A 69722-nucleotide genomic window follows, 5' to 3' on the forward strand; every position below is an offset into this window, starting at 1 on the left:
TGAGTGCTCACCTGTGTGGGAGAATATGTCTGTGTGTGTGTGAGTGCTCACCTGTGTGGGAGAATATGTCTGTGTGTGTGAGTGCTCACCTGTGTGGGAGAATATGTCTGTGTGTGTGTGAGTGCTCACCTGTGTGGGAGAATATGAAGGGCAGAGGTTTAAGGTAGCTTTTCACGTTATTAAGACAGGGTCCCTCACTGAATCCAGAGTTCCCTGTTTCAGCTAGAACGGCTGGCCAGTGAGGCCCTGGGTGGGATCTGCCCGTCCCCGCCCCCCCGCCCCCCCCCCGCCCCTCCAGCATCTGCAGCTACTGCAGGCCCTTTACCCACTGGGCTGTATCTCCCCATCCACAAGAGCGTACTTTTAAGGCTAGAAGGTAGAAGGAAATGGAAGAGGCAGCTTGTTCAAAGTCTAAGAAGGCTAGTCTCAGCTATACAGTGAGTTCAAGAGCAGCCCGGACTAGACAAGAGCCTATCTTAAAAACAGAACAATGCCCCTCCCCCAACAAAAACCCTACCCAAACAACCCTTGACTCTTCGGACGTTCACAAGACATAAAAATTTAGCATATGGCCGGGCGATGGTGGCGCACGCCTTTAATCCCAGCACTCGGGAGGCAGAGGCAGGCGGATCTCTGTGAGTTCGAGACCAGCCTAGTCTACAGAGCTAGTTCCAGGACAGGCTCCAAAGCCACAGAGAAACCCTGTCTCGAAAAACCAAAAAAAAAAAAAAACCAAAAAAAACCAAAAATTTAGCATATGCCATACCTGAGCTGCTCCAACACCAAGAAAAGGAGGTAAAACAGTCCCACAGTAGAGTCCCTTTCTGATCTCAGCCAAAGCCTGGCTTCATGGAGGATACACACTGGAAAAATCTCGGTATCAGAGAGCAACAACCCCAGTGTTAAAATACATTAGCCCCCTGAATCGGTGGCTCAGGATCAAATCGTGCATTCACAACTTAGTTAAAGGCACCGTGGCATTTAAACACATACTCTGGGAATGTACAGACAAGATTCATTGTAATAATTAACGTGGTTTCAACTAGGAGAATTGACTCTTGACAGACAAGGCACACACCCGGCGATGGGAGCCTGTGTGCTGGTTACTAGGCAGACCACACACCCTTGACTTCAAGAGGCGCCGGACACAAGATCACAAAATATCTCCACTTCCCTCCCGCAGGTCACATCTTTCCAGCCTTCTTGCCCAGCTGAGACGGCACTCGGAGGATGTTGGGCGTCTCCTCCATGACCCTGACCAGCAGGTTGTCGATGTAGTCTTCCAGCTCTCGCACCTGGAACTCCTTCTTGCTGATGGTTTCCTTCTGTTTGAGGACCAACTGGATCAGCTCGTCGTGGGTCAGTTGTGCGTAGGCGAAGGCAGGATCTGACGGCTGGTATTTCTTTGGGGAGGGAAAGAAGAGGGAATCGGTTACAAGCCACAGAGAAACCAGACATCTGAAAGGAATGCGAAGACAATGTCAGCGGCCGTCGGAGTCTCTCAGAAACCCATTTTGTTGTTATTCTTCAGCGCCTCGCTCTGTAGACCAGGCTGGCCACGAACTTGGAGATTGGTCTGGCTCTGCCCTCCCAGGTGTTGAGATTAAAGGCATGGAAATCAACTTCAACACAGGTTGGAACCAGGCAGCTGACTGAGAAAAGGACCATGGCACCACAAACAACACTTAAAAAGCAGAAACCTTCCTTGGCTCATAGCCGTCAGAGCCCTCATCTTGACTCTAGGTACATGTTGTCAGGAAATGTAGTGAGGGGGCTGGAGCCATGGCTCCGTTGTTAAGAGCACTGGCTGCTCTTTCAGAGGATCTGGCTCAATTCCTGGCACCCACACGGTGGCTCACAACCATCTATAACTCCAGTCCCAGAACCCTGCACTCTCTTCTCAGCCTCCTCCAGCACCCCCCCCCGCCCCGCCCACACGGACGCACACGCATGCTCACAGGCAAAACAACCATCTACACTAAAAGGGGCGGTGGGAAGGAACACAATGAGGCCTTGGCGGGAGACGGAGAAAGCAGCGTCAGGTAATCCTAGTGTGCACACCTGAGCCCAGTCACTCGGGAGGCTGAGGTGGATGAACCACTTGATCTCCTTTAAAACTCCTGGAGTCATACAACCAGCTATCGGTACAGAGCTGGGACAAGCAAGCCCCAAGGTAGAGCAGAAAGAAGATGTGGGGGCGCATCCTCCTGCCAACGCTGTTGGGTATTAGCCAGTGACACCAGCCTGCTACCCCTAGGCGCTCTCTGAGACCCTACCAAAACTCACTCCACACTCTCAAAACGTGTATAGCTAAAGCCACGTGCCACCGGGCCATGGACCTCACAGGCCACCTGAGTACACACTCTCTGGGTACGTGGTAGCCTGTCCCAAAGTCTGACTGTTCCTGTTTCTGAGGGGAGCATGTGTCCGGAACAGTCGCTTTTAATGAACATTTATCATCTGGGACAAGGAGACTCTAACTGCAAACCAAAGACTTCTGAGGCAAAGGGAAATCAGAGATAAGGGACTCACTAAGAAGTAACCAGTCACGTCAAGGTCTTCAGAGGGAGTAAGAAGGCGGGCGGGCCTGGCAATCTGCAGCTTAGCAGATTTATAAATCACTCAAGGTGACTTCTGCCCAGAGAATTCCAGGGCAGTAACCGGTTTTTCCCTGAGAGCCTGACACTTTCACCTTCTACCAGGAAGACCAATAAGTCAAGTCAAAAGCCTACCACCTCCAAGCAGAGCCGGGGCAGAGTAATAGTAACAGTAATAGCAACAACAGCACAGAAGCCTCCTCCCGCATCCAGGGAGCAAACTGCCCAAGGAGACCGAATTCAGAGGAATCCTACTCTCCCTGGCTGCTGTTTTCACAGATACAGCAAGCTTGAGTCCAAGTCAGATGGTGCATGAATAATCGAGATGCTGGGCTATTTCTCCCACATTTGCTTCTCCATCCCCCAACCCTTTTCAGCTTGTTGAGGACATCTATTCAGAGGGGGTGACCTTTTCTGGTCACTGTTTTTGTTCTTGTGCTGTTAAGGATTAAATTCCGGGTTTTGTGTGTGACACATCAATGCTCTACCCCTGTAGTCACTATGTGTGTGACTTCCAACACTATATTCAAATCGGGCATGATGGCACACACCTATAATCCCAGTACTCAGAATGAGTGCCTGCATCATGAAGCGAGTTCTAGACCAGCCTTTGCTATAGTGACACAGTATCTCAAAAAAAAAAAAAAAGCTAAAAATCAGTTTCATATCTACAAGTGTTCTGGGTGTTGGACACACACGCGAATGTATTTAACAATACTAAATTATGCTTAAAAAAATGGTATGAGGCTTGAGGCTGGCCGTGGAAGTACACACCTTTAATCCTGCTCTCAGGAGGCAGAGGTAGACAGGTTTGAGGCCAGCCTGGGCTACATCAAGAGTTCCAGGCCAGTCAGGGTTACAGAGTGAGACCCCGTCTCTTCCTGTCAAATGCAGTTTGCCACAGAAAAGGCGCGCACTGCCGGATGGCGGTGGCACACGCCTTTAATCCTAGCACCCGGGAAGAGGCAGGCAGATCTCTGTAATTCGAGGCTACCCTGGTCTACAGAGAGTTCCAGCACACCAGGACTGTAGAAACCTTGTCTAGAAAAACCAAAAAGTGTCCATTGATGTTTCACATCAAGAAACATGCCCTGGAGGTTTGTAGATTACACCTCTCTCTATATAAGGGTTTTATTAAGAAACACTAATTAGTGGTTGAGCATGTAGCTTGGTGACAGAGTGTGTGTTTAGCAAGTGTGGGCCCAGCATTATTAAATCCATAACAACTTGGTTCCTCTCCATCTCTTCTTTCTCTGAGACAGGACCTTGTGCACCCCATACTGGCCTTGAGTTTCTGATCCTCCTGCCTCCACCACTCAATTCTGGAGATTCAAGTGTGTCACCACATCCGGCTTTCTTTTTTCTTTCCTCTTTGCTGTCTCTCTACCGCCTTCTTTCTGAGACAAGCTCTCACTTAGCTCAGGATGGCCTTGAACTGCTGGTCCTGCCTTTCCCCAGTGCTGGGATTATAAGCGTGCTACCACCCGTTCGTGTGTTACTGAGCATCACTGGGAGGACACGGCCTTGCACTCACAAATACACAGAACAGTGGCAGTTTACAGGCAGACGGGACATGCGGTAGGAGAAGCACTAGTTAGGAAGAAAAAGGAGAGCCGCAGAAGTGGGGTGAGCGCGGAGTCCAGGGTGGAGGTGACCATAAATAATCTCAGTACATTGTATAGTCGTGTGAAATTGTCAAACACACAAAACGATTTTTTAATGGAGGCCCTAAAACAACAGCCAAGGGAATAAGCCCAAACAAACAACACTGTTGCAATGACCTCACTAGCTTTTCCTTTACTTTAGCTCTGTGATTTCTCTCCCCAGACTCTCTTATTTTGAAGTTATTTTTACAAACGCTGCTTTATGCCTAGTACAAAGCTGCTCTTCTCTAGAAAGCCAACAGCAGTCTCCCAGGAGCTTTCTGTATTTACCTAGAATATTTACTTGGGAGGGTCCAAGACCAAGAGATTTACGGCAGGCTGAGGGTAGCAGTGAGCCCACACAGGAGGCAGAGTGAGAAAGGCGCCTTTTACTAAGTTATTGTCCCACTCAGTCCCGGGAGATAAACCCTTGATTAAATGAACAGGGAAGAGGGCATAAAATGGGAATCGAGGGTCTTGTTTACTTTCTGAAAAAGAGGCATTTGCTTCTCTCTGGGCTCAATGCCTAGTACATCAGTCAAGTCAAGCAGCCAACCAATCAAAAATAGGCAGGCAGACAGACAGACAGACAGACAGACAAGGGGCTGGAGAGTCGGCTCATCAGTTTAAGAGCACTTGCTGCTCTTGTAGAGGGCTAGGTTTGGTTTCCAACACCCACATGGTGACTCACAACCATCTTTAACTCCAGTTCCAGGGGACCTAGTGCCCTCTACTGGCCTCCTTAGGTACCGGGCCCACACTTAATGTGAATATACACACAGGCAAAACACTCCTGCACATGAAATAAAAATAATTAAAATCAGAGTCGCGAAGCATTCTGCACTATAAGGAAGTGGGAAGGTGAACTGCTAGATGACTGTGGTTTAACTATATCATCTTTATGTTGTCCTCTGGCCCAACTTCCTAGTAAATATCAGGAAAACAAAAAACCTTCCTGGCAGAAAAACAAACAAACAAAAAAGATAATGCAAACTGGGTCAAATGTGAACAACCGGAGAATCCGGATGACAGTCTATAGGAGTTCTTTGTGCTATTGTTGCAACTTTGTAAATGTTGGAAACCATTTTGAAGTACAGTGATAAAATCCAGCACGTCTGTATCAAGAATTTTATATTCTTGCCTAAAGATAAAAAAGAAGCTGGGATGTGGTGGTGCACGCATTTAATTCCAGCATTCAGGGTGCTGGTGGCAGGTGGATCTCTGTGAATTTGATAACAGCCTGGTCTACAGAGTGAGTTTCAGGATAGCTAAGGCTACATGAAAAATCCTGTCTAAAAGAAACAGAAAACAAAAGGAAGGAAGGGAGGGAGGGAAGGAAGGAAAGGGAAAGGAAATCTTTTCTTTAAGGAGAACTGCCAGATGAACATGGTGGGACACCTGTGTAACCCCAGCACTCAGGAGGCTGAGTCATAAGGATTGCCTGGGCCAGTCTGGGCTACAGAGACTTTGTCTTTAAGAAAAACAAAACAAAATAAACAAAAACCACAAACATACAGTGCCAGTGGTAATCATATTGCTTAGAGACAAGAAAGAATGTAGTGAAAAATAAAATTATCCATTCAATGGACAGTCTGGGGGCCCTTAGAGGTTATCACACTCCAGACGCAGAGGTCTGCATAAGTAATTCCCAGAATTGTCCCAAGGTCTATAACTTTTGCTGTTGTTTTTGTTTTGAGACAGCATCTCGCTATGTTGCCCAGGCTGGTCTCCAGACTAAAGGAGCTCAAGTTCTCCTCCCATCAGACCCCTGTGTAGCTGCACAGATGGAGACCAGCTGTAATGGTGACTCTATACATGCAAGCTCTGCCGATGTTAGCAACATGCCAAATTCTCAGAACGCATACCTTTATAATGGCTTCGTTGATCATGTTCTCACTGATGATGGCAGCAGTGCCCAAGCTGGGGTTTGCAATCTTGGTGGCTGTTGTGTTCATCGGCTTCACGGGATGAAGCCTAGAAAAAGACAAGAAAAGGATCCTTAAGCTTTCCATAACCACAAAACTGAGGACTACTCAAAGGTGACTGCCCGCAAGACGAGCAAGGGGGAGGGGAATCATCTCCGGCCCCACATCCAGCTTCTGCCTTAGCTCCTGTGGAATTCAACGTCAAATGGATCAGAGAGTCACACACAACCACCAAAGCTCATCCCCGGCTCGGGGAGTAAGGGTGGGAGTCCCAATAGACACTAAGTCCCTCAGGCTGCTTATTGACACAAGAGCATTAAGACAGTCTCTCAAGCTGGGATGTAGCTCTGTGGTACAGTACTGGCCCAGCATGCACAAGGCCTCTGGTTCCATCCCCAGCGCTGCAAAAAAAAATTATTTTAATTAAAACAAACAAACAAACAAACCAATGTTAACAATACAGAAGAAAGACAGAAAGGAAGTTTCTCATCCTCGCAGGTGTCTACAGTAAGGGAGAGCGCAGATCATGCGAGCTGCTCTTTGAGCGGTCCTCAGAGGATGTCCTCAGCTTTGCTCTGTTCTCCTACTCCACCTCAGCTGCTTCTGAGCCCCTGAAGACACAAGCGCCCCACACTTCCGCAGCTACAGAGCTCCATCACACTGCAGGAGCATTCCTAGGTTATCTTTGAAGACTACCATATCCTTGCTACACGCGTGGCTGGATTCTTGAGTACAAACACAAAGTACATGGCCCTGCAGTGACAAGCCTTGCCGGCGAAACGGGCAAATTCTGACATCAGGACATCCGTTCGTTTTGAAGACATGGTCTCTGCAGGTAAAAGCAAAGAGAGGGCAGCTTTCCCATGCACAGACAATCTCCCCCACCGGCTCTCACCTGTGCTTGGCTGCCCCAGCTCCAGCGCTTGGCTGAGCCGGGACTGGATGTATCTCTGAGGGTGTGACCCAGGCTTGGAGGAGTGGCTTCTTCTTGCCAAAATTTTCAACTTTACCAGCGGAACCTTCTGGGGTTGCTTTTATCTGAGACTCTGCTACACTGGTGTGGTGGTCATTGGAATGTGGAGAGCGAGGCAAAGAGTGTGCAGCAGGAAAGGTCTCAGAGGGTGGGGGGCTGGGCACGGGAGAGCCCTGGGGTGTGCGGAGAGGAGAGCCTGGCCTCCCACTCGGCTCCAGTTCCTCTTTCTCGGCAGTACCAGGGCCTGGTAACTGTTTATTCACACTTGAGCTCTCGCCAAGATGGGGCTCAGCAATTCCTAGTGCTGCTGTCTTCTCGGAAGGAGCCATTCTGGAAGAGTTTGGCCTGAAGTCATGTAGATTCTCCACAAGCACCGACTCATGTGTCCCCCCACTCAGCCCCTCTGCCTTCTCCAGACCGGAAGGTGACGTGTTCAGGGGTGAAACTCCTGCTTGTGGATCAACCAGCTTTTCTGCCTCTCCTCCATCTCCAGCCTCATCTATTCTTTCATCATCTGATGCCACTTCAGGAATGGAAGGAAGAGACAAGCTCAGATCAGAGGCAGATGGGAGGTCACTCAGCGGGTCAGACAGCAGGCCTTCATGATCGCTGGCTTTGCTCTGATACTGAGTCATAAGGCCACCATTCTCCACGACCCTCCAGAGTTGGGTGCCTCTTGCTGGGCTGGCTTCACTTGTGGGATCTTCTGAGAAACTCTCGCTTTCAGAAGGAATGATGGGCTGAGGTGCCGTGGTCACAGGTTCCTCTCCTGCGCCTTCTGTGTGGGGACACTCAGGAGACTCTGCATCAAGCCTGCCTCTAGCCACAGGCCCTTCACGTGTCAGCCGCTGGGGATGGCTTCCGTCCTCCTCCTCAAGCTCAGCGGGTTTTTCTGTTTCTTCTTCCACGAAGAGTTGTTCAGAGAAGGACACACGTTTCTTGACTTTCTTTTCACCTCCACCGGCATTCGAATGTATTTCTTCGTGTTTCCTTGCTATGCTATCAAACAGGGAGGCCGCCTCTTCCTCTTGAGGAGGGGGTGCTGCTTCTTTGCCTGCAGGAGCCATCCCACCATTGTGATCGTTCTCCACAAGAGACCTAGACTGACGCTCAGAGTCTGTCTTTCCCCCTGAGGGGGACTTCTCAGCAGGGTTTGCACTGCTGCCACTCCTGAGTGAAGGCCCAGAGGGTATGTCCGGGATCTCTTCAGGTGAGGGGGCCCAGTGTTGCTCTGGGACAGGAAACTTCACGTGTTCTTCATGCTGCCTCATGGAGCTCTTTCCTGACTCATCACTGCCGGCTTCCTTCCCAGTGCCTGTCTCCCTGGTCTCGCCCCCTGAAGAATCTTCCATCCCTTTCTGCACTGGGATGGTCAGTTGTTTAAAAGCTGGTCCTGAGGCAGAAGAACCAGTGTTCGGAGCTGGCGTTACACTCTCCTTCTGAGAGACAGCCTTGAGGAACAAAGGGGGTTCTTCAGCATCAACCTCCCCCTTGCCTGTGGGGGGCCAGTGTTCAATTGGGGTGGATGTGGAGAGGGGAGCTGCCAGGGGAGATGAGAAAGAGGAGGAGGCAGAAGGACTTTCAGAGGATTGTGTCTCTGAGTCACCTCTCAGGTCAGAAAAGAGAGGGGCCTGAGGAGAGCTGGAAGGAAGGGAAGGAGAGAGAGCAGAGTCAGGGGAAGGAAGCCTGGCTTTGGGTTGGGCCTCTGGAGGTACGTCCAGTCTGCAAAAAGGACAAAATAAAATCTGCAGGTCAGTTGCAGATGCATTTCAAGAAACATAAAAACACTCATTAAAGAGGGACAGGTGTTTTGTTTTTTACATTTGGAGCAGGATCTACAAAGCCAAGGAAACGGCAATTCTTGACATACAAATGGATCGCTTTGTGTTTTTCCAGTGTCGGGGAATCAAAGCCTGGGCCTCATACATGCTAAGCAAATACTCCACAACTGAGACACACTCTCCCCACAGGAAGAGACACTGCTGGTTACCAAACACATCTGTCACACAAGGGAAACATTCAGCTGGAACAACAGGCAGCCTACAGTTCCTTTAGACAAGGCGACAAGTATGGACGTCGAAGAGAAAAGTACACCTGTGTACAATCTCCAAAGAGTTCTGCCCCCCCCCCCATACCAGAGAAATGTCAGCGTGAACGTGACTCAGAAGCTACTCCTTCTTGATGAGTCTGGTGCTTATGATCAGGTACAGAGGAGACAAAGAATGACCACAGCTACACTAAAGAGGACCAAGGGTCTCTCGCACCAGCAAACGGATGCCAAATGCCAGGAGGAAAGGCAGCCATCTCCACTGGGCAGCGTGAGGTGAAACCTTAAACCCAGGTTCTGCCCATGTACCCACTGCAACCAAGAATGCTCAGAATCGGCCACATACTCTCCTTTCACTAGAGTCTGGTTAGCTCAACGAGAAAAACAATCCCCGCCCACATAAGGCCGAGCTGTGGCTTTAGGCTGGGAAACACCTCTGCTCTTTGTGCTGGGCAAGCCAGGCCAGCAGAGGTGACAGGCTCAAATGACTTAAGACTAGCAGACTTCTGCATACACATCCTGAAACTGACCAGGTTTGCTCTAGTGGAGATTGCTAATGTCAGACAGTGGCAGAGAAAGACCCCATGTGTAGAAAACTAATTTACCTAGGCTTCACGGCTTTGGTCTGGGGAGCCCTCGCAGCGGGAACTGGTGGCTTCGGCTCAGACTTAGGCTCCAGGCCGGCTTCTGGGGCTGAGATCTGCACATCTTCAAAGCGGTTCAGGGAGTCGCCCCTCTGCGAGGCGGCAGGTACGACATCTCTCTCAGACCGTCTCCCAGGGTCTTCCTCCCTCAGCTGGGCTTCCGTGCGCGTGCCCTGCCTTTCCTTCTCTTTCTCTGAGACAGTGGGAAGAGGCTCGCCTTCACTGCCTTTAGCCGCATCTTTCTTTCCTGTCACCAGAGAAAGCAGGGAGGACTTCTTGCTCTCCTGCTTCTTGCTCTCTTTCGTTTCTCTCGGAGTCTCCACATTTGCTGGAGACACACTCTCTCTACCATCCTCGCTGGTCAGAGATCGGTAGGATGGCAAAGACATGGACTTCACAGAATCCTTGGTGGAAGCATCGGACAATTGTCTGTCAGAGGTTACTTCCCCTAGTTCCTTAGGAGACCGGGCAGCCAGGTTTTCAGTGGAGGAAAATAAATGCCTCTTCCGGAAGCCCTGTGGGGATGGGGAATTTGAAGGGCTGCTGTCCCTGACCTCACTCTTGGCCTCTGTCTGCTCCATATAAACATGGTTCCCATTGATACAGAGGTTAGATCTTGAGAGGGAGTCGTTCTTAGAGCGGAGGCCACCAAGGAAGGAGAGCCCCTCTTTCTTGGGAAGGCTGAAGTTGGTCTGGTTCGGTTGTGCGTGATCCATGCTGGGTGTTCTCTTGTGGGACATGACTGGGAAGGAAGTAAATCACAGAGGGTTAAGTTCTGGAGTGACAGTTCAGGGAGTGGAGGTATTGACTGCAAAGCCTGGTGACCTGCGTTAAATACCCAGGGCTCCCACGATCAAAAGAGAACTGACCCCCACAAGCTAGCCTCTGACCTACACACACACTAAACAAAGAGATGAAGCTGAGGCTAGAGCTCAGAGGCAAAGCATTTGTCATCAAGCCCAAAGCTCTAGGAACAAAAAGAAGAAAGAAAGAAAGAAAGAAAGAAAGAAAGAAAGAAAGAAAGAAAGAAAGAAAGAAAGAAAGAAACTCCATGAGTGAGTGAAGAAACTCCATGAGTGAGTGATTTGGGGCACAGCTCAGTGATGGGTTCCTGATAAGCCATGTATGATGCCATCAGCATTGCAAAGACAGGAAGAGGGGAGGCGTGGACGTGGGAGTGGTAATAAGTAGCTGCAGCGGGCAGTGGCATCTGTCAATTTATCAGGATTTGCACGCGTCTTCAGTCGTGGTAACCGATAGGAAGGAGCTGGTGCTGCCTACGCATCCCACAAGAATTATCAGCCCAGTCAGTCAGGGATGCTGAAGTGAAGAAATTCTGTGTTAAACCAATGGAAAAGGCAATGTTCTTGATAGAGTAACAGAGTTTGGCGGCTAAAAGGGATTCAGTAATTGAAGCTGGAGTTCAAAATACACAACTTGGGTTAAGGAGACTGGACTATTTAGCTCCCAGCAGGGATGCACCACATGGGAGTTAAGCACACGATAGAGGCTCAGCAGACATCCAAGGAATTAACGAAGTATCAGACATATAACACGGTCCTACTACAATATGGACGGTCCTATAGTTTTATTTTTTCATATACAATAGGTGCTGGGTGTGTGAGTCAGTGTTAGAGCACTTGTCCAGAATACTCAAGACCCTGGATCAGATCCCCAGGACCGTGAGAAGACAAACAGCAGCAAAAAAGCCAAAACCAAAACAAAACAAAAAAAAACCTCAAATGCACTTATTCTGTGAGCTCCAAAGCCCAGGAGAAGACATTCGTATTCTCTTAGGAAAGAAAGCCTTAGTGAACTTCATCACCATCATTGCTGTGGTAACTAAATCCCAAAGACACACCTCTTCCTTCTCAGAGCAAAGTCAGGGAGACTGCGGAAGCGGGAGAGTGAGCAAAGACGAGAACTCACCATCGGAGGTGGAGGAGGACTCATCCTCGTCATCGTCCCACCGGGACTGCAAGTCTCCGGGACGGAGCATCACTTTGTCTGGCTTGGACGTAGGCAGGACAGACATAGACTGGGAGAGCGGCGTCTTCTGCAAATTCGACTTGGAAAACAGAGTCTTGATCTTTGACTTCTTTTTCTTGTCTTTGGAGGAAGACTCCTCATCGCTGTCGACTGAGGGTGTCGTGCTGGGGACGATGGCTGAAGCGGTGTCTGAGGCGCTATCCTTGTTCTTCCCTTTGATCTTGTCCTTCAGTTTTCCAAAGGGATTCCTAGACTTATCCTTCATGGAGAGGTCAAACATGCTGGCAGTCATGTTGTTTCTCATAAACTGGATATCGACCTCGATTTCTCCTCGCTCTTTGTCCTTCTTTCCTGGCTTGGATTTCAAGGTGTACCATCTAGAGGAGGAAAGGACGAGAGGTTACCTTTGGATGGGAGCAGCTCCAACGGGGCCCTGACATCAGTGAATTCTCTCTGCTGCTCCAACCTCTCATACAAATGCTCTACACTGTCTCAGTGAGGAGCAGGAAGTGGGGCATAACACAGAACTGTTTTATTATCCATTCATTTCTGTAGTGCAAGGGGTGGAACAAGGGCCAACGTTGAGCACAGCAGGCAAATGTTCTGCCCAAGCCACATCTTTAGCCCTGTACTTGCATCTTACTAGGGATTGGACCTGGGCTTTGAGCATACCGTACAAGTACTCTACACCATTGAGCTCTATCCTCAACCCTATAATCATCTAGAATAACTATCCAATAATGAGATTTTTCTAAAAATAAACAACTTGGCACAATGATGCAGCCTAGAGTCCCAGATATTGGAGAGGGGGTACATGACTTTGAGGACAGACTAAGACCCCACCTTAGTTGGGTATGGTGGCACACGCCTTTAATCCCAGCACCTGGCAGACAAAAAAAGGCAGATCTCTGTGAGTTTGAGGCTAGCCCTGTCTACATATCCAGTTCCAGGACAGCCAGGAATACAAAATGAGACCCGATCTCAGAAAAACAAAAGGATGGGAACTAACAGAGACCCACAACTGGGCAATATGCAGAGAACGAGACCTTGAAACATTCAGTCTTAAGTGGGGCGTTGCTATCAAATCCCTCTCAGGGGAAAAAAAAATTATAGTGTGCTTGTTTTATTTGCCGGCTTGTTAATGAGAGAAAAAAGGCAGGAGTTAGGTGGGTAAGACGATCTGGGAGAAGCGAATATATTGTATAAAAATTATTTTTAATAAGAAAAAGAGTAACACTCAAATCCCTACCCACAAAATGCAAGACCCCACCTCAAAATAAAGGGAAGAATTCTATCAAATTAGTTCCAATGTCGTATTTTCCTTCAGCAAGTACAGTTAAGTTATTATACAGATTTATACATAAACACCAGATGGCTCAGCAGTTGAGAGCACTGGCTGCTCTTCCAGAAGATCCTGGTTCAACTCCCAGCACCCATATGGTGGCTCATAACCATCTGTAACTCCAGTTCCAGGAGATCCAGCACCCTCTTCTGCCTCCACGGGAGCTGCATGCATATGACACACAAGTATACACTCAGGCAAAACACCAATACACATAACATTTATAAAAAATTAAAGCTTACAGAAAGGAATAAAGCCTGGCAGGAAGAAAGGGAAAATACAAAATACAGCTTCAAAAACAAAAAGAAGATTTTGGATTTAAAAAAAAAATCTACAAATGACAAATATTGTATTATGCTTCCACTTACATGAGGGACCCAGATACCTAGAGCTGTCAAATTCACTGAAATAGAAAGTAGAATGGTGGCTGAGGGGCTTGGGGGATGGGCATAACAGAAATAATGCCTGAAGGGTACGAAACTCTAGTTTAAACTGGAAAAAAATGAAAAGATTCTGGAGACAGAGGGTGGTGCTGGTTACACAATGTGAACGGATACACAACTGCACACTTGGTGGCTACAATGATAAACTTTAGGCTGGGAATGTAGGTCAATGGTGGAACACCTGCCTAGCATTATGACACGCCTAGGGTCCAGTCCCCAGCATCATAAGAAATAAAAAGCTAAATTTTACATCTTGTCACAATTGGAAGTAATGCAAAACTGACCCGAAAGCACTCACGTCAGACTTAGCTATCAGAAAAGAATGTTTCAAACATCGCTCAAGTGTTTTACATGGCCCTTTGCAAGCTACTTAAAGACATGGCAAACGACAGGGCACCAGACCTACTCAGACTGCAAACTTCAGAAAGGGGCATCTCCTTGACATTCATTTTCCGTCGGGAAACCTGATCTCTGGTGAACTGGGAGCCCAGTTCGTTGCAGGTGCAATGTGGGACAACCAACTTCAAATACCAGCCTCCAGAGGAACCAGCCAGCCACAGGCCATCTCACAAATGGAGAAATTTCTGGTTTTTTTTCTTCAGTGACCTACTTAAGAGCCCAGGGCCGAGACTTTAAGGAAATGATGGTTTTGTCCAAATGAGCACAACTTCCTCCCTCACCTCCAACTGCAGCTCAGCAGAGGCCAATCTCCCCTGCTATTTGGCTCACCGGGCACACAGGGAGGTAGAACCCGAGCTGTGAAGCTGCACTTGCAGCGTGCCCTGCAGCGTGTGACTTGAGCTGCACAGGAGGTGAGGGGAAGGAGGCTTAGATATTGCTAGGATCCCAGTGCTGGTGCAGAGTAGCAAGGCTTCTCCATTTTCTGAGCTCCTCTTCCTTCTCCTCTGCCAGGAGGCTTGCTGATTCTCCTGATTCATTTTCAAATCCTTTCTGAGGAGGGTTTAAGATTTTTCCCCCTTTGTGTGTGTGCGCGCACTCGCGCATGCACAGAAGTGACTATGTGTGCAGGGGCTGCTAGGGATGAAATGCAAGGCCTCCTGCGTGATAGGCAAGTACTCTACTGCAGAGCTACAGCCCAGTTCATACTCTTTCAACTTAAATATCCCAAAATAAAAGGAGAGAGGGGACACTCCAACACAGCTTGCCCCCTGCCGTAACCCGTAAGATGACCACTGAAGATGCAACACACACAACTGCCAGGAAGAACTGGAACTGTACCAACAAACGCAGCCAAGACCCAGCAAAGTGAAGTGAGATGCCGGACAGGGCTGGCAACGAAAAGGTGAGGGAGGAAGGACCAGGGGCAGCTGGAGATGTGAGTCTCCTATCTTTCCAGTACTCTGTTCTAGGGCAAGGCCCGGCCTGGAATACTTTGCATATTTGTCAAGAGGTCGAGAGGATTATTTGTGTTTTTCCTTCCCTGATAGTCACGTGGTAAACGCAGTTGCCTTGGTGATGAAAGGTGTCTGGCTTTTGTAATAATACTAGCAGGCACCTGAAAAGGAGAAGTGGCTGAAAGTTGAATGTAAAGCTCACTTGGCAATAGCAGGGGCTGCAGGCTTCAGGGCCACCCAGGGAGAAGGGGCTGCCCCACCGCCACCCCAGACCTTCTCCACTAGGCTTCTGAGGCATGCAAAGGCATTCAAAGCCTTCAGAACATGCCACCTGACAACTACTGGTAGCAGGCTTGCCTTTCTAAAGGTTACCTGGACCTAAGCAAACTTGTACCCAACCCCAGAATGCTCCCCACCAATTACTACCCACCGCCCAAGCACTGGAGTGGGACTGGCTTTGGAAACTTCCAGCAGCACAGGTGAGCAGAAACCTAACCAGCTGTTCTTGCTGCTCATCTTCACAAGCAAACCTGAAGTTAACCAGCCCGTAGCCGAGGAAGCTCCAGGGCTCCCTTTAGGGGCGAGGAAAGCAGAGTTGGAATCATAGGTAGAGAGCAAGCATCCCAACAAACGCCATCAAGAGTGTTCACACTACAGCAAAGAAAAGAATGTTTCGGCCAATACAACCCTCCTGCTAAAAAGCCAGGCCACCAAGAGATGCTTGACATCAGCCTAACCAGAAGCCACAGTGAAATCGCCTGGCAGCCAGCAGACAAGATATTCTGTTTTTCTTGTTTCGTTCTTTTTATTTTTTAAAATTCTTTATATGAATTACATCCTGACCAAGTTTTACCTCCTCTACTCCTTCCAGTGCCCCCCCCCCATCTATTCTCTCTCCCCTAGATCCACTCCTCCATTTCCAGAGGGAGAGTGCAGGTATCCCAGGGATAACAACTGAGCACAGCATAACAAATTATAATAAGCTAGGCACAAACCCTCCTATTAAGGTTGAACAAGGCAACCCAATAGGAGGAAAAGGGTCCTAAGCGCAGGCAAAAAGCCAGAGATCCCCACCCCCAACACACACACACACACACACACACACACACACACACACACTGTTAAGAGTCCCACAAGACCACCAAACTACTCAACCAGAAACCATACATACACGCTCAGACCCATGCAGGCTCCCTGATGCAGGCTCTCTGAGCCCCTATGAGCCTGCTTAGTTGATTCTGCGGGTTGTGCCCTCATGGTCAGACAAGATAGTCTAAGAGACTTGTGTCCCAAATATTAAAATGTCCTCAGGAGTCTCATGGTGAGGAAAGGAAAAGGAAGGTGCCGGCTAGAGGAGGAAACTTCTCCCAAGGGAGAGATTTCACAGAGTTCTACAGGGAACACTGGAGCCTGGTAATGCTGATGGATGATGGGGTGGGGGTCACGCGAGACTGCTTAGTTATGCATACCATTTGCCCTGTATTTAAACCCACCTCAAGTCAGACTTGAAGGCTGCCAGACCTCCTCCCACTGTGGCTTTCCTGCTTTTCAGCACTACTTGTCTCTTTAGGGGCACACTGGGGTGGTGGGCAAGCCTTTGATCTGCCAGAGCCCAGGCTTTGAGCCTGAAAACTCCATTAACAAAGTTCACGAATCGGGCCCTCTGGAATCCCAAATCGGATTACGGCTGTGGGCTTCAACATTACTATCAACACCAGTTTTTGGTGCTTCTGTCTTTTTTTTTTTAATTCACTTAATTCCTGTCCCCTCCGAGAAGCAGTTAATAACTAACCTCCGACGCCACACGGCATAGGGCTGTAGTGTGGGTGTTCAGTATCACCTTTCACATGGAGCCGGGAAGCGTCCGTTAATCTTTCCATCAGGGTTGGGCTCATTTTTCTGTCCAAAGGGCAGAGTGCAGCAGGAAAGCCATAATCCCATACAAGAAGTTTATTTTTAAGCCCACGATATGAAAAAAAGTCATTAACCTATCAAAAAATAAAATCCTATGATTTTTGTATATGAGGCAAGGACTCCATCACCAAGCTATATGCCTAGCCCTTCTAGAAATAATGACCACTTTTGTATTCTCCCAACTGAAAAACATAAGTTATCTAAATAATCTACTTCATGGTGTTTATGTAGGTTTTTTGGGGGTGGGTGGGGTGGGGAGGTGAGGGTTCCAAGATAATATAAGGCAGTTAAAAATACACCAATTGTTGATTTTGTTTCCCAGTTATTATACCCAGTGGTGTCTTAAGGAGATAAGCAATCACATTTATAATCTAGCACTTGGGAGGAGGAGGCAGGAGGATAGTGAGATACTGGTCTTGAACAAATCCTGCTCTTGTTGGAAGGGCAGGGAGGATGAATGAGGGGATGCTGGAGACAGGATCTTCCTCCACAGACAAGGGAAAATATGAGTTTTCCCATGGCAGCCCTACACACATAAAGCTCACACTGGGGGGTAAAGGGCTGCCAGGAGGGCCTCAGAATCACCCTGGGGCTGGAGCGAACAAGCTTGTCATATTCCAGAAGGTGACCAGATGTACAGAAACCACGGTCTTCAAGATCCCATGCAAACATACTTATATGCTTTGCACCGCAGTTACAGGGGAGAAGAGGCCCATGGTTTGCCAGGGACTGCCTCCTTTCTATTTCATTTTTAAAAATCTGAAAATTGCATTTATTTATTAGTGTGTATCTGTGTGTACACCCTGTATGTATGGGAGCAAACGTGTCATGGTGAGCACACATCACAGGAGCTGGTGAGTGGCTCCTGGGTACAGAAGGGTTTGGCATTAAGTCCCTTTACTCTCTGAACCTCACCACTGCTCCTGCTGCCAACTTCTGACTTTGAACATCGGGACAACTGCTGGAAACTTCCTCACCGTGCAGCATGCAAAAATATTCCGTGTAATAAGACATCCCTACTAAAGCACAAACTCTGCGCAAACAAGACTCTCAACTCACTTAAGGCCCCACAGACTACAGAGACACCTGTCTTGGAAAACTAATACAAGTGCATCTACTCTGAACCTCAGAAGGGTCCAGAAAAGGGAAGGCCAAGAACACCACCAGCTCTGCCACTCTAGACACACAGAGTTTATTTCGAGGTCTCTGGGTCTAGCTTAGACCTCAGGGTCAGCACAACTACACTTCCCTTTTCAGGCCAAATCTCAACTACCCGCTGTGGCACAAGTCAGTGTCATCCTCACAGAAACCCAGCAGCATCAGGACCCTGAGGGTTATGGCTCCTCCGGGAGGAAGGAAGAACAGAGCAGCGCCCTAAGGGTGTCAGGAAGCAAGACAGTCTTCTCCTAGACGGAGGTGTCTTGTGAAGCAGCCCAGAAACAGTCTTCCCTGGGGATTATAAGTAGGGCAGAATGCCACGCTGTGGGCTGCTGAGATCCAAACATCTGTGCCCTGGATAGCACGGCAGCAGTGCGGAACAGCCACGCAGAGCGGCGGGGCGGGACGCTTATGACCTGTATCACCGTGCGGAGCAGTCGCGCAGAGCGGCGGGGCGGGACGCTTATGACCTGTATCACGCTGGCAGTGTGAACTCTACAGCCGCCGTGCAGTTCAGCAAGTCTCGCTGTGGAATGAGGTGGGTAGGTGGCAACAGGGCCCGACTTTGATCACAGAATTACCCATTGGCTAATCCTCCACTCCCGAACCTTCCTTCTGCCCACTGTCAGTGGCCGGAAGAACGAGTCCACCCCGAGCAGGGGACGGCTCCTGCAGTTGCTTTAATTTCCGCCCTCTAAAACAGCCATTTTAGTAGCACGGAAAAGCTCCTTATTAGGAGTCACCAAACTCGGTCCCGAGAGCTGGTAAGTGACGCGAAGAAGAAAACACAGGAAGGGCAGGTGAAGAAGGATTTGGAGCAGTGAGATGGCTTAGCAGATAAGGCATTTGTGGCTGGCCTAGATGACTGGAGTTAGGTCCCTGGGACTCATGTGGAGGGAGAGAAGTCAACTGACTCAAGCTGTCCTCTGAACTTTATATGTGCACATCACACACACACACACACACACACACACACTAAAGTAAAGCAATGCTTTTGGTACTTTTATTGTCTGGTCTTTCGAAATTCTCTTAGAAAGTGATCAAACCAACAGAGTGTGGTGGAGTTTGCTTGGAATCCAGGATTTTGACTTGAGGCAGGAGGATCTGAGAGAGTTTTAGGCCAGCCTGAGCTACATAGCAAGATCCTGTCTCGAAAACAAACAAAAGCAAAAACAAAATCGCCCCCTCACACACATACAGAAGACATGTTACAAGAAAAGGAAAAATCAGGTATGTTTTTAGACGCACACTCACTCAATCCCGTGCTAATCCAACCACTACTGTTTCATACATACCCCTTAATTTTACTTCCTGTACAGTTAACAGCTCCCAGCTGACCCAACCCTTCTCTGGTTCCAGCTCCCCCTGAGACAAGGCTGAGGGTCCCTGCCTCAGAAGGACGTCATAAAGTTTAGATGATTTAATATATGTAAGTGCCTAGAAGAAGGCCTGCTGTAAGTCTTAGCTATAATTACGACTTAGCTGGAATCAGAATGCACAGGCAGTTTTTTGCAGCCTATGGCACATGTCTTATAATCATCATACCACCAATTCCGATGGCTGCATGACATCCCACCCCGAGTACCGTACAACTGACCCAGTCACAAGGTTCCTGACATGAAAATGGGGAAGACAAACAGTTCTAAGTATGTTACCAAATACTCAAACAAGCCCACCTAACCTAAGTATTGATGGACTGGCATTTGAAGACTGCAGACGTAGGAAAACATTCACCTATATAATTAGTATTACATAATTTCCATAAGGATTTTTTTTAATGGAAGAACTTAAAAATAATGTGATCGAAGTATATGTTCTGGAACTTATTGGGGATGTGAAGATCATCACTGAAGGCTTTATGGCTTTTATACCAGTGGGTGGGTGGGACCGAGAGGCTCCTGGGATTAGCAGTGCCAGGGGGCACCACAGTTGATTTCAGTACATGTGGATCAGGGTGCTTCTAAGCAGACAACAATTCTAAGCACCCTTATTAAAATATTTTCTAAGAATTAGAAATTTTTACTCAGCCGGGTGGTGGTGGCGCATGTCTTTAATCCCAGCACTTGGGAGGCAGAGGCAGGAGGATCTCCTAGTTTGAGGCCAGCTTGGTTATAGAGCCAGTTCAGGGACAATCATGGCCACAAAAGAGACCCTGCCTCAAAAAAAAAAAATAACTCATTTTTCAACACGTCAGCCTATCATTTCTAAAGTTATCTACTTATGAAGTTGATCATATTTAAGATAGCCACAAATGGTACTACTGTATGATGAGACCTGGGACCTCTGCTCTTGCCGGGATATAACGGCCACCCATGTATCACGTTTGGCCTGGCAAAGGAATTTATCATGACAGTGATGTCCCTCACAAAAAGAGTTTAAGGGTGGGTAAAGAAAGAGCCTCCGCGCCTTGGCCAAGACAAAAGAAAACAAACTTCAGGGACCAACATCAAAGACCATTCCTTCCGCCCCTCACCCTGCACACAGATGAACTGTGCTCCCTCTATGAGCTCCTGGCACGGGAGCAGAGAGCCTGGGATTTATATTGTAATCACTGGCCAGTTCAAAGCAGGAAGAAAACATACCCAGAGAGTTTTATTTTAAAAATCTCATCTTAATAACAAATGATTAGTAAAAGTGAAAAGTCCCATGCTGGCGCACTGCAGGTCACGGTCACTGACCAGGAGAGGACGGAGCTCTGAGAGGCCCCAGCCCTGAGCAAACACCCAGGACTCGGGCTGCCGTACCTGCCCTTCAAACCAGACGTTCTTGGTGATAACAAGAGGCCTTTTTAGATAGACCAGGCTTTCTGGAAGCTCTAGTTCTTCTGGAGGTTAGCTACGTTCTTGATCTCAGAAGAACACACACAAAAACATGAAGCGTGCCCGGGGATGGTGGTGGTGCACGCCTTTAACCCCAGCATTTGGGAGGCAGAGGTAGAGGACGACTGTGAGTTCGAGCCCAGCCTGGTGTACTAAGTGAGTTCCTGGATAGCCAGGACTGTTATCCAGAGAAACCCTGTCTTGAAAACCCCAAAAGAAAGCAGAGGATTGTAGTGGCCCCATCTCTAGCAATACTTCCCTAAGGTTACTTGTAAATGCCTTCCCTTGGGGTATCTCAAAGGCCGGCATCCAGGCAAGATCCTCACAGCTGCCTTTCTTCTTTCCAGGGCACATTCCTCCTGTTCCCCAGGGACGCCCTGGAGACTCGGAGCCTTGGTTTTTTCTTTACCAGACTATCAACACATTCCTTCAGGAAAAGAGGCTCTCTTGGCCAGGTGTGACGGTGCCCTCCAGTAACTCTAGTACAAAGGAGGCAGACACTGGAGGATGGAGGGCTGGAGGCCAGACTGGACTACGTGTTTCAAACCAACCCACTCGCCAAACAAACCAAAACCTTGAATGCCAACTACCTTGACCGCAGGTACCTCAGCTATGCGCTCCACGAGCCACTCACTGCGGCTCAACAATGACCAAGTCCCTTATCACACAATAAACAAGACAGGAGTGGTCAGGTGAAAGCAGACACCTCAGGCCTGGTTTCTGGGGGGGGGGGGGGCATGACCTCTGTCTGACTCAGGACACACTGTGGAGGACAAAGAGCCACTAGCTAATACAAGGCTTGGGCATAGTTTTGCTGGAGTTCAAAGGCCCTGAGATTTAGAGGCCTGCGCTGGATCCAGAACAAAAGGTCACACTGGGAATTGCTTTAAGATGAAAAGATCAAATGGCCTCCTATTGCTGTCTTCCACCTCAGTCCTGAGCTCCCTGGCCCTCTGGAGCTAACCCAGAGCTAGCTGTCCCGGCTGGAGGAGAGAGGGAGAAGCAGCACTCCCCAGGACAGAGTGCTTTAATGATCTAAGCAACTAGATGTTGGAGTCCATGCCATTTTAACAAGTACACATACTGCTTTTAATATAATTATTATATTTCAAAGTTAATAGCTACAGTCCAAGTGACCTATCAGATACTACTTATAAAACTCTTCCTCGGATGGTAGCTATAGAAACACGGCAAAGGTCTTTGGACAGAAGGGGACTTAGCAAGATGGCAAGGCCCAAGGCTTTTCAACACTCGCCGTCTCGGATGTGAAACAGACGGTGCTCTCTCCACTGTTGTGTTATATTGGGTTTTCCTTGAAACCATGACATCATCAGCTTCGCAGAGCACACCAATGAAGTTCCACCAGCCACACAATACCACACTAGGCCTGCTCTGAAACAGCCGGCATTTGTGGACGTACACGGCCACACCCTGCTTTCAACAGCATGCCCGAGTCATTCATTTCAACAGAAGACTCAACTCACAAGTGGCACTGCCCAAAGTTGTCCTTGTCATGGTGACCTCACCCTGGTATCAGGGTGATTGCTGGGGTAAGAAAGCAGAACGATTTCCTGGTTCACTTTCAGCACGTCCCTCCCTTTATTTTACTTGTTTAATCTTATCACTTCCTCCCCCACACCCCCCACCATGAGGCAGAGCAATTAAGTCTATAAAACATTCCTGAAAGGACCCACTACTTCCCTTCTCCATAAGGATGGCCATCACACTGCTTCAATTATTGCAGCGGCCTTCCACTCCTTCTGTGGGATTCCAGACTAGGCCATGTTCAAATTGGGTCACACTATCCTGCATTTAACACTTGGTGGCTTCCTATTTCTTTCAAGCTAAGCTATTCCTTTCTCTTTAGTCTTACCCTACACAATCAGTCCTCCAGCTTCCTAGGAATACCTGCCTGCTTGCCTCGGAGCCCATGCCCAGTCCCCCTTGGGTTCCTCTTGATTCTTTCTCAGCCTGCCCCAGGGGCCATCTTATTCACTAACATTCATAGCTGGGGATACAGCTCAGTAGTACAGCACATGCCAGACATGTAGAAAGCACTGAGTTTAATCCTAGCACCATGTGCATAAAACAAAGGCTTACCTGTTATTCTGTTATGAGCTAGGCTCTTGCTACACAGTCCAGGCCAGCCTTGAGTTCTCCAGCTCAAGCAACCTTCCTGCCTCGACCTCCCTAGTAACTAATTTCCTTTTACTTGTGTTATGCGTATGGGTGTATTGCCTGCGTGCATGTAAGAGCACTATGTCCATGCAGTATCCTTGAAGGACAGAGAACATCAAATTCCCTGGAACTGGAGCTACAGACAGTTGTGAGCTGCCAAGTGAGTGCTGGAGATGGAACCCAGGTCCTCTAAAGGGGAGTCAGTGCTCTTAACTGCTGAACCACCTCTCTAGCCCTGTTCTTTTTTTTTTTAATAAATCTTTTTTCTAAGACATATTTTTTATTTTGATTCTATGTGTGTGGGTTTTTGTTTTGTTTTGTTTTGTTTTGCTCACACGTGTGCAGGCAGTGTCCTTAGAGGCCAGAAGGGAGCGTTAGCAATCCTGGAACCACATGGGTGCAGGGAATAGAACCCAAGTCCTCTGAAAGAGCAGCCAATGCTCTTAACTGCCAGGCGTCTGTCCAGTGCCAGTCTTTGGTTCCTGATAGCTTGTTCTTTCGCTCTCCATGACTGAGCACAATACACTATTTCTTTCTTGTGTTCCTTTGTTTACGATCTACTTCCCAACAAGCTTCTCAACTTCCTGAAAGCAAGCACCATGCCCCTCTGGCACTTTATACCCAGCATCTGGCACACAACAGTCCTAAAAAGTACTTTAGGCTCAGCTGGTAAAGTGCTTGCCAGGCACGCATAAGGGCCCAAGTTTGGATCCCCGCACAATGCAAAAAGGCAGACACAAGCAGCTAGTGTCTACAACCCCGGCACTGGGGTGACTACGGGGAGCTTGCAGCTTATTGGCTAGCCAACTCAAGGAAATCAATAAGATCCAGGTTCATCCAGACACCCCATCTCAAATAACAAGGTGGAAGGAGACAGGTAAAACACTTGTCTCACAGCCCTGAGGATGGAAGTTCTGATCCCCAGAATCCACGCGAGTCTCAGGTAGGTGTGGAGGCCCAGCTGCAGTCTGAGATGGGCACAGGGGATCTCCAGAACAAGCTGGCTGGCTAGATACTGTGTTCAAGTGAGAGATTTTGTCTGTCTGACACATGAACTAGAGAGTAGTGTTGAGATCACCTGATGTCAGTCTGTCTGTCTGACACATGAACTAGAGAGTAGTGTTGAGATCACCTGATGTCAGTCTGTCTGTCTGACACATGAACTAGAGAGTAGTGTTGAGATCACCTGATGTCAGTCTGTCTGTCTGACACATGAACTAGAGAGTAGTGTTGAGATCACCTGATGTCAGTCTCCGGCCTCTACACGCACCCTTGCACATAAGCAAGCACACCCACACACATGAGCCATGCACACAAGCAAGCACACCCACACACATGAGCCATGCACACAAGCACACCCACACACATGAGCCATGCACACAAGCCTAACCCACACACATGAGCCATGCACATAAGCAAGCACACCACACACATGAACCATGCACACAAGCCTAACCCACACACATGAGCCATGCACACAAGCCTAACACACGTACACACAAACTATTTTAGATATTTGGGAATAGAGTTCAGTGGCTTGGAGCAGGCCCTGAGTTCAATTCCTAGCATCGGGGGGGGGGATCAATATTTATTAAAAGAACGGATATACTTTAGAGATGAGAAGGGGGTGGAGCAGATAGAACTTCCTCTACTCTTACTGAATGTCTGACACAAGAAATCACAAGTAATGCCATCATCACCTAGTGACACCTTTGATGTGGTCCCCTCCTGTGGTCATTTCATCCCATAGCCAAGATGAGGGAGGGGTGTTTATCACAGATCTACAGAGAGCCAGGAGTAGGAGGCACCCCTGCTGCCTGGGAGACGAATGGTTCCAGGAAGGCCCAATGTTATCTTTAAGGGAAATTCTAGAAAGAAGGAGGGGTGGGTAGTAACCAGTAACAATATTGCTTAAAATTTCCACCCTGCTATAAAACAATTTAAACATGCACAAGAAGCCCAAAGCACACCTCCAACGGCTTCCTTGTGACTTCAAGACCTCGATGGTCATCTAAGCCACTCCACACTTCAGTCTCTCTGAAAAACAACCCCTCAGCTCATTTCCAGTAGTCCAGACTTTTCCACGGGTGACTATTTCAGCATCTCACTATCTTTTACAACTTTTCAAACCATCTAACCGCTACAATATCCAAATACTTTCTTTCATAGACAGGCATCGGAGTCTCAACTGATACAGGAAATGGCCCCTCCACCATTCATTCCTTCCTCTCTCAACTGAAGATTAAGGCAATCCTAAATCTTATGGCGTTTACTTGCATAACGGCCCTACTCTAAGAGATTATTTCCCAAATTTTGTTGCTTTCAGTCCCTTAAGAAGGTTTTTGTCTGTTTTTGTTTTAAACCAATCTACTACGGGAGACAAGAAAGCTGGGCTGAGGGTCTTACATGTTGCTTACCTAACCATACTTTGGTTCATGTCTGCTGTTGTCAGGGTACTTAACTGGCTCCTATTTAACCAACATCCACTGAAATATCAGGTCTTTAATACATATCAGAGTAAAATCAACTCCTTTTTACTATTCCTAAACTGAAGGACATACATTCCCTGCTACTAAATGTATCCTGCCTATATATTAGGCTGCCCTATATAGTAGGCTACTTCAAAAGTGTGTATCATCACACTAAACTTAGGACAGCAAATTCAGAATTGTGATAAAAAGCATATTCTCCTGTCTGCAGATAAATTTGCTGTACAGGGGTTTGTCAAGAGAATGATTAGTAAATTGGCTCTTAACATAATGGACCTCAAATTTCTGTGTCTGAAACAAAAAAAAAACTACCCTTTGTTCAGTAACTGTTTTGTTACATACATACACACACACACACACAAAACACACACACAGAAAGAGAGAGCAGACCAAGATTTCAGCTTTTTGTTTTGTTTCTGATGTTTTACATATAAGGTGGAATCAAACCATTAATAACTCTTTCTGTTAAAACTGACACCTCTCAGGCTATATCTTTTTTTTCAACTCTCAGCTACCTGGGGCATCTTGGAGTTATTATTCCAGGGATCAGATAGGCTTAACCAGAAGCTAGGAAAGCCCCAGAAAGGGGCAGACGGAAACTTTGCAGTATCACCTTCTTTTTGAAAAGCAAAGACAGCCCGTGGCAGTTATAAAAACCCACAAAGTAAGCACAATTTCCCGGCTAGTCAATATTGTGACTAAGTGGTAACCCGCTCATGTGACAGAAACAGGAACAACCATGTAGGCTTAGGGGATTACCTTGGAGAAAATGAGAGAAAACGATACAGAGATGAAGGAGAGCTTAAGGAGGTTTTCGTCCCTCACACAGCAGTGCGGGACCTTTTGAACCTTCACACTGGCTTCATTCTCCCAGGAAGCTGCAGCCTTTTCCAAACATCAATTAAGGGTAGCAGCATGCTCCATTTGTAAATAGGGAAGCTGGAGTGTTTAGAGCCTGAGCAACCCAACTGTGAGTCAGGACCAAGGAGATGTGAGCCCATGACTCTGGAAACCCCATCTCTGGCAGGGAAGTGTAATCTATCTTGCAAGGATATGAAACGGTCATATAAGAAACAGATAGCAAACAGAGTCGCGAACATTCATCTTGGAAAGGGGCAATATGAAGAAGAGTCAACAGCCAACAACTCAAGCCCCTCAAATGCCATTTAATCAAGATGGCAAATAAGGATGGCTTCCGCTTCCTCTCCACAGGCACAGTACGGCATGTAAGTGGTTGCTTTGGGATACCCCATCCAGCCTCACATCAAGGCTCTCCTTTCTTGAGTTCAGCGATGCCTATTCATCTGTGGCCACAAAAAACGAATCAGGTATTTCAACTGGACACATGCACGCTGAAGCTGAACCACCCTCGCCTGGAAACTGCAGGTGCTCTGGCTCCTCCTGCCCCACCCCAAGGAAAAGTTAAAACACTGTACGTCTCAAGTACTGGAGCTGAACAGGTGCTTTCTCATAAACAAGCCAAGTGAACAGTTAGGCGAACCTAAGCTTTCTTCGGTACATGAGATGAACGGAATCAAATACTCCACTGGCTAAGCTGCCCCTTCCGAAAACCAGTGAACAAGAACAAATAAATCCGTAAGATTTTAAAGTGAACTGGGGTTTACCCAGCTTTTCCTGCAGAATTAAGACACCCTCCCTGTCAGTACCTTCAACTGAGGAGCAAGAGGTGGGTTAGAGTAGCCACCTACCAGGAATTTGATCCAGAGTTTACCTAACTCCAGAGCGCCACAATGCTCGCTTCTACTGATCTTGGAGCCATCACCTACCACTAAATAGAATCCCCCCCCCCCACACACACACACCCCGAGCAACACCAAATTGTTTTAGACTTCATGCTGAGGGACAGTTCCAGGTGGTCATGTGAGTCAGCAATCACCAGACTGGTAGGGTTTTTTTTTTTTTGGTCTTGTTTTGCCCCCCCCCCATTGTTTTCCCCAAGCGTCCACTAGCCATCCGCCAGCAATCGCTCAGCTCTGCCGTGTTGGGGGCTTTCATTCCAATTAGTTTTCTGTGGTCCTTGCCCCAAGGGTTTTCAGCTCTAAACGTCAAGCTTAACAAAATACCCAGGGGGCCTTCCACCTAAATTAACGCAGCAGCGTATCAGGCGCACACTACCCAACCTAATAGGAATTCTCCTACCCGCACATTGTTTCAATTCATCAAAAATTCATCTAGTGCTTACTGTGTACTGTGCATTTCGAGGTGCCCAGAGGAATCAAAACCTCTCCTGCCTTCCAAAAGCTCCCCATCCTGGGAGAACTGGGACGTGACACCGGACGAGAAGTTGGGTTAGGTGAGACTTACGGGCGAAGCCATCGCGCGGTCGCTGCGCCGCTCGCCCCCCCCCCCCCCCAAGAACAGCACAGCCCCAGAGCCCTTACGCCCCTCGATGCCCCACGCCAACTCACTGTGTCTTCCTGCGGCGCTGGTCCTGGTGCAGCTCCCGCAGGTCCACCTCGGCGCGACCCAGGAACTTATCGAGCCCGAGCAGCGCGCGGTGCAGGACGGTGAGCTGCAGGGTGGCGGCAGCGGCGGGCGCGGCCCCCGAGGACAGCAGAGGCGGCAGTTCGAAGGTGGCCTCCTCGCGCCACACGGGCGCTCCCAGGCTGCGCTCCGACACCGACGTGGCGTACTTCTCCTTGCCCACCTGGATCACCGCGTACGCATCGCTCGTGCCCCCGGGACCCTTGGCCCGCAGGCCCCGCGCCTGTAGCACCGTCACCTGCACGTGTGTAGGGGACCACATGGTCCCCAGACCCCGGCCCGCTGAGGCCCCCAGGGACATGGTGGCCGACCGCCGCTCCCAGCTGGGAGGCCACAAGGTAGCCGCGGCCGTCGATCTGAACCGCCCACCCGGCTCCCTGGCCGCTTTAAGGCTTCCGGCCACGCCCCCGCCACGCCCCCGCGCCCGCGCGCCACCTGCCGGAGTGGGGCCAGAGCGGGGCGGGACCTGGAGAAGGCGGGGACCTAAAGGTCACGTGGGCTCGCGCTTGCTGAAGCTTTTGGATCTGAGAGGTAGCGATGCTAAATGGGGTCCTCAGCTGCCCAAGTCCTTAGGACGCAACGGGAGCTAGGCGGAAACTCTGGCTTGGAAATCATGCTTCATTACTAAGCGTGTACTGGCAAACCGCAGGTGTGTAACCTTGTGTAGATCACTTAAAACTTTGCCTCAGTTTCCTCATGTGAAACAAGGCGACAGTCATCGCTTGGACTGCCGTAAAGAAAGTGATACATTTAAGTTTTCGGCACAGTTGCGTGCGCGTGAGGAGGGTTCCGAAAGTGGCCAGGATAAACGGGACGACCGCAAGCACTGCTCCTCTTGCCCTGGTCCCCTGGGTACTGCTCTGACGGAAGACAGGCGCCAGGGACGGTAGAAGGATGTTATTTGGGCCTGCGAAGGGGAACGGGAATGGAGGGTAAGTGATAGGCCTTCCTGTGCTACCTGCCCTCACCAAATAAGGTGAGACTCGTTTAGGAAGAGCAAGAAGGGGGAACTGGAAATGGGTTTGCCAAACTAATCCCCTCGGTTCCCCATTTCTTCCTACTTAGCCTCTTGCGTCTATCCCCGGGCTCCATCTCTTCCCTCCCACCCGACTTTCTTGTTCCCTATGTCTAGTAGATTGGTGACTTCCCTGTGTGTTTCAGGGCATCATCCTTCCAAGGCTGAAGTCTCCTGTGGCGTGGCGAGTCTTCAGACTGGAAATGGAGCTCTGAAGGCTTTTAGGTCTTAGGATTAAGGAAAGGTTCAGGGAAAAAAATGTGACACTTCCAAGTGTCCTGCATTAAAGGTGGGACTAGAACCCTGGTGTCCTGCCTCCCGTGCTAGAATTTACTACGCCCCTTGCTCTACCACATTCTCAGGATACCAGGTCCACCAAGGTCCCCAGGTTTCCCTCCCCCTCCTCTGGGTTCCCGCCCCTGCCCATCGACCTATCAATAGCATTCCTAATATCTGGAACCCCTGCAGCGTTGCATCACCACCAGCTGCATTAATTTCTCACTTAGAGAACTGAAGGCATTCCTCTTTGGGTCTCACCCCTCTGTTTTCCTTGACTTCTGGATAAACAAGCCTGCAGCCCAGACAGTTTCTCTCCCTCCAGGCCTGAGCTGCTTCCATTGTCTTTTTGACTGTCCTAGCTACCCAAGCAAACATTCCCCACTGCTTCACAAAGATTTCTCCAAGGTTTGTAGCTACCTAGGAGGCAGGTGACTTCTTCAACTCCCTTCTTTCTCAGTCTTTAGGCAAGGGGACGGTGATGGTGGCGGTGGCGGCCGCAGCAGCAGCGGCAAAAATAAGAAAGACCATAAGACTGCCAAGGTAGCAGGGTCATGCAGATTATCAACAGAGGTGAGCTAGCCTCTGGAGGACTGTGAGCATTAGCATCCTTAAAGTGTGACCAGACAGCTGTGACAGGGAAGAACTTGCAGGTGACAGCCATTTGCCTTCATTCATTTCTCCCTGGAGACTCTTTCCCTGTGCCATCTGTCTGCCCCTTGCCCATCCTCGCTGTTTATACTCAATTGGCTGTCCTGCTTCTTCAGTGCCCCTCAGCTAGACAACATCTAGGTCTGGCACCCATATTGGCTCTGGGAGGAAGTTTTCAACTCTGATTTCCTCCAAAATTATTGAGGCTAGAGAGATAGCACAGCAGTTGGGAACACTTCTTGTTCTTCCAGATGACCCAGGTGTGATTCCCAGCACCCGCACAGCAGCTCACATCTCTCTGAGGTTCAAGAGGGTCTGATAGGCCGGGTGGTGGTGGCGCACGCCTTTAATCCCAGCACTTGGGAGGCAGAGGCAGGCGGATCTCTGTGAGTTCGAGACCAGCCTGGTCTACAAGAGCTAGTTCCAGGGCAGGCTCCAAAACCACAGAGAAACCCTGTCTCGAAAAACCAAAAAAAAAAAAAAAAAAAGAAGATCTGATAGCCTCTTCTGGCCTCTACAGGGACCAGACATGTATGTGGTACACAGACATACACGCAGGCAAAACATCCATACACACATAAAACAAAAATAATTTTAAACATTTATTTTTACTATATATTGGTTTATTTACGTATTTTTAAGGAAAACAAGGTATCTGCATGTATAGCAGCAGGCTGACCTCAAACTTCTCTTTGTCCTGTCTCACCCTCTGAGGGTAGAGATTACAGACATGGGCCATGTTGCACAGCTCCCACGCTCTTTTTTTTATTTTTATTTTTCATTTATTTTTTTGCTACTTTCACAAGGGAGAGAACAGGGATTAAACCAGAGCTGGGAGCCGGGCGGTGGTGGCGCACGCTTTTAATCCCAGCACTCGGGAGGCAGAGGCAGGCGGATCTCTGTGAGTTCGAGACCAGCCTGGTCTACAAGAGCTAGTTCCAGGACAAGCTCCAAAACCACAGAGAAACCCTGTCTCGAAAAACCACACACAAAAAAAACCAACAACAACAACAAAAAAAAAAACCAGAGCTGGGCAATTTCTCAGGGTGAGCAGGGAGCAGGGGACAGCATCTCTTCACTCGTGACAGGGATAAGGGAAGTGAGGTGGAACCAGGACTGTGAAATCTTGAGCATTCGTGACCTTGTGTGTTTGGGTTTCTGTCACCTAGAGGCGGACTAAACAGGGTTGGCAGGATCGGGGAGGGCAGTGCCACCTCACCACCCCACAGGTAAGGCGCTTTTTCTCTGACAGTGGACTCCAGCAGGGGTCAAGTGAGCTGCCTGGGGCTAGGCTCAGTCAGGGCAGGAAGGGAATCGGATCTTCGGATCTTCATCAATAAAGAGGGGATAGGACGTTTCCTAGAAAGTCAGTTGCAGACCTACAGGGTCCTTATTTTCCTCTTATTCTTGGGACCTCAGCACACTGTCCCCAAGACTCAGTGACTGAGTGTGAATGTATCTGCTCCCATTTTGACAACACTGTAACCTGACTAGGGATACACAGGCACACTGGCAAGGGCTGCGGCAAGGCCGGCAGACTAGGGGCTCAGGCTGCCCACCGCCTGCAGCGCCACCTCTAGGCAGCTGGTTATCCTAAAGGCAGGCCAACTACCTTCCCGGGCCATCAGGAGTGTTTGTAAATACCTCCCGCGGCCTGCCGGGGTGGAGAGGGAGAGAGAACAGCTCTTCCGCCCACTCTGACCCGCCTACTCCTGGGTCCAACTGAAAGAGGAAGAGTTTCAGTCAACCCTGAGCACACAGACAAGGTGCCCGGCAGGTTAGACTGGACAGGCAGGGCAGCAGCTGTCCTCCTGCAATAGAAGCAAAGCACAGCCAGCTGCAGGAAGGCTTCGGGGCCTCTCTACGGGCAGGGACCAGGATGGGCTCCGATCAGGAATGCAGATTTGTAGTGGCCAGCCCGCAGCTTCCTCCTCCAAGCTGGGGGAGGAGAGAGGAACTATTCAAGCAAAGGGACACTGTCACCACCCTCCCAGTTGCCAATCACTGTCACAAGAAGTCAAAAAAAAAAAAAAAATGTCTATGGAGTTTAGGTGGCTGAGGTGGCAGTCCAAGGGAGGGGCTGGGAGAGTCTGGTAATGATGGCGGCCCGTTCTCATTCTTCCCCGAAGATTCCAGGGTGTGGTGGTGACAGACTTCCACCCAGAGTGATTCATTCACCCAGCACTGGTAAATAGCTGGCCAGCCTCTTGTGTCCAGCTGCCTTGGCACCTGCCCACTAGGCTGGCTGTGACTGCCTGCCTTCTGTTGTGAAGGTTTCAGGAATGTGTGGGTTGGTTTTTTGGTTTTGGTTTTTTATTTGTTTGGTTGGTTTGGTTTGGTTTTGGTTTTGGTTTTTGAGACAGGATTTCACTGTGTAACCCTGGCTGCATGATTGTCATGGTTCTCTGTAGACCAGGCTGGCCTCGAACCCACAGAGATCTGCCTGCCTCTGCCTCCTGAATTCTGGGATTGAAGGTATTAGCCACAACCACTCAGAGCTGGTTGGGTTTTTTTTTTGTTGTTGTTGTTTGTTTGTTTTTGTCGACTTGACAAAAACCTAGATATATCTGGGACGAGGGACTCTCCATTGAGAAAATGCCTCCATCAGATTGGCCTGTAGGCATGTCTGTGAAGCATTTTCTTGATTAATGATTGACGTGAGAGGTCCAGCCCATAGAGATGGTGCCAGCCCTGGGCAGGCAGGCCTGGGTTGTTTGAGCAAGCCAGTAAGCAGCACTCCTCCATGTCCTCTGCTTCAGTGCCTGCCTTGAAGCCCTGGCCTGACTTCCCTTGGTGATTATCTATAATGGAAATAAATCCCACAGTTGTTTTGGACGTGGCGTTTATCACAGCAATTGAAAGCTAACTATGATGCGGAAGAAACCAGAGTCTCTCGGGCTGACTCACTGAGGGATGAGGAAGTGCAGGTCTCCCATATCAGGGTCTCTTTCCATCGCCCTGCGTGGCTTAGTGGTAGAGCCCTTGTCTGCTATCCATGAAGTACTGCACAGTACTACCAAGAAGAAGAAACAACCCCCCCCCAAAAAAATTTTTTTTTAAATAAAAAACTGGCAGAAGCCGATAGAGATAATGCCCATAGGTCTTTTTTGTAAGCTTGATGCTATTGCCTTTATTTAACAAGGCTGTCATAGATTACATGAAGGTATTGTCAAGACCTCTCAGAGAAAGCTTTAGACCCCTCTATAATGCCAAGGCCATAAGACAAATGTGCCCCCTCTTCCAACCGTTACACACAAAGACTTCCCTGTATCTCCTATTTCCTACTCTGTCTCTTGGCACTTTGATGGAACACTGTTTTATTCTATTGTACACAGGAAATAGGCATCTCACCGCTGCAGCACAATTTCTGGCTAGCTAGGTCTTTCTTCAGTTTCTTCTGAGTAGAAAACGGCTAAGTAGAAGAGATATAAATGATTCTCAAACCCGTATCCAGCCATTAAATCTCTGCAACTGCTACAGCATTACCCTGTACAAACACTTTTTTTAATTCGGCGTTTATTTATTTATTCTTATTATAAAAGTAAAACGGGGTATATATCAGGAATAGAACACTGGGCCTCAGAGGAGTGCGTATTCTTTATTTCTAGCTGCAAGCCCCACTTGGATCTTCTAGAGCCATTTGTGGCATAAGAGGGAAGGCAGAAGTTTTGCAGACCAAACCCCTTGAGTTGTCCCATCAAAAGCCACCCCTTCAGGGCTTGTTCCCTTTCCAGCCTCTTCTACAGCGGCCACTAGCATTTATTCTTGCATGCGCTGGGAGCCCTGGGCATAGTCCTCTGCATGGCAGAGCTGGCCAAGGGTCAGGTGTGGATTGTCTTACCTCCTGTTGACTCCTCTTCTCTTTGGATGCCACTGTACATGTAGGCATATGTTAACCTTTAACCCGAGGATAACCCTCATCCAAATAGTCCTTCATATGAGTCCACTTTGGGGAAATCCTTCCCTCTTCCCTCTGCTAGGAAGTATACCTCTCCTGATATGTACACTATTCCTGGAATGACGTTCTCTCAAACACCCCCCACTTCACGTGGCAGCAAGCTCTCATCAGTTAAAGTTGGCGACACTAAAGTCTTCTAGAACAATCAAGATAGCTGGAGAAGAATTTCTCCTTACACGAGGGAGAAGGGTATAGATCAGGGAAGGGGTAGAGACTTGCCTTCTTTACGTGCAAACTCTTCCTTCCCCAACACACAGGGCGGAGGGTGGAGCATGGAAGTGAACCTGAGGGAGACCTCACAGACAGAAAAGGAGAAACCAGGAGAAAGAGGCTGAGATTCGAGCAATTAATTGCTGAGGTTTGGATCGGGAAGGTCTCCTGTTGTGTATTGTATCTTCAAACTGAAGCATTCCCTCCTGGAGGGAGGTTTATGAGAATCTGCAAGGTTCAGCAATTTTTGAGGCTCAAGAAGGTCAGAAAGCTACAAGATCCTCAAGGCCCATTGCCAAGTTATTAAGGCAGTAACAGGGCTGGGGGAGAGGAGAGTGCTGGGGAACTCCTGGGATGAAGCTGTCCTGAGTGCAGTGGCCTTTTTGTGACCCAATTGCCTTTGAGTCATTCATTCTCTTCTATGTGACCCCTGGCCATGCTCCCATAGGTAACACCAGTCAGCTCATTGATTCACCAAAGCTAGGTTTGGCAGTCCTTTTTTTTTTTTTTTTTGGTGCTCTATCTAAGGCTTAGTCATATAACATCCCTGCCCAAGCGTATGTGTTAACATCTTAGTCTCCAGCAGCTAGTGTGAGGTGGCATTACCTCTAAGAGGTGGGGGGTAATGGGAGATCGTAGGAGGGCACATCCTGGAGGGACTACCAGGACCCCAGCCTCTTCCGCTGTCTCTCTTTTGCATCTATCTCATCTTGAGATGAGGGTTTTCTTTGCCTCACATCCCCACCGTGTTGAGCTACTTTACTAGCGGTTCAAAAGCTGTGGACTGACCAATAAGGAAACATCTGAAACTATCAGCCAAAATGGGCCCGTCCTCTTTTTAAGTTAATTGTCTCAGATCCTTCGTTACAGCAATGGAAAGCTGACATATGTATCTGCAAACTGGAAGCTGAAGGAGACAAGGAGTAAAATTTTGCCTAGTGGTCCTAGAATGGGTTCAGCACTGCTGATACCCTGCCTGGCTTTAGAGCGCTAATCAACTGAACACTAGGGAGAGAATACATCACTTTGTTTTTAAGTTACTAAGCCTGTAGTATGTTTTTATAGCAGTCAAAGGATATGAATACAAGATTTTTAGGAATAAAATGATTGGACTGAGAGAGGGATCAAGAGGTTAAGAGCACAGACTGTTTTTCCAGAGGTCTTGAGTTCAATTCCTGGCAATCACATTCGGCTCACAACCACCTGTAATGAGATCTGGTGCTTCCTTCTGTCATGCAGACATATATGCAGCAGAGCACTGTATACAAAATAAATGAAAAATTTTAAAAAATGGAATAAAATGATTATACATCTTCCCATGGCTGAGTGCATACACACAGACATTTACCCACACCCAGGAATGGAATTGCCAGGTCATGGGGTAAGTATATGTTTGTCACTAAGAGCTATTGCCAAATAGTTTTCCAAAGAGGCTACGCCAATTCACACTCCCACCAATGTTTGAAAGACTCAGTTTTCCCACAGCTGTGTCCTTCTTTACTATCGATATATTTTAAAGAAATGTTATCTTTCTGTGGGCTGAGCAGTGATTTCAATTTATAATTCCCAAATATCTAATGATCTTCTTTCTTTTCTTTCTCTTTCTGCCACATGGGCAAGGTCTTTGTGATATATTTGTGCATATCTTTTAGTATACCCTTCTTTTTCCATATTTTTCTATCTATGGTGACAGGAGGCCGAGGTAGGAGGAGCATGAATTTGAGGCAACCTGGGCAATGGAAGGAGATCCAACTTAAAAGAAAAGTAAGACAAGGCACTATTATACACATTATCTTCTCATGCTCTGAAGCTCCCGTTTACACTCCGACATTGTTTGCAGAAAAGAGGCTCCCAAGTGTAGCTAAATGCAACTTGAGTTATCACTGGAGGATCTCTGTGAGTTCATCCTTGGGTACATTACAACTTCTAGGACACCCAAGGCTACACATAGGGAACCTGTCTCCAAACAAAACTAATAAAACATACACACACAGGGTAATACACACACCCATATAAATTAATGTAATTTTACAAATTGAAGAAAAAAAGAAGAGAATTTGAGAAAAAATCCAGGTGGCTTGCTAATCTAAATGGGGAAAGGAAATCTATAAATACTTCATTGGAAAAAGAAGATATTCGTAACTTTGAGACTACAAAGAATTTTTAGACATGGTGGTACAAAGCACTAATTATGAAAGAAAAGATTGATAACTCAACTTCCCAGTGCTGGGGTTAAAGACATGCCACAACATGACCCAGCCTTTTTCTCTGACCCATCCCTGCTTTTTAGTTTGGTTTTTTGAGACAGGGTTTCTCTGTGTAGCCTTGGCTATCCTGGAACTCACTCTGTAGATCAGGCTGACATGGAGCTCAGAGATACTTCTACCTCTACCTCGACAGTACTGGGTTTAAAGGCCTGGACATCTCCCATCTTTTAATAGCTGTTCTCTCAACGAACAGATTACCATTAGAAAGTGGACAAACTCTATGAGTTCTTTTTAGGGGTGATATTTTATTTATTCTGCTTTCATATATTTCATCCTGACTGCAGTTTCCCTCGGTCCTGTCCTCCCAGTTCTGCCTGGCGCATGCGCATCATGACAATCCTCGCTTCAGGCCCACTTCACTTCTGACAGCCAGTTTCGCGGGCCCTTACAGTTGCAAACTTCTCTGTGGTGTTGCCTGCCTTCTTTTGGGAAATCGCCAGGTTGAGAACTTCCCATACCTCTCTTAAAAGCTTGAGGAGGACATCTCTGGAGTAGCCATCTTGGGACTGATCCTCCCTCCTTACATTTCCGCTTGAGCTTTAGTTTGGGGGTTCTCCTGCCTTCAATATTTTCTCTTCTTCCCTCTCAGCCTCTGCTCTCGGTCCTGGCGGATTGGCTCCTGCACCAGCCTTTGCTGTGCCTCCAACTGACGGGAACCCTCTTCTCGAAGGCATGGCAATCTCCTGCTCTTGTGTTGTGGCTCTGACTCTCCTCCCTTTCCTCACTCCCCTAGGCCCAGGCCTGCCGCTCCCGGGCCTCCAGGTCAAGCTTCACTTTCTTCCTTTTCTCATCAAGTCTCTGAGTCCTCTCTGCTGCCTGCTCCTTGGCATGTCTCTCTTTGTCGTATGCAGCCCGGGCTGCAGCATCAGTAAGAACCTCCGAGCCCCTGGAAAGCTGGTGGAAGAGTAAGTTCCGTTGCTCTGGGGTTATCTGTGTTTTTGTCCGGGTGGCAGGACAGCGCTCTTCGCCTGTATGCCTTCTTCATCTTTTTGTCTGTTGCTTTCTCCTCAATGCCAAGCAGCTCATACAGATCCATCTGTCAGAACTCTTTAGTTACTGCCATGGTTCTAGCCTGACCGAATTTGTTTTAGTCAGGATTCTCTATTGTCACAGAATTTATGGAATCAATCTCTCTCTTTCTCTCTCTATATCTCTATATAGATATATATGGATATATATACACATATGCCCATATATAGCTATATAGATATATATTTCCATATTTATGGAAATTTATTGAGAAGAGCTACAGGCAGTCTACCAACAGTTAGTTATGAATCAAAGTTCCAGAATCTAGGTGCTGCTCAGTCCCAGGAGGCTGGGTGCTTCAGCTGGTCTGCTGGGATCTTGAAGAAGGAGTGGATGGGTTGAGCGAGGTTCCCTCGTCTTCTGTGGTGTTCCAACAGAGGGTGTGGCCCAGATTAAAGGTGTGCCTTCCTGCTTTGAGGTCTGGATTAAAGGTGTGTGTGTGTCACCCAGCCTCAAGGTCCAAATTAAAGTCTTCCTGCCTCAGTATCCGGATCACACCAGGTGGTGGTAGCAGCAGTGCAAAAGCCTTTAATCCCAGCAGTTGGGAGGTAGAGGCTGGTGAATCTTTGTGAGTTCAAGGTCAGCCTGGTCTACCAGAGCTGTTACACAGAGAAACCCTGTCTCAGAAAAAAAAAAAAGATCTGGATCACAAGCATCCCTCCATGTCTAGATTATAGTTCGTTCCAGATATAGTTTACAACCAGGAATAGCCCTCACAGAACTGTTACACTTTTGTTTGTTTGTTTGCTTTTTGAGACATTTCTCTAATGGCCTAGGGTATCCTGGAACTTGCTTTGTAGACCTCGAATTCTAAGATCCTCCTACCTCTGCCTCCAGAGTGCTGGGATCCTGGAAGCTGGCTCTGCCCTATGCTGGACTGTTTACCCTTTTGGTGAGGACAGAGGAGAACTGGCAGGTTGACCAACCCTGCAGCCTCTCAGGCCAAGAATCAGAGCTATGCACTGGGCACGCCCCACCATCCACTCCATCTATGATCTGCTGGAGAGCGTGAAGAATGTGGTCCTGCAGACCCAAAGCTGTGGGACCTCCAGAACACAGGGCGACAACCCAAGAGAAGTCAGTCCCAGAGAGGGCCCAGCATTGATAGTGAAACAGAAACCAGAGACCTCCAACCAGACCAGTGACTCTCTGCAATGAACACTTGCAAGTAAAGATTATGTACCAAGGGATTTACTTTGTAACTCACTGGTTCACCCTGCAACTTTCACGATGAGCCTCCTAGTTTTTACCTTTTTCTCTCTTAAATTTTGTTTTATTGGGGGGGGGTTGCGTGATGGGGGTAGAGGGCGGATATCAAGGGACAGGGAAATGAATGGGATCAAGATGTGAAAGACACATAGAATAAATAAAAAGTAATTTAATAAAAAGGTGGGGTCCAGTCTATCATGGTAGTCTCTGGTTCAAGGGTGCGACGCCGAGGAGACTCTCCACCTACAGGGCAGATCAAGGTGGCATCTCTCCAGTATTCATAAAAATGTGAATAGCACTTCATTGTTCTTGATCTCTGCTGATATACTGTCCAGTGAGTGTCCTGGAGTTTGTGGTAGCTCATCTGGAGTCCATTCTGATTTATAAGTCATTTGAGTTCAAGCTTGCCTGCTCTTCTTTTTCCAGTAACCTTGAGGGCTGTGAGAGACTTCTGATTTAGCGGAAGGGAAAGAGCATTGTGCCCATGAGAAAAGAACACTCTATCTAGTAGAAAGAATACTTCTGATGCCAAACCTCAGAAACATCAAGATAGGAAGTAAGGCTGCGTCTCAGCAGCAAGCGCATGTTGGAGAGGAGGCTGCTCACTCAAGGACAGGAATGGTCTTGTGGTTAGATACTAACAATCTGTGCTGTGCTTTGTTCTGCTCTCGTATACAAGGAAGTTCTGAAGGACCTCCTGATTCTATGCTGGGTCTTCTGTCTCAGCTTCTTTCATCTGACGTTCCTTTGGCCTTAAAGATCCCCTACTCCAGGAACCCTTGCTGACTTTGTGGGAGCAGGCTCCTACAGGAGCTCTGGTCCTTTGTCTGGGTATCTTAAGCAAGTGATGTCACTATGTGCCGTCTCGGGTATCATGTCCTCCTGACTATTTTTTACAATAGTGATGACTTTTTGGCTGTTAACTTGACTACATCTGTAACTAATTAGAACACAGAAATGGAGGGCACACATGTGAGGCACTTTTAAAAATGTCGTTCTCTCCTATATTACATTCAGACTGCAGCTTTTCCTCCCGTTCCTTTCCCCTCACCTCCCCCCCCCCCCAGTTCACTCCTCCTAGCTCCCCTTAAGGAAACAGCTGGCCTCCCAGGGGTGTCAAAGAATCATGGCATATCAAGTTGTAGTGAAACTAGACACTTCGTTAGGTGTCAGTATTAGAAGGGGCAGAGCCACCATTGTATAACAACTTCCTCCAAGATGGATTCCATCCTGCAGGGAAGCTCATTAGGTATGAAGTAAACAATACAAAATAACTTCAGGAAGTCCCTGAAACTCACCAGATTCACAAGGCCCCACTCTATCAGATTAAGCAATAAAAGCAGCAAAGAACACTCTCAGACAAACCAAGCTGCAACGAAGACTCTTGAGGCCGGGTGAGCTGCCTGATAGAGGTCTAGACCTGTGTTACCTGGAAAGGGTACTCTCCAGCCTGTTGAGCTGCCTGCAGGCTGTGCAGAGTGCTCTCAGTATCCACCCATTTGAGGGTGTTCCCTAGTAATGCAGCGGTCTTGGAGCCATTTATGTTCTCAGGAAATTCGGGATCAACTTACCCCTGGACCCAGCAATACCACTCTTGGGAATATACCCAAGAGAGGCCTTATCATACAACAAAAGTATAGTTTTGGGATTTTAAAATTCTTATTTGTATATGTCTCTCTGTGTGAATTGTATGTGGACATGGAGGCCGGAGAGTAAGTCCATCACGTTTCTTCTCTATTGCCTTTTTGCCTATTTACATCCCCCACCGAGACAGGGTCTCTCTATGTAGCCCTGGCTGTCCTGGAACTCACTTTGTAGACCAGGGTGGCCTTGAATTCAGAGATCCACTTGCTTCTGCCTCCTGAGTGCTGGGATTAAAGGCTTGACCCACCACCAGGCGCCTATTCCTTCAAGGTGAGGTCTTTTGATAAACCTGAGGCTCATATTTTCTTGGCTGACTGCCAGAAAGCCCTAGCGATTCTCCTGCCTTTGTCCTTCCAAGTGCTGGGGTCACAGGTACATGTGGGACACGTGGTTTGTTATGCAGGGCCTGCATCTAAACTCTGCCCTCATGATACTGCAGCAAGTGCTTTTACTGCTGAGCTAGCTTTCCACTACTCCCATTTCTGCGTGTTTTCAGGGCCGCCTGTAGCTCAGGCTGGTCTGGTTGCGGAGAATGGCCTTGAACTCATGACTTCACCCCCTTCACTTCCGCTGGGGTTACTAGTGTGTGAGACCACACCCAGCTCTTCACCAGCTACTTAGACCTTTTTATTTACATTTATTTTATTTCATGTGTGTGAACATTTTGCCGACATATGTGTTTGTGCACCATGCGAGTGTCTGGTGCCTGTACAGTGCATCTATAGCTGGAGTTATAGCTGGTTGTGGGTCATCATCTGGATGCTGGGAATTGAACCTTGGTCATCTTCAGGACCGAGAAGCACTCTTAACTCTAGCCCTGCATCAGCTATTTTCGTAAAGAAGGTTCTCGTTGTGATTACTTAATTTTAAAGGCTGATAAGGATATATGTTGAGCCGGGCGGTGGTGGCGCACGCCTTTAATCCCAGCACTCGGGAGGCAGAGGCAGGCAGATCTCTGTGAGTTCGAGACCAGCCTGGTCTACAGAGCTAGTTCCAGGACAGGCTCCAAAGCCACAGAGAAACCCTGTCTCGAAAAACCAAAAAAAAAAAAAAAGAAAAAAAAAAAAGAAAAATAAAAGAATATATGTTGAGAAAAGGGGTGTTTGAATACCTCTTGGTGTCAATCTTGGTTTAAGTGCTTAGCAGCTCTGGGGTCTTCAGTAAATCCCTTATTCCCATCCTTTACTCCCTGGGGTAATCACTGCTCAGCTCTCTGCAGGAGTGGCAGTAAAATGGCGCCCATGGCACCGAGTAATCGCTATGATCTCTTTCATCTCTAAAATCCTTTGAAATTTAAGTCCTTGGTAAGGATGACTTTTTAATACTCAGATGCCTTTGGTTGAAATACTTCACAGAAATCGGGGAAATACTTCCATAGGTTTGGTAGGCTGTTATTACCTTCTACTGGGGGAGGGGAGCAGTTAAAATGGGCAGCCAACGCCAGGCGGTGGTAGTGCACGCCTTTAATTCCAGCACTGGGGAGGCAGAGGCAGGCGGATCCCTGTGAGTTCGAGGCCAGCCTGGTCTACAGAGCAAGTTCCAGGACAGCTATGAAAAAAAGCCAACCAAAATGGGTGTTGGAAGTTAAGAAATATTTTGTTTGAAAATGGCGTGTTAGAAAGAATACTTGTCAAGGAAGGGGAACCTGTGCTCCCACAAGTAAGGGCTTCTCAGTTCTGGGAAAATGCAGATTGAAAGCAACTCCCAGAAGTTATCTCCTGGATTCCAGGGCATGCTCCGTCACACTCACACCCCACGCCCACACAGTAAATAAACTGAGGGGCTAGAGGGAGATCAGTTAAGAGCACTTGATGCTCTTCCAGGGGAGCTGTATGATTTCCAGCACCCTCGTGGTGAAGTTCACAACCACCTGTAAATTCAACTCCAGGGAATCCAACATTAATTACATCCTGGTTACCAGGCTGTATAGGTGACCCAATTCTCAAGTTCATAGTTAGTGCTTGTCACTCCAACTGCAGGGAATCCAGTGCCCTCTTCTGGTCTCCAAGAGCACCCGCACCAACATACACAAACTCATACATGTACACAGAAACAGATAATAAAACAAACCTTTAAATATATATAAATATGATTTCATTTTGAAATATGTCTAAGGTGGGGCTGGGAAGATGTCTCAGTGGTTAAGAGCACTTGCTGCTGTTAGAGAGGACTCAGCACACACTGGCAGCTCATATCCTTCTATAACCCCATATGCAGGGGATCCAATGCCCTCGTCTGGTACACACACACACACACACGTAAAAATTAAAATACAAGGAGCTGGTGAGGTAGTTCAGCAGGTAAGCATGTTTGCTGCCAAGCCCGATAACCTGAGTTCAGTCCCCAGGACCCACACGATGGAGAGATTTGTGGTGTCAGAACGAAACCGACTCTTGCCAGCTGTCCCTGTGCTTCTGCACAAAGGGCTTTAAAAGCAATAACTCCTTTTGACAAATATAAAACTATCCAAGACAGTGTTTTACTCAGAGTTCCAGGTTCTTCTGTTTTTGTTTTTTTGTTTTTGTTTTTTTTTTTTTTTATGGCAGTTTTGGGGATGAAATCCAGGGCCTTCCTAAGCCTCTCTCCAGCCCAAATTCAGCTTTTCTTCCCCTCCCCCCTCTCATTTTTTGAGACAGGGTTTCTCTGTGTAGCCCTGGATGTCCTGAAATTCACTCTGCAGACCAGGTTGGCATGGAACTCAGAGATCCTCCTATCTCTGCCTCCCAAGTGCTGGATTCAAATTCGGCTGCTAGGTTCAAATATAGCTTTCTGAGGAAAGCTGGCAAACCCAGTACCATGAGGAGCTGGCAGAACAACTGAAGGCCTTGTGTGCAGAGCCACTGAGGGCGGAGCAAGCAGTGGGATGCCTCTGAATTTCTTCATGGCTCCAGAAAGACTTCAGGTGGCCTCCACCCAGGGCTTTGGCAGAACAGCATTCCGGAGGCACTTGGAAGTGAATCCAGGCAGCGAGCACGAGCACACACACACGTACACACACATACACACTCTCTCATGATCTGCCTTCTTTCCTGGAACCACCGAGGAGCTCCCAAAAACTTAAATAGGAAGAAAAGTCTTATGTCTTGTGGGGATCCACAGATGTGAGCCTGTTCTACCTTGACTGGAGGTCAGCGAGTTTGAGTTTATTTTTGCTCTTTCAAAGTTGTTGACAACAGGTGTGGCTACAAACAGGAGATCCTGACCTAGGGTGTGGTTAATTAGTATTTGGGGTGCAGAGATGGATCCACTCCACTTGGGCTTTATAAAGGTCAGAAAATTCAAGTCTATCCCTTACATCACGTTAATGAAGTCTGTTGCCTCCCTTTTTGGAATGAAGTATATAAGCATGTGGAAAATAAAGGGTTCAGGATTCAGTGCTCACTGAATGTCCCTTCCGATGCTATTCCGTGTTTCTTTTATTTCTCTCACTTCTGTTCCTTTTGCTTAATAATTCTAATCCTCACGCTCCTACCCTAGAAAGTATGAGTTATATTGAGGCCGGTCTTCAACAATGTCCCAAACCGTATTTGGCTGTGGTCATGGAGGTGTTACTAGGCTATAGGTGACCAATTCCCAAGTTCAAAGTTTTTCAGGTTTCTTGTCAGTGCCCAAGTTTGCTAAACATCACCACCTGCTGTCCCAAAAACTGATAACCAGAAAACCTCACAGATGCTGAGACTCAAAAAAGGCATTGACAAGCCAGTGGGCCCTGGTAACCCCTCTCCAAGAAAACTCACCAGAGAGCTCTCTGTTCATTCTGCCAGCTGGACCACAGTGATTGTCCCATCATTTTACTACTGACGAAACAGCCCACAGACGGTCATCCTGCCACTGAGTCCTGTTGGGACTGACCCTAAAGATCTGGAAGACTTATTGCCCAGAAACTCCCCCTTCCACCCATGCCCTTTCTCTTTGAAATGCGGCCTTCTGCAGCCTCAACCTTTGTGTGCAGAGTTTCTGATCCTTTGAACCACTGAGTGCTGGGACTGCAGGTGTGTGTCCCTACTTTGCTTTGTTGTCATTTGTTTTGTTTTTCTGGTTGCTAGGAATGGTGCCTGCTGGGCAAGCATTGTGCCAAATACATCCCAATACCAGGCCCGGGAACTTTTATAAAGGTTATGGTAAACTCTGAGCTGGCTGTGTAGCCTGATTATCTAAGTTTGATGTCCAGGCCTCATGCAGTGGAAGGAGAAAAGCGACTCTGGCAAGTGGTCCGTTGACTTTCAGGCAGGCACCATGGCATAAATAAATAAATAAAAAGGGTCTCACTATGTAAACCACAAGGCTGTGCATGCTAGCACACGGCTGCATTCCTAGTCCTTTGGAGGTGTGAGCAGTAGGATTTTGAGTTTGAGGTCGGCCTGATACACAGTGAATTCCAACACAGCCTAAGTCACACTCTAAGACGATGTCTCGAAGCAAAAGGTGAAAATACACATGAAATTTACTTTGTTTTTGAGACAGGGTCTCCCTATGTAGTTCAGGCTTGCTTGGAAATCCTTATGTAGATCAGGCTAGCCTCACAGTAAAGGTACTCCTTTGCTGCCTCTCCAGTGCTAGGATTAAAGGCAAATAATAACAAACCCAGCCACATTTGGATCTTAGGCGTGCGGTTCGGTAGGGACATCCAATCAGAGTCCATTTTGGTTGTGTGATATTTTGTGTTCTGACAAGATCAGAGGGTGGAGCTAGCCACTAGTAAGTGGTGGCACAGGCCTTTAACCCCAGCACTGTGGAGATGGGACCTCAGCCCTTTCCAACTGAGGACCGAGAAAGGAAGGAAGCAACTGGCGGCTGCTCCTGGTTCTCCGATCTTCTAGGTCTTTACCCCATATCAGACTCTTGTTTTTGTTGTTGTTTTAACACCTGTCCTCCCATGTTTATTGTCTATACTTAGAACAACCAGGAAAATGAATCAATACAGTATCCAGCAACTGACCAGCGCATAAAGAAAGTAAATTGTTACACAGTGAGGATGGGATGAATTTACCTCGTTTGAGGCAGTATGCGTGGACCTGGTGGGCACTAATTTATGTAACAAGCTAGGCAAGCACAGCTAAACTACCACGGGGGCAATAGAATCGAGAAAAACACAGAAGCAAGATCACAAGATCCTCCATCACCCGTCCCCAAAGATGAAACAAGTTGGTACCAGGAGGAAAGGTTGTTTGGTTCAGGTGACTTTTCAGACCCCCTGGCCCGAGGGAGAGACGGCTTCCTGTAGAACAAGGTGAAGGAGGTGGTTCTGCTCAGCAGTCAGCAGCGGCCACATCTCCACCTGCAGCTTCTTGATGCCTTCTATGTCCTTTTCGTGGGCAGCCATGACCAGGGACTGCAATAGCAGAAACAGTTCCTCGGGAAGGTGGCCGCTGCTATCCTGGCCGTGGCTGTCGAAAGCCTCCCAGGAGTACTTTTCCAGGGTCTGGGCATGCTCAGGCAGCAGCTTGGCGGGCGGTGGTTGCAGGAGCAGCAGCAGGAGCACGCGGGACACCTCGCACCTGACAAGGATGTCTGCGAAGGCACCCAGTGTGCGGGGAGAGGGCGCAGCAGAGCCTGGGGCTTGGTCCGGGAGCAGCGGGAGGGGCAGGGTCGGGGCCGAGCCAGGTCTCGGCTGGGGTCCCGACGGGGGCGGTTGGGGCCCAGGAGGCTCGGGGTGCTGCACCGGGTGGCCGCCATGCTCCCGTGCCAGACGTTGCATGCGTGTAAAGAGCGCCAGGGCGCCGGTGTAGTCGCGCGCCAGCAGCTGGCAGGAGGCGGCGTCGCCGAGCGCCTGCAGCGCGGCCAGCGGCATCAGGGGCAGGTGCAGCTGAGCAGCGCGCTGAAAGTGACCGGCGGCGGCGGCCGGCTGGCCCAGGGCGCGAAGGGCGGCAGCCAGCTCGAGGCACAGGGCGGCGGCGGCGGCCGGCTGGCCCAGCTCGAGGTGAAGGCGCACGGCGGCGCCCAGGGCGCTGGCGGCCGCCTGCAGAGGCTCGCCACAGGCGTCCGGACAGCCGAGGCGCTGGCGGGCTTCGCACTCCTGCCGCAGGAAGAGTCGGGCGGCCTCGGTGAGGGCCAGCGTTTCCCCGGGCCCGTGGAAGAGCGCCTGGTGGCAGCGCGCCACGGCCAGCTGGCACCAAGCGGCGTAGGGCAGGCACTCCTGGGCGCGCAGCTCACGGGCCAGCTGCGCGAACTGCTCCCCGGCCTCGGCCACGTTCGGCTTCCGCAGGAATCGCTTCTTGAGCTTGTGGGACACCTGCCGATAGCGGGCCAAGAAGTCCCCGGCCTCGGAGCCGGGCCACGCGCCGCCACCCAGGGAGGACGCGGAGCCGGCCGCCATGTTAGCTGGCTGGCCGCGCCTCCTGACTTCCGGTTAGGGTGCGCAGACGAACGCAGCCGCAGCTACGGCCAGGCAAGCGCTGTGTCCTCACTGGGATCACGTATCATCTCCCAGAATAAGATTGCTTAGATTAACGCTTCGCTTTTTGTCACAGTCCTAGAAGCATTTCAGGGCACACTTCTCTTGCCTCCTGTCGCTTATCCCCTGCCAGGTCTACACTGCCAGCAGGGCTTCCCTAACGAGGGTTTACTGAAACCGGGAAGTTTCTCCACTGCCTGAGGGCGGGCGTTCAAACTGTGGTTGAAGACTCGCTGTTTTCACCTCTTTTCAGGCAGAGGCTATCCCCGAAGGCAGAAGGGGACATAGAGGCTGGCTTTCCCGCTGCTGGGACTCTGGGGTGACGGCCTGGGGAGGTACTGAAGGTGGCTGCTGTTCTGCCAGGGTCCCTCAGATGCTGAGGAGATGGCAGATGGGGCTCACGGGGTCCACGAGCTCCTGCCGTTGCACAAGTATTTTATGTGCAAGTGAGAACATGTGGTTTTTCTAGGGACATGGGTGTAGTGATATTTCAACTGTATTTTTAATAAATAAAGACTACCTGAAGATCTGAGAAGAAAACAGTCCTACTGGTTTAGCTTTTCAGACCTGATTATGGTAATACACATAATCCCAGTAGCCACAATGACATGCCCCTTTAATCTCAGTAGCCATAATGACACACACCTTTAATCCCAGTAGCCACACTAGTTGCCATAGAAACTGGGCGGTGCATGTCTTTAATGACAGAGGTGCATGTCTTTAATCCTAGCCCTAGAGAGGACTATAAAATGGGAGGAAACAGTTCTTTTTTCTTTCTTTTTCTTTCTTTTTTTTTTTTTCCAAGATAAAATTTCTCTTTGTGGCTTTGAACCTGTCCTGGAACTCACTATGTAGACCAGACTGGCCTTGAACTCACAGAGATCACCTGCCTCTGCCTACCGAGTGCTGGGATTAAAGACCTGTGCCACCACTACCTAACTGAAGAAACAGTTTTCAGTCACACAGTCTCTTGAGATTCCAGGAAGCAGGATCACCATTTTCAGACTGAAGTCGAGGTAAGAGCCAGTGGCTGGCTGTTTTGCTTTTTGGATCTTCAGGTTGAACCCTAATTTCTGACCCTGAGTTTTTATTAGTCGTGATGTACATAGACCGTTACCTTAGGCCAGAAAGGCTAAGGGCCACCAGATACACACCTGGGGCTTTCATTTATCTCGCACTCCTATCTGGAAGAATCCGGGGCTAGGAGTGAAATGTCCTTGGGTACCACTGCTCTGTGTGGTTGTGGACTGAATGAGGAAATCTGAGAGGACAAAGACATCACAAAAGTGAAACTGGAGAGAAGAGCGAGGAAGATGGAAGTGGGGTGGCAGAAGGATTACAATCTGCAGACACACCGGCAGGAGTGTGGTGCACACCCAAAGTCCTAGCTCCTGGCAAGCTGAGGGAGGGAGGTTGTAAGCTCGAGGCTAGCCTGGCTGGGTAGCAAGGACCTATTTCACAAAAATAAAAACAACCAGATTTGCAGACATTCGTTGGAAGTGGAATAAACTAGGCCACTCAACTGTCATTTTTAAATCATCCCGGCCCTGGGGGTTCCTTACAGTCCTTCCTGGAGACTTTAGTGATGCTGGAACTTTCTAGAAGACTCCTGCTAGCTCATCAAGTACTGGTCATGAGTCAGACTGCGTGTGAGTGATCTGATGAGCTCGCCAGCCCTCACCAGGCGTATAGAAGAGTATTGGCCTCATTTCACATAGGAAAAACCTCGTAGAGAGAACAGGTAACTCCTCTGACAGATCAAGACGGAACACAGATTTGAACCTAGGACTATCTCACTCCTGAGCATGCTTTCCAAATCACCAGACCTTCATTTTTAACAAAAGTTGTAAGACAATGAAGAAAAGCTTACTTTCTTTCATTATACAATCCTCCACCTAGAAGTCACATTTTCATTGGAGGAACACAAGAAAGCGGCTGGGATGCTGATGCCTTAAACCATTATTCTCCAAATTACAAAGACGCAAACACACACAGACACACAAGCACATACAGAGACACACACAGACACGTAGACACAGACACATACACATATACAAGAACACATACTCAGACATAGGCACAGACACACAGGATATAGACACACACATACATAGACACACACACATACAAACACACACACACACACACACCCCACTCACGCAGGGTTTCCTATCCCTGAATGGCCTTGGACCTTGAACTTTTGATTCTCCCATTCCACCTGCCAGCTGCTGAGACTTCAGGCATGCAGCTACCACATCCTCATGACATTCTGGTGCATGCTAAGCAAGCATTCTACCAGCAGAGCTGCATCTCCCACCTTCCAAGCTCCTCCTAGGCGTAGGACTGTATTGAGGGAAGAGCACAAACCCATCTGGCCGCATTGCCTGTATCAGTCAGGGTTCTCAAGAGGAAAAGAATTGGTTGACTATATTACAAAGGGGATTTATTAGAACTGTTAACGTGGTATGGGCTAGGGAGCCCAATAATGGCTGCCTGCACACTGGAGAAGTCAAGAGCCCTGGAAGCGGCAGACTGGATCCCTCAGCAGTTCCAATCTGGTACTGGAAGCCTGGAGAATTCCTGGAGAGTCATTGGTCTTCAGTCCACCTTGGAAGGCCAAAGAAGCTGGATTTCTTTGTTAGTGAAGGATGGTAGCAGCAGCAAGGTAGATGCAGTCACTGATAAGGAGACCGGTCAGCAGGCAAAGTAACATTCCCCACCCCCACCCCCACCCCCGATTTCATTATATCTGGGCTGCCATCAGAAAGTGCTGCCCATGCTGGGGACTGGGGTGGGGGATGGGAGGAAGTGGGGGCAGGATCTTCTCTATCCAGTTAATCCTTTTAGAAAGTATCTTCACAGAATAGAGCCAGTCAAACTGACAGCCAAGGTCAACTATAGGACTACCAGAGACCTTTAGGAGGCTTGAGAATTTATAAACAGGCCAGACAGAGAGCAAAAATCTGCACTGTTAGCCAGCCAGGACTCTGGAGAGAGGGAAAGAGAGGCCTTGGTGGGGGGGGGGTTACTAAGTATGCTGTGTGGAGCAAACTCATTTCTCTGTGGCCTGGGTCAGATTTGGAGGACTCCGGGATGCGTTGGCCTTGTCTGGAAGAGAGGACCAGACAGATCTCAGGCTGCTGGTAGAGGGCCACCACCTCTCATTGCTTGGCATCTACTTGTCTCGTATGAGGCAGTACCTGGGGGCGGCAGGGGAGACAGGTGCTGTTGGGCAGAGGTAACGGAAGGGCTAGAGTTATGTTTTAAGTTTTGGGGGTTGGGGGAATGTGAGGGCTAAAGTAAAGTTTAAATGACTGTACTTAGAGATCTATAAAACAAAAGTGTCTTTAACCTGTAAGCCCCACTTGCCCAAGGACGGGTAACTTCCTAGAACGCTGGGGGCTGTTGTTCACGTAAGAAAACAACCCACACTTTTTAGTGCGCCTGCAAACAAGTTTGGTTGCCTCAACTACACAGGATGTGCTGGATCCCCTACCTGGAAGGTGACTTTTCTGTAGCCGCTAGGTGTGACCGCCCCTGAAGTTTAAGTGATAGGCAATTCATAGTTCTAAAGTTTCCTCGGGCAGGCGATGGGCTTCTTAGTTCTAGGAAATGCTGTGGAGTCCTGTCCACTCCCATTCTGCTGTTTAAATTCTGTTCAGCCCGATGGGATGCAGCTCTTGGCCAATTAGGCGCCCCCAAATCAGCAGGGATCTTTTAATCCCACCGGGCAAGAATAAGACCACTACCACAATTTTTGAGTCAACTTTGAAGCAAGCTGTGTTAAATTACTGGCCAGGATGATGGACACTGGCCAGGTCCATACCCAGGATTCCCGGAAAATGGCCACGAATTACATTAGTCTGGTGCCTATAAAGACAAACCCCACAAGGCCCGTACTTCCCACCTTCATCCAATGGCGGGGCACCACACATCCTGACGCGCAATGGGAAAACCAACCTCATCATCTGCCCTCATTATAAGCCCCTTGTAAGATATACCAGATGAATGTATACAACTGCATTCAGTTGAAAGAGTGTGCACACGTGTGTGTCCCACAAACACACCTCTTAAAACGAACCGACTTCTATTCACTTTGTTAGTCGTCACATGGCTACAAACTGAACCATGTCCTACGAGGGTAACTGTTCTTGCACCCCCCCCCCAATCTCCTGGGACTGGAATCCAGGGCTCCATGTATGCTTAGCATGTGTGGCGCTGAAGCCCCTCCCCGCCCAGGCCAGCACATGCTTCATAAATAAACAAAAAGGTAAACCATAGTAATGAATAATTAATTCAGTACTTTATTTTCAAAGGCTACCTAAATTTCCATTTCAATCGGGACGTCTTTGAGAAGACAGCCCCCTCAGCCCGTGGTGAGCACCACTGCCTCGTGGATGCTCTGCGTGATGTAGTCTATGTTCCTGGCGTTGATGCAGGTGAAGTTGATACGGCTGCTCCTGGGGATGTAGATGTGCTTCTTCTTGGTCAAGAACTCCACCTGCGGGTCTGTGACAGGCACAGGACTCAGACTTCCTCTCAAGCCCAGGCAGAAGTATAGGATAAGAAGTGTCATTTGTGGGGGTCCCATAAAGTTCTCTGCAGCAGCCCTGCTTGTCCAGGAGTGGGAGGAAAGCCCAGAGCAAGGTTGGAGACTTTCCAGTCAGGGCTGCTCCGTGTTAAGACACAGGTCTGAGGTCAGGAAGGGGAGTGTCACCCCGTTCTGGAACTTACAGTTGAGCCCTAGATAACCGTGGGTCCCACTCTGTTTGGTGATGTGATTCCAGGACCCAGGGGTCCCCAGGAGTCGGAGCTTCTCCTTCACCTTCTCCTTGACCAACATGATGTTCTCCACGACACCTTTCAGACTGTATTTCCTGCCAAAGAAAGAAGCAAGAAATGGGGCCGAGAGGTCTCCTTGTTGCCCAACATGTCTTCCCCTCTTCCTACATGCCAGGGAGCACGTGGCTGGAACCTGAGCTCTGCGGCACCTGTGGTCGAAGGAGGTCCGATTCTGCTGTTGTCTGGGTCTTAAACATCTCCCAAAGGCTTGTGTGTGTTAAAGGCCGTGTCACTATTGGTTGTGGGAGGATGTTAGCTCATTGAGGGGTGGATGTCTCTTTCTTTACATCTGTTTGCCTTCTGGACATCATAAAGTGAACATTTGTTACCCCAAACTGTACCATTGTGCATTGCCTCACCATAGGATCAAGGGGTGCTGTCAACTGAACTTCCTAAACCGAAAGTGAACACAAAACCTTGCTTTTCCTGGGGAGAAACCCAGGCCCCAGATTAATTTAAGCAAGCGAAGTAGACTGCCAGATTTTGCCATCTTATTTTTAGTGTGTGTGTGTGTGTGTGTGTGTGTGTGTGTGTGTGTGTGTAGGTCTAGGTTCTTTTGGGAATCATCAGGTCTTGAGGTCATCAGTCTTGGCAGGAAGTATCTTTACCTGCTGAACAATGTAGCAGGCTCAGATCAGATTCTCTCTCTCTCTCTCTCTCTCTCTCTCTCTCTCTCTCTCTCTCTCTCTCTCACACACACACACACACACACACACACACACACAAAACAATGGGTTTCATCTCAATGCAATCTTGAAGTGTTTAGATAACTCACTGGCTTATCTCCAAAACAGGTGCCATTGTCCACTCCTACAAGGCAGCGCCACCCTTGGCACACAGAGGGCCTCAGTGAAATTTGATGAATGTGTGCACGAATGAGTGGGATAAGAGACCACAAAGTAGAAAAAGGACCCAAGCGAATCCCGTGAACCGTCAGTCTGTAGGAGCCCTAGCACCCTCCCATGCCCAGACCCTCCCATCCCGTACCATTCTCCAAACAGAGCAGGGTTGCAGAGGATGGACGTGATTATCCGGGCGCCCGTGGCGGGAGGGTTTCCCCATAGGGCCCCAACGTAGTTCATCAGCTGGGAGAGGACACACAGCAGATCCTGGTTGCTGAGGGCCGCCACGACTAGAATCCCCACTCCTTCATCTGCGGCGTGAACAAGACAGCCTCACCCTCGCGGTCGGAACCTCACCTACCCCTCTCCCTCCCACCTTGTAGGGGGAAGGGCTAAACTGTGGCGTCACCGGCTCAGCCCAGCCGGACTAGCGCTTGGCCCTGGAAGCCCCGAGCCTCTTTTTTTTGCAGAAAGAGTATCCATAAGCAAGAGTGTGCAAGGAGAGAGCTCGAGAGATTTGCTCAGTACCTCCTCCTCAGCTTCCAGCCAAGGAGGCAGAGGCCTGACTGAGAGGGTGAAATTTTAACTAGATAAAACAGGTGCGGGTGTCTTGGGTAATCTGGGTTTAGTGACAGAGCCCAACTTCTAGCTCACGGGTGCTCTTTTCTGCCCGCACTATGATTTTTCTGGAGTACTAGGCTCCTTCCAGGGGATAAGTGATATTAAAAACGTCTATCCTTTGGAGGAGTGGTAGGGGAGGGCAGTAGGGAAAATATGAGTAAGTACAGTGTCTGGTGTGTGTATGTGTGTGTTTGAGGGAGAGAGAGAGAGAGAGAGAGAGAGAGAGAGAGAGAGAGAGAGAGAGAGAGAGAGAGAGAGAGAGAGAGAGAGGAGAGACAGACAGAAATACAGAGACAGAGACACACACAGAGAAAACATTATTAAAAACTCATTTTGTAAGCTCATACACACACACACACACACCAAAAACACTTGTGCAATGGATATGGCAACAACTTTGTTCCCCATTTTTCTTCTTCTTGTCCTTCTGCCCATATCATACCATAAATGCCAAAATTCTTGGACAGAGACTGGCTGCAGAAGAACTCAAACCCCAGAGACACAAAGTACTGTAAGAGCCTGGTGTCTTCTTCCAGGTCACCAGTGGACAGACCCTGGCAGGGAATGTCGAAGAACGGGAAGAGGTGCTTGCTCTGAAAGAGAAAAGAGAAACCGAAAGCATGAGGCTGCAGCTGGGGGGACAGCAGAGGGGAGAGGAGGGGTCATGTGGCCGGGAGCTGGGCCGACCTTAATGATGGACATCAGCTTTGTCCACTGATTTTGTGTGAGCCTGCAGTCAATGATGTTCCCAATCACAAGGATACTGTCAGCTGGGATATGCTGTAGGAAGACACTGTCTTGTCAAGGCACCACCTCTAACGGTACTGAGGTGACACCTGGCGGTTAGAGGGGAAATACTCTCGAAGGTTTGTTCTCACCAGAAAACCAGGCCAATCCAAGCTCAGCAAGGGCCTCGGGCGAGGGGCCACAAACCAGGTTGATAGAGGGAGAAGATTCTGAGTGGGGACCCCTTTACCTCCATCACGTCGAAGAATAAGATGGGGTCTGAGCACAGCTCCTTGGGGTTCCAGATGGAGTATTCATAGACTGTAAAACCCATGTCCTGGAAGATGAGTCCGTACTGTTCTGTGGGAACACAGACCCCCTACCAGCTGGGGTCCATGGAAATGGAGAGACAGAGGCACAGATACCAGAGAGCAGGGTGAGGGTTACTGACTGACGGGAGGACAATAACAGGAAAAGGATGGGCATAGCTTGGCACAGCCACCATTTTTCTCCTGCCGAAAAGTGAGGGCAAGAGTGGAGATTACACACAAGGCGGGAATTGGCGACACTTACCCTTTTGGCACGAGACGATACAGACGTTTTTCAAATTCTTACGCCAGGTCCTGAGAAACTGGGCCCCAAGCTGGAAGGCCCCACTGTCACCAACAGTGTGCACACCCCCTACCTGTCAGCAAGCGATATACAAAGGCACGTTTTACAGGAGCAGCGGCAACCCCAGCGCATCTCAGATTCAGACTTTAATTCTCTTTGGTGCTGGGGTTGATCTGAGGGCCTTATACACGCTGAACATTCCAGTCTTCTTCCTTGTCTTCTTTTACATTAAAACAATCTATTTACAGGTTTTAAATCAGCAACATGAGTTGGTGCAACTGAGTGTCTGAATGAGGATTTAGGTTTGGATCCCAGCTCTGCTTCCCCATGTAAAAGCTATGGATGTTCGGAGTCTCGGGGAAAATCGCCTTTGTCAAGGCCCCCCGTGGAGCCGCGCCGCCCTGGGTCTGTCTCCTCTCGGTGCCTCACCCTTTTCTCGGCAATGGCTTGACTGTGCTTTCCAAAGAGGAGTTCCAAGGCGGCTTGGATGAATGCTTTCATGCCCAGCAGGGGCAGGTACTCATAGTTCAGAGAGGGGTCCCGGGCGATCTTCAGGCGAGTCTTGTGTACCACAAGGGAAACCCAGGGATGGCCTTCATCGGTCATGCAGACTGTGGAGAAACTTCAAAGGGAGTTCTGGATGCCCGACCTCGGGGTCTCCGGGGCTGGGCTTGGCAGAAGCTCATGAACCACAAGTCTGGCTTGTGCTTTGAAAAGTACCCATGAAAGGTTAAGCTTACCACCGCCCCCCCCCCATTCCTCCCTGCCTCGCTGCCTTTCTGGCTTCTTTACTTTTATAAAACAGTGTGCTGTTAGTGATTGTGTTTAAAAAAAAAAAACACCACCACTACCACCAAGAACCTCAGCAAAGTCAGGCCTGATGGTCCATACTTGTCACCCCAGCATTGAGGAGGGGAGGCAGGAGGATCATTTTGAGGCCAGCCTTGTCTATAGTGTGTTTCAGGCCAGCCTGAGCAAGATACCTGTCTCAAAAACAAAAACCACAAGCAAAACAGAATGCAACAAAAGCAGCTGAAACCTATGCATTTTAAAGGTTACATACAAAATTAATTAGACATTTAAGAAGTTAAACAAAAGATATGCCCTGGCTTTCATGATGGCGAGGCCTGATTTCATATTAAGAAGGGGCTCACTGTGTCTGCCTTTCTCCCTTTCTGTGTCTCTTTGTCTGTCTCTGTCTGTTTGTCTGCTTTCCTTGTCCTCTCCCTCTCTCTAGTTTTTTTTTTTCGAGACAGGGTTTCTCTGTGGCTTTGGAGCCTGTCCTGGAACTAGCTCTGTAGACCAAGCTGGTCTCGAACTCAGAGATCTGCCTGCCTCTGCCTCCGGAGTGCTGGGATTAAAGGCGTGCGCCACCATCGCCTGGCTCTCCCTCTCTCTGGTACCAGGCCTTACAGGCTGCCTTGAACTTGCTTTGTTACTGAAAATGACCTTGAATGTCTGATCTTACACCCCTCAGGTGCTGGGATTACAGGTGTGTGCCACACCTTGTTTATTTGCTTGGGATTGACGGAAGGGCTTTAGGCATGCTAGGCAAGCACCCCCCTCCCCCCAAGTCTTAATTTTTGGTTTCAAGGAGAGCCCTGGGAGGGGAGATAGTTCAGTGGTTAAGAGCACATATTAGTCCTTGAAGGGAACTCAAATTCAGTTCTCAGCGCTTACATCAGGTAGCCCATCACCCCCTGTAAAGCCATCTCTGGGGTTCAATGCCTCTGGCCACCTTGTACATGTTCGTTCATGTACACGTGCACATGTATGTACGCACACACACATTCTCTCTCTCATACACCCACATATAGTTAAAAAATTAAAACAAACAAACAAGCCGGGCGGTGGTGGCGCACGCCTTTAATCCCAGCACTCGGGAGGCAGAGGCAGGCGGATCTCTGTGAGTTCGAGACCAGCCTGGTCTGCAAGAGCTAGTTCCAGGACAGGCTCCAAAACCACAGAGAAACTCTGTCTCGAAAAACCAAAAAAAAAAAAAAAAAAAAAAAAAAAAAAAAAAAAAAACCCAAACAAACAAATAAACGAAAACCAACCAAAGAATTAGAGGAAAGCAAAGTGTGGTGGTGCCTCCAGGACTTGTGGGGTGGAGGCAGGAAGAGACTCTGCTCAGGGTCTTTCTCAGCTGGTTTGTGAGTTCAAGGCCAGCCTGATTTAGGGGGCCAAAAACAAACAAATGAGAGAGGGAGGTTACAGTAGCAACTAAAGAAAAGGTGGGAGGAGAAAGAAGATGACTCCTCCCAAATTCCCAGAAGTCCCCAGCAAAGGGCCCAGGGCATGGGGTGACTTGGAACCCTCACTGCTCTTCTATGCTCTGGGCAGTTCCCTTAATAAACTAAAACCCTTCCCAGCTGCGGAGGCACGGGCTATTCTTCATTCCTCCACCGGGGGGCGCTGCCCGCTGACAGGCAGTCAAAGCAGAAAACTGAAATGACTGGCTCCTACCTCTGTAGGCCAGAAACATCTTGCTAGAATAATTGTCTTGCTTGTAGATCTTTAGTAAGCTGCCTTCCAGCTTCTGGGCTAGGGGTATGTCCCTAAACACAGAAAGACTAGTCATAGTTGAGCGTTTACGAAACCAACAACTGTGACCCTTCTGCAGGCGTCTTTCTCCCAGAACCTTGGCAGCTCTGATGCAGACACTGCTCTGACAATGGGTTGTCAAAGCAACAGAACCTTAGGACTCTCAGTCTCCATGGTGGCAAGTTCAGGGGTCACAGGAACATTCCATGGTACTGGAGGAGAGCCCTCTGGGAGAGTAGGCAGCGGGGAGAAGTGATAAAGGACGTGGGATTCCCAGGCACTTTTCTCCATCTAACTTACTGCCTTCTATAGCCCCAAGCCATCCAACTAAAAATATCAAGTCAGTCTCTACAAAGCAGGACAAGCCTGGCAAGCCATCAAGCTAGGTAGGGCTCCCCCAACAGAAGCAAACATCCCATGGCACACAACAGTGCCAACCAAGGGATGTATTTGCAACTTCCATTCTGCAAGGAGTTGGGTAAGCGCTCAAATCACACTATGATGTGAGCATAGAAAATAAAATTTTCTTTTCGGTGCTGGGCATTGAACTCAGGGCTTGAAACACATTCTTCAGAGACCTGGAGATTTAAAAGCAGTAAAAAGGGTGTTCTGGTTTCTGTAAGTGTTGCGGCTCGGATGGAAAGGTATCTTGGCAGACAAGGAAAACCACGAAGTTATTTTAAGTGTAGTAACTTACAGCCCTGCTGCAGGGAAAGGAGGAGGGTTTCCACACAGGAGGGTTTCCCCAGCAAAGTGTTGGAGCTCTGCTCAGGACCCCTGGAGTGTAACAACTCTGCTCCACCAAGGGAAAGTTTCCCCAGCAAAAGTGTTACAGTTCTGCTCCTCTCTGGCTCTGGCCAAAGTGGTAATAGCTGGGCTCTGCTTGGCAAAAATGTCACACTGCACAACAAACCTCACTCAAGCGATTTATTAGGAAGGAAGAATCCAGGAGGGTGGCTGTCTCCAGGGTGAGCAGCAGCAGCACACTGAAGAGGGTACAGATCTTATACAGGGTTTCTTGGGGGGTGGGTTGGCAGAGTGCTTGCCTAGCGCGTATAAAATTCAGTCTGTAGTGTTGCATAAACCAGGCACAATGACAAATGCTTGTTACTCCAGCTGTCAGGAGGGACGGAGGCCGAAGAATTGTAAAAACTCATGGTCTTTCTCTGCTACATAGATACTGTTTCAATAATACAACACAAAACAACAGTTTTTGTTTGAAATGCAAAGGAACGAAATGAGAGTGTTCTATAGTATAGTCTGAGGGAAAAGGGGTTAGCAAGAGGTTGCACACCTAGAAACTGCATCACGCTCCAATTATTTTCTTTCTTTGTAACTCCTTCCTTCCTAAGACAGGGTCTCAGTACGTGGCTGGGCTGGCTTCGAACTTGCCATAAAGATCAGGTTGGCCTCAAACTCAGAGAGCCCCCACCTCTGCATCCTCAGTTCTGGTACAAAGGCATGTGCCAATACACCTGGCTTTGTGGGTTTTTGTTTCTTTTCTTTACTTTCTTTTTTCTTTTCTTTTTTTTTTTACTTATGGACATCTTACTTGTATGTATCCGTGCAAACCTCGCGCCTGGTGCTGGGGCAGTCAGGGAGAAGGTGCATAGTTGAGAACTACCGTGTGGAAGCTGGGAATCGGACCTAGACCTCTGGAAGAGGAGCCAGGGCTATGAAATGCTGAGCTATCTATCTCTCCAGTCTCCCCCGCCATTGCCACCCTCTCCCTCCCCCTCTCCGCCAATCTGCTAGCTCTGACTGAGTACCCTTACTAGCGAACTGGGGAACCTGGGGTTCCCCAAAGACCAGCATTTCCTCTGCTCGCCGCGGGTCGGCCCCACTGCCACCAGGGTAGCGCTGGAGCCTAGCCCCGGCGGTTCGCGGGCTGGAGCGGCTGTGAGCTTTGCAGCCTCAGCGGTCTAGATGCCCCGGGTGACTCGGGTGGACTTGAGCAGAAATGGCATGGGGGGAAACACCACAATTCTCGCCGTCTCTCTGTGTCTGTCTCTGTTTCTGTCCGTCAGTCAGTCAGTCAGTCAGTCAGTCAGTCAGTCAGTCAGTCAGTCTGTCTCTCCCCATCCCCGCGCCCCCTTCTGCCCTCCTGAGGCTTGAACTCTGAAGGAAAAGCCTCGGGAGAAGGAGTTGAAGAAGGGGGTATCTGTGCTGTGAGCATCTCTGCCTCAGATTGTGCCATCTTGTAGGTGGGGACTGATTTTCAGGCTTGCAGTGGCAGTGACGTCTTCAGAGCTGTGGAGGTCCCGCACAGCGTCTGTAAAACTTTAGAAATGCTTTTAAAAGACCAAAACGTCTTTTGGTAGCTGTTTAGGAAGAAGACACAAGATAGCGCTAGAGAGCCAAGAGGATGCGTCAGCTTTAGGGCGCGGGTGGGTGGGTGGGTGGGATGGGTGTAGACAGTTCTATGAGGGTGTTTTCGGAGCTAACATTTCCTTAAATTCGGCCCCACTGTCTCTCCTTTGGAGGACTTTGTACATGCTCCCCCACAAACTTTCCACACACCCCGCAAGACCTTGGGAATCCTTGGAAATGACCTTGAGCATGAATGTGAGAAGGCAGGCAAAAATGGCAGGAGCAAAAGCTACTTCCCTTAGATTGCTTCCGAGTTTGGGCCAAGCGCTTGGGATGAGCGGACGCCAGAGCTCTGGGTGAGACTCAGGTGGCCACAACTGTGATAGAAGAGGAATGGGAATGCCCGAGAAGCCGTGGGGTGAGCAGAAGGCGTGAGCTACACCGTGAGAACGAGCGCTTGCCATACCAGGAAACTGCTGGCGTCTCACTTCTCTCTGGGCCCCAAGTGTTAAATAAGAATGGAGAAATCGGCTTTTACGGTAAGATCAGGCAGCACCCACATCACAGCTCACAACTTTCTTGAACTCCAGATTTGGGGACCCGAACCCCTCTTTTAGCCTTCTCCAGCACTAAGCATGCATGCAGTGCATAGATATACATGCAGGAGAAACACCCATACAGATAAAATAAATCAATAAATGAATTTTAATTCAGACATTAAAACAGAGAGAGGAGGAAACCAGGAGAAGATGAGCATCTTCTGTAAGGGGCCGCCAGGTCCTGACATTAGAAATACTTTTTGCTCTCTCTATACCTTCTACCTATTCCTACCATTTATCTTATTGACAAAGCTGTATTTGGTGAAGGGAGACACGACCAAGACCCAAAGCCAGGCCAAGGTCAGACCAGAGTCTGAACATGGTGAGAGCCGAAGGGGGACCCCTAGTGGAGGGTCTATAAAGTCAAGGGGATTAATCTGAGATGGGTCCGACTCTCAGAAGAAAGAACAGGCAGGGCATCTCATAGTGACCAAAGACAAGCCCCACAAAACCAGCAGGGCTATGGGAATGTAAATCAGTAGGCCAAGAACTTGTTCTAGCTCCAGTCTCATTCCACCAAGTTATGCTGGAGCAGCCCCTTCTGTTTCCAAACTGCTTTCATCATGTAGGCTCTTGACTGCTCTTCCAAACTAATCTGCATGGGCTGAATGCAGAGGTAGCGTTTCTGTTTGAATCATATGTAAGCAAATGGCTGAAGAGCTAATGTGTGACTTCACACACACTTGGCAGTACGTGTAGAGAAGATAAAGGGAACTTTGTGTTGCTCAAGGAGGTCTCGAGTCCCCCAGACAATATAAGCCGTTGCTATTGCTTTGTTTGCTCACAAGAACTAGATGGTTAGATCCTATTGCTGAAGACATGACATACTTTGGTGGCAGGACATAGAGAAATTGAGCTGGGACTGGCTACATTTTCTAGTACCAGGAGGTGTTATGCAGGCTGATGGGGGAGAGATCCCCTCAATAGTCTTAGCAAGTGAGGAAAGCTGGGGACCAGAGAGGTGGCCTTCTCTGGGGAAGAGCACATCCGTTGGTTGCCCAGTGCCACATGGTCAGCCCTGAAGACACACACATAAGTCACATTATCCAAACTGAACAGGGTTACTTAGGAATATATATGTATACACATATACACATATGCAAGTAGTAACAATGAATGAAAAAAAGAGACCATGAATTTGAAGGAAAGTGGAGAGAAGTATGTGGGAGGCTGTGGAGGGATGAAAGGGTAGGGAGAAATGTTGTAACTGAATTATAATATCAAAAGTAAACAAAATAATAAATCGTGGAGGGAGGTCCCACCCTCTCTGAGGAAGGACTGGCCGTTAGTCTTGCTGAGGGAGGCAGGGCGATTTTCTTCAGTGATGGAGCCACTGATAATTTGCTGATATAACCTCCCACCCACGCTCATTCCAGAAACTCATTTCAATTCAGTGAGTCGCGAATTCCCCCTCAAATCTGACAAACAATCAAAGAAATGGACGTTAAAGGGAGCATTGCTGAAGAAAAGGGAGTTGGGTGTGTATGGGAAGGGGTGAGGGAGGGCAGTGGGGGATGAAAAGGACAACATCATATCATGGGTGGCATTTTTAAAGAATGAAAACATCTGAAGCCTCCAAACCTAAAAGTAAAAAAAAAAAATCAACTAATGAGAAGAGAGAGAGAGTGCGCAAACATTGAGTAAGATCAGCCCCAGACACTATGTGATTCCCGTGTGACTGCATTTTAATAATTTTTTATTCTATCTTATTTTTTGTCTTTTGTTATCATAGTGTGTGACATGCACCTCTACTATTTTTTTTTCCTGGCTCTGAAGCTTGTTTGACTGAAGAAATGTTGACTATCCAACTCACCACTTGTAGGTACATACATATGCTTATTTTGAGACAAGGTTTAGGCATCCTAGGCTGCTCTCCAACTTGCTCTGTATCAGAAGATGACTTTGAACTCCAGACCTTCCTCTTGCCTCCGTCTCCTCAGTGCTGGGATTGCAGATGGCCATCGCCATGTACAGTTTTTGTTTGTTTGTTTGTTTTGGTTTTTCGAGACAGGGTTTCTCTGTAGCTTTGGGGGCCTGTCCTGGAACTAGCTCTTGTAGACCAGGCTGGCCTAGAACTCACAGAGATCCACTTGCCTCTGCCTCCCGAGTGCTGGGATTAAAGGCGTGCGCCACCACCACCCAGCTAGTTTTTGTGGTGCTGGGACTCATACTTAGGGTGGCAGGCAAGCTAGGCAAACAGTCTAGTAACAGAAAGAACTTCGGTTATTTTTTATCAAGGTTTGAACTAAATTCTTTCTTTTCTTTATTGAGACAATTTCTTTCTGTGCAGCTAAGGCTGGCCTGGAATTTGAGACCCCCTTGGAGAGCTGAGACTATAGGTGTGTCAGCACACCTAGTTGGACTAAGGTATTTATAGGAGTCTTTTTAGTTTTTAAAACTGTTCACTAGACAGGGGAACATTCCACTCCTTTTGAATCTCATATTGCCCCCAGGGGGCACCTAACACGCCTAGTGTCTGTGCAACAAGGCTGAGGTTTAAAAGGCCCGCCAGAAAAGCCGTTCTAACACAGGACATGGTGGGGCACACCTCCAATCTCTGCACTAAGGTGCCTGGGATGGGAAGACCATGAGTTCTAGGACAGTCTGCGCTACAGAGCTAGACCCTCAAAAAAAGACAGTTCCAGACCTCTATGGATTTCCCTCCAAACGGGTTCCTTTCTTTGGTTGGGAGGTCTCTACTCTGCAGGTTTGGGAAATGAAGTCGGTATGGAATTAGTCTAGTAACTGCCCACGAAGCCCACAGCCTACACTTACCCATCAGCACCTAGAAGAGTCCACCATGGGAAGAGTCCCAGAAAAGCTAATTAACAGTGCCCTCCTTTCTCCAATTCAGCTTGTTCTTTTGCAGTTTCACCCAAGAGGTCACCTGTTCAACTCAAGCCCCCTTTCTTTGTCATTTCGGCCTCCTACACTCTCCTACTTCCAGACTCTTGGTCAGGGCTTCCAGAACTCTCCATTTCCCACTGGTCTTTGAGTCTTCACATCTTTGGGTTCATAGCAGGGCCGTTTGTCTTCCCCAGTTCAAGCGCTGTTGCCCGCAAAAGCAGTTTGCCTCCCATTCAAGGATGTAAATCTCCTTCAGTCTGACACCTGGCTGGAGAAGGGACTAGAAAGGCTGTCTCTTCAGCTGTCAGATCCACTAGTGACAATCTGCAGATGGAATCCACAGCTTTGTTCAAGTCTAAACACTCCAAAGGAGGCTGAGAGTCGGCACACCGGTATGTGTCCAGCAAGACCCAAGCAGTCTGGGCTCCTGGACACTCTTCAAGGACAATTCTATAAACCAAAGAACCCCCTCCCACAAAGTTACCCTCTCCTTTGCCTGGGCAACTTCCCTCAGCGATGTTGGGAAAATATCCAGAGATCCAGAGAAGAGGCCCTCTGATCCCCAGGCTCCACCAAGACTTCCTTACCCAGGGCCATAGTTCAAGAGCAGAATCCCTGCCAAGAAACCGTCTACATTCAGACACCAGAGATCGCACACGGCATTGGTTTGGAAAGGAGAAAGTCATCTTTGGTATGCAAACATCCTGAGAAATAAAACCTGAGCTCTAGGAGAAAAGGGAGCTGCATAGACTAGGTCCAGTTCGCAGGGAACACCCATATGTGGAAATGCATGTAGCATTGTCGCGTGGGCGATGTGAGGTTCTGTACCTCTGGGGCTCCCAAGCCCAGCCAACGCACAGCACGCTCTGCCACGGGTGTGCTAAACGTTAGCTGATTAACTGGCCTTCCCAACTCTCACTCAGCCTGCTCATGGTCTCTGCTCCTGGAGTTAAAGAGGAGCCCTCGAAACACTCCAGTGGCTTCCATACAGCTTCTTTTTCTGCGAGAAACATGTCAGAGAAGAATTAAAAAAAAACCCGGAAATGAGGAAAAAAGTCATATGAATAGACAGTCGTAACTCCAGTTTTGCTTCTCGAAGGTAATAATTTCTTCAAACCAGGAAGGAAGTGGAAAGATAGGCAGTACAGAAGTCCAGAAACATGTACGTGTGTGTGTGTACACACATCTATTAATATAACACAAGACGTATTGCCCCTTCCTAAATTTACCAGTGCCCTGTGCTTCCAGATGCACAGACACACAAAGCACAGAACCGAAGTGTTTGCTGATGTCAATGAGACCTTATTAACCCACTCTGGTTTGTGGTATGGGAGGATCCTACTCTTGGTCCTGGGCACAGCAAGCCCCCTCGTCTAGAAAGACAGCCCAGTCTTGGGTGAGTGACTACATTGCTTCTCGCAACTAGATCCCCGGAGTTGCAGGAAGGGCATGGAGGAAAGAGAATCCAAGACTCGCCAGTCCCATTTACACAGACAGCCTTTTCGGTTTTGTCTGACGAGGATTAGGAAGAAAGGGGCAAGGATTACTCCGAATTTACTGCCCCTGACAAAAGGCAGCTCTGAGCCGGGGAAGCCAGCAAGGGGATTATGAAAAGAAAACAAACGGGAGAAAAAAGAGAACAAAAGGACAAGTTACATTCAGTAATATTTATTAATTTGATTTTAAGTGGAAAAGGGAGCCATCCCAGCGGTTCACCTTCTATGAACCCTGGAATCCCCCCAAACCTGGATGACCCGACCATGAGGTAGATCAGAGCTGGTTTGTGCTGAACGCAAGATAAGGTCTGAGGGAGCCATGGGGCAAAACCTCAAACTTGGTTGTTTTTTCCCTGGCTTCCTGCCCTCAAACCAACCAGAAACACAGAATCACAAGCCGCTTACTGGGGTCAGGAAAGCAGAAAGAAGGGAGGTAGGTAGGGGTGCTTTCTTTGCCCTAAGCACACAGCACACACACAAACAGGGTGATGGGCATCCCTTCAAAGCTGTAGGGCTGCTCACGGGGCAACCGGGCACAGGTGGCCTAACATCCCAGCTGCTGAGGTAGTAGCGAAGTTCAAGGCGGGTCTTCCGGTGAAACCCACTCGGTAAGAGTTCCCCTTCGCAGGGCATCTTGCAGTCTAGTTAGCAGGCTCCAGAGAGATGAGGTTTTTCAGCCTGGGGACTCACTCTGAGTAGAAATTAGGGGCATTATAAAAATTCTGCATCCATGGAGTCGTTTCTTGTTTTTCTGGCAAAAGCAAAACAAAACAACCCCTCCCCCCCAAAAGAAACATGAAAACTCCCAGAAGTCCGGCAAAATGGAGATAATATTTCTTAGGGTAACTGGTCAAGGAGGCGGGAACCAAGCACTAGCGGGAAGGGGGCAGTGTCTCAGGAACCCTGAAAAGCACTTTTACTTTCCAAAGGTATAAGGACCCTTCAGCTCCCGCCTTCCCAGTCCCACCCTACAGCTCCGACCCAGTCCCTGGAGGAGGGATGCAGTTGAAATTTCAACTCACAGGTTCCTTGCTGGATCTCGGTGGTCCTTCATGGGGGAAATGGCCGCTCACCTCCATAGCCACCAAACCTTTGAGGGAAATTGGAGATGAGGGCGAGGGGTTGGGAACTACACTGTTATCTACGGTGGCCCTAGCCAGGTGTAGAACTTGGGCGGCTGAAGAATGGAACTAGAAAACCCAAACTCGAGGCGACCAGGGAGTTTAGAAACCTGCAGGCAGGGCAGCAATTGTTTGTGGGGCTCACCTGGTCGTCGGGTGAGCAAACAGTCTGCCCGCCCCTTTGCCTCCGTCCCAGGGGTTGCATCCAAGAAAGGGAAGGACCCTAAATTCCATTTTAGTTCCTACTCCCTTTCTGTCCTTTCTAGGCAAAAGGCCCTGTCCACCCCTGCCCCCAAGCCCCAAACTCAAAAGCGGAGACAGAAGGTGTCCCCACCCGGAGCCCCCGGTTCTCTGCCTGTGTCCCCTACCTGTTGAGCGGACGGCTCTGCCTGAACTCGGCTGAGCTGGCCCGAGCCGCTGTGGCTCCCGCGGGACTGGCTGGGAAGGCGACGGCGCGTGGCTCCTCCCGCCCGCGGCCACCGCAACCGCACAGAAGACGGCGGAAAGCGTCGCGGAAGTCCGGGCTGCGGCAGTAGATGAGCGGGTTGAAGGCGGAGTTGGCATAGCCCAGCCAGTTGAGGGCGATGAAAACCCCGTTGGGAACCAAAGAGGGCCCGGCGAGGGCGCGCAGTACGTTAGCCAGGAAGAAGGGCAGCCAGCACAGAGTGAAGATGCCCATAATGAGACCTAAGGTGCGCAGGGCGCGGTGTTCCCGAAGCGGCAGGAGCCGCGCCGGCCGCCGGCCGCAGGAGGGCACTCCATCCGGAGCCAAGCCTGTCCCTCCTGTGACAAGGGACGGAGAGCGCGACGGAGCCCGCGGAGACTCCTCGGGCGGGAAGCGGCCCAGCTCCCGGCGCAGTAAACGCCGTTGACGCTTAGCCACGACGAACACTCGCGCGTAGACAAAGAGCATCACCAGGAGCGGAAGGTAGAAGGAGACGGAGGAGGAGAGCAGCGCGTAGGGCATGTTGGAGACGAAGGAACAGCAGCGCGGATCGGAGTGGCATTCCTGCGCCTCGGCGTCAGCCCCTACGCGCCACCACTGGCTCATGATGGGCGCAAAGGACACGGTGGCGGACACGATCCACACCAGGACCACCGCCGCCCGAGCTCGGCGCTTGGTAACCAGTGTGCCATAACGCAGAGGGTTGGTGACAGCTAGGTAGCGGTCCACAGCCAGGGCGCACAGGGTCTCGATGCTGGCGGTTACACAGAGCACGTCCACCGACGTCCACAGCTCGCATCCAGTTGCACCCAAGGGCCAATGGCCAGTCAGCGCCAAAGTGGCCCCCGGTGGCATTACGAGGAGTCCCACTACCAAGTCAGCTGTGGCCAGCGAAGTCACGAACACGTTGGTTATGGTCTGGAGTCTCGGCGTGCGGGCTATGGCTACGATTACCAGCAGGTTGCCTCCCACCGTGGCCAGCGCCAACAAAGTCCCAGCCAATGCCGCTGCCCATGGCACCCCTGGCAACCCACTTGTGTTGGCTGCACTGGGGTCCAACATGGGGACATCTGACCACAAAGCCAGAGAGCCGTTCTTGTGAGGCCACGGAGCCATCTCCTGTCGCGCCTGGGGTGGGAATGTTCTCCCTGACCCCCTGGCTCAGGGAAGGGGACAATAGGATTTGGGAGCGACTCCTCCTGCCTGGGCCATCTTCCCTAAGTTGTTGGGGTAAGTCTGTCAGCTTTCCCCCATCTCACCCCCCACACCCTAGATCCCAGGAGGAGTGGCTGCTTTTAAAGGCGCAGTGTCCAATAGTCAGGAGAGGAGAGGCCTCTGGTGGGAATTGGAGGGTAGAGAGGGACAGCCTGCCATGGCACTCCCTCAGCACCCGTTTCCTGGAGCTCGGCAGCTCTTTCCTGGCAAGGCCTGCAGCAACCCTGGAAAGGCCTTCCACCCTACCCTTTGCCCAACAAGGAAGATGACTCTCTCCCAATACAACAACCCTAAGGTATTTTATTGTTTGAGATAGACTCTCCATATGTTGCTCAGAATGGTCCAGACCTAGAGATCCTTCTGCCTCTACCCCCCCCGCCCCCCCAGTGCTGGGATTACAATTCTGTGTACCACTACTCCCAACCCTTGTCTTGTATCTGAAGCAATAGCAAGTGGTTGATGTCCTTTTCTCTCCCTCCAGATGAGATCTGTCCCCTCCCCTTTTAGTTCTTTTTCTTCTCTTCAGTTACTGGGACATCACCTCCATTCAGGTGTGGCTTTCATTTGACTTGGCGCCCTGAGGCCTGGGATGTTGAGGGCTTCTGGTCCCATCTCCCTCCTTCACTGCCCCAACCCCCCCATTTCTCCTAGAAGATTTCTAGATAAGCCCCTTCAAATTCTTAAGTAATAAAGACACATCGCAAGTGAAGAACGGGCAGGGAAGTGGTGGCACATGCTCTTAATTCCAGCATCGGGAGGCAGAGGCAGGTGGATCTCTGTGAGTTCGAGGTCAGCCTGGTCTACAAGATCTAATTCCAGGACAGGCTCCAACACCATAGAGAAACCCTGTCTTGAAAAGCCAGGGAAAAAAAAAGAAGAAGACTGGGGGCTGGAGATGTAGTTCAGTGGTAGGGTGCATACTTAGCATGTCTGAGACTCAGCATTGAGAGAGACAGAGAGACCGAGAGAGAGTTTGAAGCTAAAGTTTGTCTAGTGTTCTTTATCTACAGGGGCTACATAGCAGATATTTGCATTCTGATGCATAATTGCAGAATAATTATAGTTATGAAGTACTAACAGTATTTTTGTTGTTGGGTCAGCACAGCTTGAGGAACTGTATTAAAGGGTCACAACACGAGGAAGGTTGAGAATCACTGAGCACCATCCTCAGTTCTCCAAATAAATAAATAAATAAAACCCCAAAAATAAAAATAAAAAAACACATTTTTTTGTAACCTTCCCCATGGTGAAGAGTTTTCTTGGAGTTTTATTCCTAAGAAGCTAGAATTGAGGGATTCCTCTGTGTGCATGTGAAGGTGTGGGCACATCACGTGTCTTCCTCTATTCTCCACTTTATTACCTTGAGGCAGCATCTCTGACAGGGCCAGAAAGCTTCTATTTGGCTAGGACGGCTGATCTTGAGCTTTTGGGATTCCGTCTGTCTCTGCCTTCCAGGGCTTGGTTATGGGCATGTGCAGCCGTGCTCAACTCTCTCCTTGGGTGCTGGGATTTGAACTCAGGCCCTCAGGCTTGCAGAACAAGCGCTCTCAACCTACTGAGCCATCCTCCTAGACCTTTATGTTGCGTTGCTGGAGTGTGTAGAAGGATAAGCTTGGTATCGAACACCCTGAAGCCTCTTATACAGTACTTTCCCTTACCAGAAGACCAGCGCCTTGCTCTCTCCCCTCACTCAGACTTCCAGGGCCTAACTCTGTCTTTCAGGCTCCCAGTTTTTACAACGATTCCTTCCAAACCAGGAGTGGGGATGAAAGGCTTAGAAATGAACTTCTGGAGGTTAGGGAGATGGCTCAGTCGCTGAAGTACTTGCCTTGCGAACAGAAGGATCTGAGTTCCATGATTCCCAGGTCCCATAAATAAAGACGGCTAGAGTGATGGCCTGCACGTGTAATCCCAGAGATGCCGGAAGCCAGTCAGGACTGGACCCTTGAGCTGTCTTGCTTACTCCCCTGAAACAATGGGACAAGAGAGAGAAAAAAGTACAGTGGAAAATGCCTCTAGGGTGACCCCGTGGCATGTTCTTTTGAACAGCTCCACGTTTCAAAAGCTCGCTGTATAGTCAGTCACTGGTCTAGGCAATCCCTCTGGGAGGCTGAACCAGGGGCTGGGAGTCAGAAAGGTTGGAAGAGGACAAGAGAACCTAAAATTATCCCCGAGGAAAAGGGACCAGCTGGGCTCCCAGGGACCCAGCAGCTCACTCACCCATGAGCAGGGCTGACAGGGGCTCTCGAGCAAACGCTTTCCCTTTCCGGTGGAGTAACCAACCCACGAAGCCTGCGCATCTCCCCTCTGTGGCCCCTACCCCCGTCCTGGCATGCCAAGGTGGTGCAGCTTGCATTTGGCTGCGGCTTCTCGCTGTTCATCAGGCTGATTGCGCCCGAGTCGTGTTTTGCAACACCAGAACCCTGCCAGTTATCACAAAGGGGTGTCATGAGATTCCCCACAAGCAAGCAAGCAATCTCTGAAACAAATACATGCCATTTGGCAATTTTTTTCCAGGACATGAGAGTAGGTTGGGGAATGAGTGTTGTCCTGAGATATACCCAAAGGCTGTCACTTCTTCAATGAATAACCTCGCTATTTGAAGAAAGTGTGCCAAAAGGTTTACGTTTTTGAAAAAGACCGAGAGTCCCCAAACCTTAAGGGCATACCTGCGTGTGGTCCCATAATCAAACAGTGTGAGAAGAAATGTACCAGTCCCCTGTTCTCCAAGGCCTGTGAGCCAGAGCTACCACGCCCAAGTACTCTGCCTCCTCCTCCTCCTCCTCCTCCTCCTCCTCCTCCTCCTCCTCCTCCTCCTCCTCCTCCTC

General features: G+C 49.0%; 4 protein-coding genes and 1 pseudogene across 6 annotated transcripts; all 5 read right to left on the reverse strand.

Moving 5' to 3' along the window:
• Positions 1-272: 272 nt before the first annotated feature.
• Rab11fip1 (RAB11 family interacting protein 1) lies at positions 273-28375 on the reverse strand. 3 transcript variants are annotated; one of them, XR_012911848.1, is made up of 7 exons: positions 27946-28375; positions 11759-12195; positions 9791-10571; positions 7061-8860; positions 6106-6214; positions 784-1403; positions 273-593 (listed from the first exon to the last, which is right to left on the reverse strand). XR_012911848.1 is itself a non-coding variant. In XM_075986457.1 (6 exons), exons 1-6 carry the CDS (start codon positions 28320-28322, stop codon positions 1185-1187), a joined length of 3723 nt encoding a protein of 1240 aa, XP_075842572.1. In that variant the 5' UTR covers positions 28323-28375; the 3' UTR covers positions 654-1184. The 3 variants fall into 3 exon arrangements, 1 of the variants encoding a protein (XP_075842572.1); XR_012911849.1 differs by lacking the exon at positions 7061-8860 and having other exon boundaries at positions 274-593; XM_075986457.1 differs by lacking the exon at positions 273-593 and having other exon boundaries at positions 654-1403.
• A 7547-nt stretch (positions 28376-35922) lies between these two features.
• On the reverse strand, positions 35923-38269 carry LOC142857708 (dnaJ homolog subfamily C member 17 pseudogene; annotated as a pseudogene).
• Positions 38270-42351: 4082 nt separating this feature from the next.
• On the reverse strand, positions 42352-46632 carry LOC142857710 (40-kDa huntingtin-associated protein). Its single transcript, XM_075986460.1, has one exon. It carries the CDS (start codon positions 46594-46596, stop codon positions 45466-45468), a length of 1131 nt encoding a protein of 376 aa, XP_075842575.1. The 5' UTR covers positions 46597-46632; the 3' UTR covers positions 42352-45465.
• A 4338-nt stretch (positions 46633-50970) lies between these two features.
• On the reverse strand, positions 50971-56898 carry Got1l1 (glutamic-oxaloacetic transaminase 1 like 1). Its single transcript, XM_075986458.1, has 9 exons — positions 56784-56898; positions 54747-54928; positions 54279-54390; positions 53956-54065; positions 53667-53759; positions 53422-53572; positions 52504-52669; positions 51409-51551; positions 50971-51183 (listed from the first exon to the last, which is right to left on the reverse strand). The coding sequence occupies exons 1-9, from the start codon at positions 56896-56898 to the stop codon at positions 51041-51043; spliced, it is 1215 nt and encodes a 404-aa protein (XP_075842573.1). The 3' UTR covers positions 50971-51040.
• Positions 56899-64378: 7480 nt separating this feature from the next.
• Adrb3 (adrenoceptor beta 3) lies at positions 64379-66865 on the reverse strand. The gene is made up of 2 exons (XM_075984526.1): positions 65603-66865; positions 64379-64804 (listed from the first exon to the last, which is right to left on the reverse strand). The coding sequence occupies exons 1-2, from the start codon at positions 66793-66795 to the stop codon at positions 64759-64761; spliced, it is 1239 nt and encodes a 412-aa protein (XP_075840641.1). The 5' UTR covers positions 66796-66865; the 3' UTR covers positions 64379-64758.
• Positions 66866-69722: the final 2857 nt, after the last annotated feature.

This window comes from Microtus pennsylvanicus, chromosome 9 (assembly GCF_037038515.1).
Source record: "Microtus pennsylvanicus isolate mMicPen1 chromosome 9, mMicPen1.hap1, whole genome shotgun sequence".
Taxonomy (NCBI): Eukaryota; Metazoa; Chordata; class Mammalia; order Rodentia; family Cricetidae; genus Microtus; species Microtus pennsylvanicus.

Coding starts and splice junctions, on each gene's coding strand:
- Rab11fip1 (XM_075986457.1), bottom strand. CDS start 28,322: ATGTCCCTGGGGGCCTCAGCGGGCCGGGGTCTGGGGACCATGTGGTCC. Junction 12,196..27,945: donor CAGCGCCGCAGGAAGACACA/GTGAGTTGGCGT, acceptor TTCCTCCTCTAG/ATGGTACACCTTGAAATCCA. Junction 10,572..11,758: donor GTCCTCCTCCACCTCCGATG/GTGAGTTCTCGT, acceptor CTTCCTTCCCAG/TCATGTCCCACAAGAGAACA.
- LOC142857710 (XM_075986460.1), bottom strand. CDS start 46,596: ATGGCGGCCGGCTCCGCGTCCTCCCTGGGTGGCGGCGCGTGGCCCGGC.
- Got1l1 (XM_075986458.1), bottom strand. CDS start 56,898: ATGACTAGTCTTTCTGTGTTTAGGGACATACCCCTAGCCCAGAAGCTG. Junction 53,573..53,666: donor AGCTGATGTCCATCATTAAG/GTCGGCCCAGCT, acceptor TTTCTCTTTCAG/AGCAAGCACCTCTTCCCGTT. Junction 52,670..53,421: donor CAAGAATTTTGGCATTTATG/GTATGATATGGG, acceptor TTCACGCCGCAG/ATGAAGGAGTGGGGATTCTA.
- Adrb3 (XM_075984526.1), bottom strand. CDS start 66,795: ATGGCTCCGTGGCCTCACAAGAACGGCTCTCTGGCTTTGTGGTCAGAT. Junction 64,805..65,602: donor CAGAGCCGTCCGCTCAACAG/GTAGGGGACACA, acceptor ATTTCTACTCAG/AGTGAGTCCCCAGGCTGAAA.